This window comes from Haplochromis burtoni, unplaced genomic scaffold (genome assembly GCF_018398535.1).
Source record: "Haplochromis burtoni strain Fernald_Lab_line unplaced genomic scaffold, NCSU_Asbu1 Contig_8, whole genome shotgun sequence".
In the NCBI taxonomy this organism is placed as follows: domain Eukaryota; kingdom Metazoa; phylum Chordata; class Actinopteri; order Cichliformes; family Cichlidae; genus Haplochromis; species Haplochromis burtoni.
Genome location: NW_024582369.1, coordinates 4988540 through 5060628, shown reverse-complemented (window position 1 = coordinate 5060628; position 72089 = coordinate 4988540). Strand labels below are relative to the sequence as shown.

General features: G+C 40.3%; 3 protein-coding genes across 4 annotated transcripts in view; all 3 read right to left on the bottom strand.

Annotated features, from left to right (window-relative positions):
• Positions 1–3431, bottom strand: part of LOC102312356 (protein SOGA3-like) — a 6457-nt gene extending 3026 nt beyond the window's left edge. Inside the window, exons 1-6 of one of the 2 annotated variants that reach the window (XM_042227094.1) lie at positions 3349–3431; positions 2231–3267; positions 1433–1657; positions 1087–1245; positions 703–771; positions 1–124 (exon numbers count right to left, since the gene is read on the bottom strand). The exon at positions 1–124 is cut by the window's left edge and continues 146 nt beyond it. In XM_042227094.1, coding sequence (XP_042083028.1) covers positions 1–124; positions 703–771; positions 1087–1245; positions 1433–1657; positions 2231–2974 — 1321 coding nt within the window. In that variant the 5' untranslated portion in view covers positions 2975–3267; positions 3349–3431. Of the gene's footprint in view, positions 125–702; positions 772–1086; positions 1246–1432; positions 1658–2230; positions 3325–3348 lie in introns of those variants that run through there. The other variant, XM_005914264.3, reaches the window with a different exon arrangement.
• A 3207-nt stretch (positions 3432–6638) lies between these two features.
• On the bottom strand, positions 6639–15149 carry LOC102312866 (elongation of very long chain fatty acids protein 4). The gene is made up of 7 exons (XM_005914266.3): positions 14865–15149; positions 13515–13606; positions 12735–12922; positions 11471–11551; positions 9829–10000; positions 9578–9705; positions 6639–8058 (listed from the first exon to the last, which is right to left on the bottom strand). Exons 2-7 carry the CDS (start codon positions 13579–13581, stop codon positions 7762–7764), a joined length of 933 nt encoding a protein of 310 aa, XP_005914328.1. The 5' UTR covers positions 13582–13606; positions 14865–15149; the 3' UTR covers positions 6639–7761.
• Positions 15150–60453: 45304 nt separating this feature from the next.
• On the bottom strand, positions 60454–67009 carry LOC102313196 (terminal nucleotidyltransferase 5A). Its single transcript, XM_005914267.3, has 2 exons — positions 65864–67009; positions 60454–64920 (listed from the first exon to the last, which is right to left on the bottom strand). Exons 1-2 carry the CDS (start codon positions 66287–66289, stop codon positions 64105–64107), a joined length of 1242 nt encoding a protein of 413 aa, XP_005914329.1. The 5' UTR covers positions 66290–67009; the 3' UTR covers positions 60454–64104.
• Between the last annotated feature and the right edge of the window lie 5080 nt (positions 67010–72089).

Here is a 72089-nt window from a genome sequence, read left to right as displayed (position 1 = left end):
GGTATTTCTGCAGCTCTTGCTCTAGCCGGTCCTTCTCCTTGTCAATCTTGGCTGTTTTCTTCCTCATAAGCACAGCCTCCTCTTTGATGAAAGCTAGTTGGCACTTCAGGTCCTCATTGTCCTCCTAAAACACAAACTGTATACACTCAAGTGCATTGAATTTGTTAAATTGTTAAGAAGGCTGGTTTCTGCATTGAGACCTAAGACTTAAGATTAAAGTGAAGAGCAGATTTTTTAGCCACAGTCTTTCTGAGCCAGACAGTTATCTCTCGTCGGACTCAGCGGATTCTTGGCATGTAATAAGTCTAACAAAATTGCTCCAGCTCTGCAAACCCTCAGCTTTCACTAAAACTTTGTAGCTGGAAGTGAAAAGCCAAACATTTGACACAACAGGATATCACAGAAGCTCATACGCAAAATCTCAGGTTGGACCCTGAGAGTTTGCAGAGTAAAAGCTGTTTATTCTTTGGCCTGACTGCTCAATACATGGGCAGGCTGTCTCCAGGCTGAAGTGCATGTTTAAAAATAGCTGATTCAGGACTAAATATTCACACATCAGTTCACATGAGACTGCACGTTTTCCTAAGAGAACTACCTCCTAACAATTATCTGCATCAGTTTAGGCAAGGTAAGCATTTATGCCAAAAATGTATAAATATACACAAAATAAAATAATTATTTTTAATCATAACAGCATCTCACCTCGGTGGGAGTCTGTGCTGCTTTCTTGTCACTCTTCTGGACGTCCTTGCTTCCTCTTCTCTTTTGAGACTATAAGAGGACATTGCAATTGAAATTAAATTATGACTTCTTAATGTATGTATGAGTATACTTGTATGCGTACACTTACTGGCCACTTTGTTAAGTATACCCACTCAACTGCTGATTAAAGCAAATATCTGTTCAGCCAATCACGTGGGAGTAACTCAGTGAATGATCAATGCGACCTGCTGAAGTTCAACTCAGGTATTACCTAATGAAGTTGCTGGTCGATCATTTAATATTCATATATGTGGACATTTATGACACATTACATTTAATGCTCCTCTGATGTATGGTGATGGATGTGGGGAAGCATTTACACACCTCTTTGGTTTTTTCTAGTTCATTCTGCAGGGCTTGTTTGGTCACTTCCACCTCTATGAGCTTCTGTCTCAGCTTTTCGTTCTCCTCCTCCGTCTTAGTGCGTTTCTCCTCCACTTTTTCCAGCTCATGGTGGAGCCTCACAGACACATCCTTTGCTACCTGTAATAATCACAACCTGAACCTGCTGTTTTGGAGAAATAACTAATAATCTGTTATACTTGATTTTTGCAGCTGTAAAATGCATAATAATTGAACTAACGTGATGGTTCGTATTAGCCTACATTAAAACCTCCCATACATAACATATTAACCTTAACACACAGAGTCATCTCCTCCACTCCCCTACCTTTAGGTCCTGCTCCAGACTCCTGAGCAACTCTTCATCGATCTCTCCTGTCTGGGCGTAGCGCAGCCTCTTCCTCTCAGCCTTCCGCAGACGATACTGCAGGATTCTGCAGTTTTTATTGGCTCTCTCTAGCTCACGCCTCATTTCCTGGAGCTGGCAAGTGTCTTCTTCATAGAAAGTGTCTCGCATCTCATCCATCTCGGCCCTCATTTCTTCAATCTCACACTAGCAGAATCATAGCAGACAGAAGATGTGATTGCTACATGTGTCACACTGACAGCAGGAGGTATATATACTTCGAAAACAGGAGATTTTATTGGTTCAGAGTCTGACTAGTAGCTCCAGATGTATTACAGATTTTCAGGTTCAGGTTAAAATATACAACCTGAAAAAAAATCATTTTCCAGATGTGAGTCTGATCATCTTTATTACTCCACAGTTCATTTCAGGGATATATAAATGCAACATTGCAAACATATGAATTCCAGCTGTGGCATTGTGGGTAGTCCCTTCTAAACACAAGATATAATCGATCCGTATTAATCAATAGCATCAGGATCGATATCCAGTTACAATAGCGAATGCGTTTTCACTGAAGACAGAGAGCCTGTCCTACAAACATAATCGACCCCATATGCTATCTGTCATTTCATGACAATTAAGACGTTTCTGAATTGTGTCATTCTAATATGATTTCACCTCTTTAGCATTGGCCTACAATTCAGGTTAGGTGAGATTATGTATTTTAAAGTATTTTAATTTTATTTAAAAAAATGTTTTTGTTAAAGTCTATCAAACCTTGAGATCTTCGTTTTCCTCCAGCAGCCTCTCCATCTCCTCCTCCAGGGCCTGGTCCTGCTGTGTCACGGACCCCGCCTCTGTCGCCTCTGCAGCCCGCTCCGGCTCTTCCACGGCGGTCTCCGACGTCCCAGTGCTGTCCGCTTTGGCTTGCATCTTGGCTCCCCTCCTCTTGAGTCTCTTCTGCAGGTGGAAGTGAATCAGCTCAGCCTGTAAGCATCGCCCTTTCCACAGACCCAAACCGAGGCCCGCTCCACAGGCCGCGGACACGTCGGTTCTCTTCCCGTGTCCGCTTCTCTCAGCTGGCTCCCTCTCCTTTTCTTTCAGCGAATAAGCTCTGCCGGAAAACAAAGGCTGTGTGGAGTCACCTTTAAAGCGGGGTAAGGCAGAGCCTAGAGTCGGTACTGGGAAATCTGCCGGATCTTCCTCGACAGCATCCGCCCTGTTTGGTCTGACAAGCTCAGCTTCAGCACCATCCGGGTGAACAGCTGCCCCTCCGCGGCTCTCGGGCTCCCTCTCCCTTCTGTCTGCGGTGCTCAGGCTGTCCCTCAACCCAAGATCCCCGCTTCTCCGTGCACGATCAGGAGGCCTGGAGCTGCCCGGGTGTCTGGGAACAATCTTTAATGCCCCCTCCTGGGCTGTAGCCGGCGAGGGAGCCCGGTGCTGCCTCCTCCTCCTGCCTGCGTTGTTGTCTGCCGGTGCTGTGGAAGAAGGATCTGCAGCGCCGCTCACGGTCGGCTTCATTTTTTCCACCTCAAGTAAACTCCACGCACACGCTGCATTTGCGTGCTTTTATAGATGAAAAACGAAGCAGCCCTACAGAAGGATTTTCTAAAAATCTTAGCCTGACTGAAACATGAGCAAAACATTCATAAAAACTCTAAAAGTTCAAAGTTGCCTCCAGTGAGCCACTAGATGTCGCTATTGTGCCGCTGCTGTCAGCGCCCCTATCCTCTCATCCCAAACCATATGCATATGACCCGAAAGCTTTACGCACAGCCAGTGAGGGCGGGGGACACATGAGCGGTGCCACGACTCTGTAAAAGTATTAAAAATAATAATAAAACAAATGCGTTTTAACATTTATTTAGAATTTTACATAGTGGCTGAATCCTTACCGCGGACCTCTGAGAGAGGAGACGCTGGCACGGGGTACCACCAGGCACTGCAGGGCAGGGGCACGGGGGCGTAAACGTTATGGTGGACGTCAGAACAGGAAGTAAAACAGCCTCTCCCGACAGCCTCGTGCTTATAGACATATCCCACTCTCTTCCTCTGTCTCATATTCAGAGCATTATATTGTTGTACTACAATATGTTGCACAATGTTAACAAGAATGTAAGAAATAGACTACTCTTGGTTGGTTTGAATACAGTCCACTTCACTGATACTGAAACAGGCATCGATTTCTGGGGCTCCAGTTTGCTGATAGGGCTGGTGTAATCCTCCAGTGGGTCCAGCTGCAAAGGTGAACTGTCAGATTCCTGACACATCCAGTCCTGCTGTTATTTATTACTCCTTTTTACTTTCAGTATTGTATAAAAGTCTCAGTCAACCCATAATTTCCTTTTATTTTGCCTCCAAAAAGCTAAAATTGTATCTTTAGGCACTTATTGCTAGCAGCCCATTGCAAAAACACAGAAGTTGTTCCCATTTGCTTAGTTGAATCTGTGAAAAGTGCCAATGATAACCACATTTAACGGACATAAAATTATACTTTTGCACCAACAAAGTGATTCCCAAAGAACTATTTGGCAAACACTTGCTATATCTCTTCATGGTGCGCAGTTGTGCTTGAAAAATTTCAAGAAACTGATTAAAGGCAGGAGTTAAAAAGAAAAAGTGGCAGGCCTAAAAAAACAGCAGAAGTTGAACAATATCTGAAGGTCATGTACTTAAGAAATAAGAAACAATCCAGTAAAGACATGACTGTTCACTTAAGGTTAATCAGATGATGGTCTCAGTGAAAGTGTGACTGTCAAGAAGCCATTTTAAAGGGAAGGAAACAAGGAGAAAATGCTCAAACATGCCTCATTACACAAGAACTGGACTGAAAATCTTTGGCAATGGGTCTTATTGAGTGATGACTATATCAGTTTGTATGAAGGAGGTCAGGAGAGAGGCAGGGAGGGTCTGCATCTATCTGTGAAACAGTTTCAGCAGGTGGTGTTAAAGGTCTTTTAAAAATTGATGTAATTATGAACGCAGAAAACTACAGTCAGAAGATCCATCGTGCAATACCATCTGGAAAGTATCTGATTGACAACGGCTTCATTTTTCAGAATTCTTCAGCATGACAATGAATTCAATCCTTAAACTGTTCAAAATTTGCCTCTGAAAAGCAGTATTATGTAGCTATTAAACTGTTTGCCCTTACACAGACCTTCATTCTATTCCATTTTTTATAATATCCAATTAGGTTCCTGAATTGCTGAAAATTAACCGCACTGCTGTGCATTTTACTCTCTCACTGGTTTTAAACTGTTCTGAATTGAAGTTTAACTTCCTTGCACAGCATTTTATTTGGTTTATATTTGCATTTTTTTTTTTTTTTTTTGTGTCCCGTTTGGATCTTTGGCCATCAGAATTGTTGTCTTAAGGCCAAGAAAGATGCCAAGCGGATTTATTTTACCAAGTGGATCATCATGGCCTTGCCATATTGGTCCATTTGATTGACCTTTATTATAATTATGAATTTATTTTATTTTCAGTTGCTACAAACGGGACAGACATGGTACAAACGGGACAGACATGTTACAAACGGGACAGACATGCTACAAACGGGACAGACATATATTTGCATTTTTAACAGGTTTGTATCATTGGGCTCATCCTCTCACCTCTAAGTAATCAAGAAATATAACCGTGGCCCAACAGAGGGTGCTCTACATACACAAAACTGCCTATGCAGAAGCCCAGAGGGTAATCTGCCTCACAGATAAAGCGAGAGAGCCAGTAAAACGCTGACTGTTTCCACTCTCTGTTCAGCTAGAATGAGCTCCTTAGTAATATAATTGCTAATGAGATGAGTAAGACCCAGGTCAGGTTTGCAAGGATTTAACCCCCCTTCGGAAAACTGACCCTTCACCCTTCCAGCAAACTGGCCCACTTGGGTCTCCCAGCTACAACTTCTATTGTCTTTGTGTAAAGGTTTGTGTGTGCCACAAAAGGAAAGAAGACATTCAGGAAGCAGCAGTGTGTTTTTATGAATGCATATGTTTTAAGTTCCACATCAAACTGTAGCAATAGTGGTCAATTTTATGCATGTGCATACATGTTTTTTCTGCTTCCTGCAGCAACAGCAGCAAGCATGCAGGTTATAGTGTCCTGTGCTAAATGCCTTTGATAGAAAAGCCTTGGCAATTCTGCAATCCTATTAGTCGCTGGCTTAGATCCTTCTGTGTCCCCAAGGAGGACAAATTTACTTCCTCTCACTCATCTCACCCGATCTATCATTCACATCTACAACCTTCCACCTCCTTCTACCTCCATGCTAACGCCATCGGTGGAAAAAAAAAAGATAAAAATAGCCACAGGTGTACCATTATAAGAAAGTAGGAGTTTAGGAGTAGGGCATGTATGCTAGGAAGGAGGGATAAGAATGTGGGAAAATTATGTGAGGAAATAAAGAGAACTTGCAAAAATACAACAAAGGATGCAAAAGAATTGCAATTGACTTTCCAGACATGCAGCCACAAATGACGGCCTGAGAATGAGCAGAGGCTGCGGGACACAGGAAAAGGCATGGACGAGGAAAATGATAGGGGCTAAATAATTGAATAGATGCCATTAGTGACTCATGGTGTGGCCAAAGAAGAGTGGGCTGTAGTTTGCTTGTTACAGGATGATGAAAAAAATTAATGTGAGTGTGTGGAAAGATCATGCAGTGTCACAAGAATGGCAGAGTTATAATTCAGGCTGATGAATTTACTATTTCTTTTCAAATATCTTGAAGTTGTTAAATACACATGGTTCACATTGTAAATCAACTATTTTCAAGGCCAAATATGAACTAATCCACGCAGTTTGAGAGTTGCAGTAGCAACCTGGTGGCAGATTAGTGAAGGCTTCTCTTTCAGTGACCCGCTTTCCTGAGTAACCTATGGAGTGACGTGGAAATAAGCTCTTTTGGAGCTAAAGCCAATTTGCCCCCAAAGATTAGGGCAGATCTGTCTGAGCAGGCCAAACACACATCCTACCTCTGCCTATCTCTCTCTCTGTCACACACACTCACCTATAAGAGCTCTTTCCATTGTACAGATGGAAATAGGAGAGATGAAGTAAGTAGGACAAAGGGAGAAAGTTGGAGGATGGGAAGACTAACTTCTGGTAGTTTAGCAGATGATTTGCAGCTGAATGCACAGACGCTAATGCCAAAACTAGCACAAAGACACACAAACACAACCTATGGGGTGCTGACATTGTCTTTATTTCAGTTATATGTGCAGCCAGGGAAAGCTGTGTCACTTCTGTTTTAATAAGACAATCCTTTTCCTTAAAAAAAAAAAAGACGAAGCTCTTCTCAAGACGACTTTCCCCGTCCGTTCTACGTGGCAGTGAGACAATACTGAGCTGTACATCAATCTCTTATTCTTGCACCTCAGCTACATTGCACAGCAAAAAGAAAGAACGACCCACAGAAATGTGTATTATAACAAAGATAATCATAAATTAGCGTTGACTCTATAAAAAAAACCTACAATTTCACCGCCCCCCTCAAAAGTATTTAAAACCAGGTTTTTAATCCACAAAGCACATAAAGAAAATAGTGTATCACTCTGTAAGTGCAGCACAGGTAAATAAAGTCAGAGAAGACAGTGAAATTTGAAGTCTGGTAGATGGTGCAGGTGACTGCAAAGAGTTGATGGCAGATAATGTAGAGACATGTTTTTTTGTTTCTTTGCTGGCCATGTTAAGGTAAACTAAGTATTTGTAAACAATGATTACCCCCCAAACCAAAAAAGAAAAAAAAAAGAAAAATCAGAGTTTTGAATGTTTTTTCCCCTTGTTAACAGTTTAAATGAATTGATACTCATTGAAAGCACTAGAAAATAAATTAATTTAGCTTATTAAACACTATTAAGCTTTTAAACAGTACTGGAATCCAGAGTACAAAAGTTGGAGGTGGATTCCAGTTGAAAGTAAGTGGATGCTGAGCAGGATGCGGTTCCTTTAATATTTTGGTCCTACTATGGTCCAAAACAGAGCTGGACAGAGGAACGGGGGGGTGGGCCTACACGAACAGCAATTTTCTTTTCTTATCTGGATTTAATTACAAAAGAAAGCTGTCATGGAGACAACCGACACTCTCGTCCCCTCAAAACCAGAACCATTTACAGACACACCCAGTGAACACACACTGCTAACCATTCACTTCATCAAGTTGGTCCCTAATCACATCCATCCACTTTATTTGCAGGGATGATCGTCTGGTTTGAACTCTGTTTATCCCTCCCCTCCCCTCCCCTCCCTCTTTCTCTGGCCCATAAAATAACTGTCTGCTTTTCGCAAAGCAAGCCCCGTTTCCTGCTTTACTCCCTTTTCGGTCTTCCTTTCTTTTGCCTCTTTCCGTTGTCCTCCTCATCGTCCTCCTCCTCTTCCTCCACTTTGCTATGACCGTTAGCCACCACAGAGGAGCCGTTTGTTATGGGCTTCCCTCCTTTCCGAGAAAAGGCAGGCTTGCGTCGATAAGCGTGGTAGTAGAAGTTGGCGAAGAGGATGATAAAGGTGACGGCGTAGCCAATCAGAGCCCACTGCATCCAGCAGGGGAACGGACAGCCGGTGTAGAGGGAGTGGCCGGCGTGGCCGATGGTTACGTGGAACTGGATCTGGTGAGTATGTAAGAAAAAAAGATTAAAAAGACACAGAAGAAGCAGTCTGAATTTTTGAATATACAACTACCAATTAAAATCGGAGCTATCACTGAAACAGGCAGAAATCAGTAACAAACGAAGATCTGTCAGATTAACTTCTTAACACTAAAGCCTACATATTTGTGTTTCTCATGCATACAGCTGTTTCAGAGGGCTGACTTCACTCCTGTTCCCAAGTTTAATCCCAGTGGTTCACCACGGTGGATGAATCAGCATATCTGATTTGGCACAAATTCTACATCGGATGCTTTTCCTGATGCAACCCTCCAATTTATCCAGTCTTGGGACCTGGGACTAGCCTGTGATCCCCTGAGATTGTATCTCTTCCCAGTATCAAACCAGGGATCCACCTTGTGCTAGACTAATGTGTTAGCTACTACACCATGGAACCTCTAGAATCAATGCTAATAACATTTCCTAAAAGCCTATTATCACTATATTAGAAGTTTATAATAATTAAATAATTTAATTTCATACTGATATGATACCCAATTGTATCAATCTTTAAAATGTGAAGATCTAAGAGGAAAATATAGTTACAGTTTTAAAAGTTGATTTTTTAATATAACATTATATTAAAACCTGCCTGCCTCCTTCAGTGGCAGGCTGTGGCACCCACGATGTGGGACGGAGAGATTTCGCAGGTCTTTCCTCCCTACTGCTGTCAGACTCCACAACAAAGACTTCAACTGATCAAACACACACATCCACACATGTGCAATAGCAATAACACTAAGTGCAATACTCTTTTCTGGCATCGTTGTATTATAATCAATTGTATCTAGCATTTGTATTCTATTTTATTCGATTGTATATAGTATTTTATTATTGTGTACAGTATCTCATAGATATATTATTCCAGTGTTTTTTCTCAAATTTTTCTATGCAACTTTGCACTGTCCACTGCTGTAACAAAACAAATTTCCCACACGTGGGACTAATAAAGGTCATCTTGTCTTATCCTATCTTATTAATATTCCCTATGTGTGGAATAAAGAATACACTGTCAACCAATTTTCAGTCATAAATGTGGCAGACTTCAAAAGACTCATTGCTGATGGAAAGGTCTAATTAAGTCTGTAAGAGTTCAACAAATTCAGATATAGTTAATTAAATACAAGCAAAAAATTAATTAAGCGCTCATTTGTAGCACATTTGTAGCACATTTATAGCAATTCATTATTAGCTTCATAAGCTCTGCGTTTCTGCGTAAACTTTATTATAACTGGATGAAGGTGCAAACTATATTAGCAGATCAGTGGATCTTTAGATGATAACCATTGTCACTAATAATCACTCTGAGGCAAGTGAAACCCAAAGTGTGTTTCATTGTCCTCACAATCAGCTCAGGTAATTCGGAGAGGAAAAAAACACCAATCACACCATGTTAGCATAAAAAACTGTTGGCTAAACTTTCCCAATCAATAACGTCAAGTTATTTGATATATGATGCATCCCTAAAGGTGCCACTTACCATCTGGATAATGGTGAGGTATTTCTTCCACCAGAGGTACTTCTGCATCTGAGGTCCCAAGGCAGCCAAGCCATAGTACCCGTACATGAGGACGTGGATGGAAGAGTTGATGGTTGCACCAAAAAATGCTGTGGAAACAGTTACATTTATATCAGAGGTGATGGTGGCTGTGTTATTACTAAACAGCCGTAATGTGCCTATTTTCCAGCTCCAAGTACAAAGACAAGCTCTAGTCTGATTCTTTGACTCACATTGTCCACCGGGAACCCATTTGATTCCAATCCACCAGAGGATGAACATGGTGCAGTGATGGTAGACGTGGAGGAAGCTGACTTGGTTGAACTTCTTCCTCAGTATGAAAAAGACAGTGTCCAGGAATTCCACTCCTTTGGAGATGTAGTACCACCAAAGAGCTGAGGCTATCTAAAGATATAAAATGAGGCAAGGTGAATTATCACAGCACACCGAGGTGAATCCGTCACATAAGTCAATAAACCTTTTGAGACGATGCATGGGACATTACATTTGACTTCTCTGACTTTTTTGCATCTTATATTTCACTCTTCTCAACACAGACCTGTTACATCCCTTGCATCCTAAACAAGACCTCAGCTCTCAGGAGGTTAAGGTCCTATGTAGGTCATATTTAACTATTTACAGCCTGTTTCTGATTCCTTTTCTGAAGGTTTCTTCAGTGAAACATTGCTGGTAACAAATGTTCTGCAAATAATGATTACATGGAGTTAAGATCATTGTAAACAAAGCCAATGGCAACTGTAGACGACATCAGAATCCCACATAAAATAACATATGTAATTATATATTTACATAGTTATTGGTACAATGGTAAATGGCCTGTATTTATATAGCGCTTTACTAGTCCCTAAGGACCCCAAAGCGCTTTACATATCCAGTCATCCACCCATTCACACACTGGTGATGGCAAGCTACATTGTAGCCACAGCCACCCTGGGGCGCACTGACAGAGGCGAGGCTGCCGAACACTGGCGCCACCGGGCCCTCTGACCACCACCAGTAGGCAACGGGTGAAGTGTCTTGTCCAAGGACACAACGACAGAGACTGCCCAAGCCGGGGCTCGAACCGGCAACCTTCCGATTACAAGGCGAACGCCCAACTCTTGAGCCACGATCGCCCCATTTATTAATATACATTAATAAATATTAATATACATTAATATTTCTTTAGTGGTGATCTCTAACTTGGTATTCTTCCTAGTACACAAATAATGAAGCAGATTCCTTGCCTGAGTTTCCTTTGTACTAACAGAAAATCTTTAGATGGCAGAAAAATGTAGCAACTGAGGATCTTTGGAGAGATCAGCAAATCAAATATTTTTAGTAACCTCTTTATACTAACACAGCATGTCAAAATCTCTCTCTCTGTTATCCTATTCAACTCTGTCGCAGTACAAATTACTCCCCTTGTGACACACAGCACACAAGGTTGCTCTCTAAGCCATCTTGCTCTGGCATCTCTTATCCTTAAGGCCATCATGAAAGCGTGAAGCCTAAAGGTGGAGATGGGGCGGAGCTTAAGGGTGGTGAGACTGACTGGTCCCGCCCCTCTGAGTGTTGAGCCAAACCCTCTTTGTGCTGAAATCATTAGAAATATACAGTATCTCTCAGCCCTCGCTCTCCTTCATGCTTATAGTGATATATGTACAGTCAAGAAATGTGGCTCTTCTTTCCTGTGTCAATACTGCAGCCCCACTGCTTTACAAAAGATTAGTAAAAGTAGTAAAAAAATTGTCATACTAAAAAGTGTCATATTAATGTTATTTTACCCTAACTATGTCCAGTGCAGAGGTAAACTGTGTGCGAAGGATGTTCACAGATTGCTTTTTAGATGTCTGTGCGTGTGAGGGAACCTACCCTGACTTCATTGACATCATTCGAGTAGTTTACAGGCTGACAGAGGTAGCTGTACCCGGCTGCTCTGGAGGCTAGTAGGAGCTGATGAGAGGACACAAAGTCGGAACAAGGATGAGAGCAGAACAACAGATCCTGCCTGTGATCTGGAGAGACCGACAACTACTGCAAGTCACTCCTGTTCAATTACCCTTTTTCACGTAAGCACTGCTAAAACATTAACAGCACACAGAGAGCAGGACTGAACATGAGATTCTGTGCAGATAGGACCTTCAGTTTATCCAAAAATACATGAAGAATGTAAGCAGACACAAATTTGACTCAAAAAGATCAAATTAGTGAAAGAGACTATGTGCTCCTATAATTCACGTGAATCTCCCCACTTTCTTTTCTTGTAGAATTGAACATGTTTTGCAGATGCATTGCCATGTATGCAATACAAGACTTTGGTAATGTAAATCACTAAATATGATACCTACTCATTTAAAGTCACATAGACAGTTAAAAAATATGTATATCCAAAAATCGAATTTCTCCTACGTCTTATGCTTCTAGTTGACTGGATATATGACGCACCAAATTAAAAATGTCTTTATTTATTCAATACAAAGGTTTCCACACTAATCTTACTGGCTGCCCTCCAGGTTCTTCTAGTAGGGAGTAAAGGCAGTTCCATCCACGTAATGGAGTTACCAGAGAAAATGGGTGATCAAGGAAGCTACATTAAACCCCCTCAGGTAAGAGTTTTGAAAACTCTGAGCGGACTGAAATGCTGTTATTTGGTGCATTCAGTGACAGATGTTCATGCTGTGGGCTTCACTGCAAACATGTTATATGAGCATTATTGCTAACATCAAAAAAGATAGCCACAAAATACTGCAGCCGCTTCTGACTTGTGCAAATAATGGTTATTTGACAGTAAGATTAAGTTGAAATATTTTCTCTTTATTAGGGAAAGAAATAAAATGTTCATTTGATTAGATCCACAATCTTTAAAGCTGGAAACTGAATTCACAGACCTGCAGAATCTGTGTCATACATCCATTTCCTTTAATAAGCTCTAAGGTATATTTCATGTATATACAAAATATATAGTGCTTTGTAAAGTATTTTTTTATGTTTGTTTGTAAGTTTGATGGACAAAAAATGTATTTTCAATTTAGATTCTGCCCAGAATCTGCCAAGCACCATATCGTGGCTCTTTTAAGCATCTAGTACCTCCACTTTAAGCTATGATCGGTCCTTCAAAGGCTACAATGGCACTCACCTCTTTGGCGATGTAGAAGTTGAGGACCACCATGCTGAAGTTGTAGACTATGAGGGTCTTCCTGAGTGTGTAGGGCTGGCGATCTTGCATGTATTTAGGTCCTGCCCACAGGAAGATCAAGTACAGGCAGCTGATAGCCAGAGTAGGGAAGGGAGAGGACATCATGGGCCAGTGCTGAACCCTCTTGTCTGATGGTAAAGGAGTTACAGTTAATTTTAAGGGTGGGGAAGAAAAACACAAGTTACAGCTGTAAATATCAGGATGGATTCAACTGAAACATTAATAAACATATGTTGTAAAGTTGATCCACAAACCCTCATAATCTTTATTAATTTTATTATTTATTTTTTACTAAGAACACAAGCTACAGAAGTTATAGTTTGGCATTCATTTATTGGCTCTATAAAACAGTACAGAGGATGTAAGTTGAAGGTGAAAATACTCTTCCCGGCTCAAAAATAAGCTGACAAGTTTAGTTTTGCAGTTCCTCTTTCACTTGATACACGCACGTAGCTGTAAACACACTTGCAAAGCATCAAGTATGTTTACTTTTGCAGTTTTCTGTTCACTCCATATACCATCAGCAAGCACATCTACACATACACACGACTGCATGATGATGAAAACAAGAGACATCGATCACTTTTGGTGAAGTTATAATCATCCATTATTATGATTATGCAGCCACTGTTGAACAAACCATGTTGCCACCCCACAGATGTGCGTATGTAGTGAAAGCTCCTATTGCGTGTTGTTTCCAAGCAAGAGATCCTAGCTTACCTGCTATAGTAAGGCTCCATTTGTAAAACTCTACAGTGTCATTCACAAGATGCGTTACAACCTCCATGGCTCTGCCTTTGGTCTAGATTACACTGTGGTGGAGAGAGAGAGAGAAGTTACACTGTATTGGTAAACGATGTCTGGACTAAAGTCAAACATTTCAACAGCTCAAATAATATGTTAAATGCATGTTATGATAAATGCATGATGAAGTTTTTTTCTTTTCACATTAGTCACCTATTCACCACAAACCTCCACAGGAAGTTGATTATTATGATTGCTGGGCACTCCCATCAGTTACAGATAACTACAGGAAAATGGATGGAGGATACTGAGTAATAATGGGCACATAAATAAAAAACGCACACATATGAGACAGTAATAATGCAGAGGGCGATTTGCACCCCATTGATAAGGCAGCATTACATAACAAACCCTTTTTATCCACTTGAGAGCTGGGAGCAGGTGTCTCTATATTAATCTATAATTAATCCTATGCGTCAGATCAGCTGCCCTTTAAATAATTAATTGCCAAGTGTACAGTAACTACTGCCCACCAGTGAGCGCTCAGTGGAAGGAAAGCGTTGAGTGTTGAGCACAGAGTTGCTCATAGCTTTATCAGGATAACTTTATTTGCAGGATGCATCACACTCAATCCAGGGTCCAGGGTTTAGTTGAGCAGCAGAGGGCCGCGGAGGGAGATCAGATAAGAGAGGGTTAACCGGGTCTTTGCAAGAACAAAAAGACTGGGGCGCATGTGTCAGCAGGTTTCGCCCTGACCGCTCAAGAGGCTTACATTCAATTGATCAACGAGCTTAGATGTAGGCCTAAGAACAAATGCCCAACCATTTGACAGCCTGCCGGATGGTTATCTGCCTATATGTGCTATGACATACGCAAAAAATAAAAAGAAAGAAAGAAAGGAAAACAGACAATACAACCTGCACACTGCACAGCAGTCATACTGTCATTTTTGCAATGATGGGGATTTAAAAGAATAAACACATCGCCCTTTTTATTTTAAAAGGGGTCCAACAAGTGATTTACTCCAGTCAGCTTTATTCGGATGGTGGTAACAGGTGGTAGCTGAAAGGCACTGAGGGCTGATATTATAGTTCTTTGTAGCTTGCAAGCCATAGAAATGTGACTAAAAGATTCTTCATCCGCCAGCGTTAAATACATTATTTCTGGTGTACAAAAGGCTCGACCCCTCTCTAAGTAACTCCAAAATTAAAGCTCAAATGTTTAATTTTCATGTATAATAAACTCACAAGAACAAAGTATACTCAAAACCGCATTACAATAACACTTAAAAGTCATGCAATAGTTTTTAAAGATGCATTTACTTACGTCCTCGATATTTAAAAGCGTATAATGACATCCGGTGGCAATATGATGCCCAACTCCTGTCAGTAACTGTTTCGCTCCCCCTCTTCTTCTTCTGCCCTTACAGCTTATCAGTTCATTCGCTGCTCCTGTTCAAATTCGACATCAAGCAGCAAATTTGGCAAGAAACTAAAAAAAGAAAAGGCAAGTGGAAACCTATGACTAAGGTTTGCCCGTTAAGCAGTCGGTCCGTGCCGGCCGCTCAGCCGCATCTTCTTCTCCCAATCTCCTCGAAGCAGGGAAGCCAGAGCGCATTGCGCATGCGGGAATCGACTCTACTGTCTCACGCGCATCAGGCGATGGCAGCTCACCTCGTGGCCGTGCTCGCGTTGTCGCACTTGTGATAAACCTCGGCATTTACTAACCGTACATATAAACAGTTAGATAATTAAGAAGCAAACTAGCTGCGTTGCTATTCATATATCTCAATAAAAATAGATAAATGATAATAACTTTCTATTCACAGCCTAAAACAACTATATACATCCTAGAGGTTTGGCTCTGCAGGTTGCCTTACTCGTAAAAACGTCCCTGTCGGATTTCTCCACTAGATGGTGCTGTTAGGCTATCTTTAAGTTCTCAATTCACCGTCCGCTTCAAGACACGGGCTCAAGACTCCTTTACCGGTCGACCAGGAGGGTTTCCTCAGAAGGAAAGCTGGTTTCTGTATTTTGGTGGAGCGAAATTCCCCATTTCCCTTATCAAAAATGTATTGCCAAGTCACAACATTAGTCACCGAATTATTATGGCTATATGTCACTGTCTGAGTTTGTTAGGTTAGTTGTCACAGCCTAACCTACAAGTGAAAATTAGTTTTGACTAGTGTGTCAGGCTGTGCTGTTTTGGAGAATCCAGTACATTTGAAAAGGCTCTATTGCTGTGCCAGAGACATTTATAGGCTTTTCTGTGAGGAAGGGTGACAGATCCAGCTGGACTGCACTAACCTGGCCCAACCACCAAAAGGCTGAAGGCATCCAGAACAGTGAAGGATGTGAACGTATCCTGTGTCTGTTTGTGTTTAAACCAAGCTACAAGGAACAGGTGTAATGGCTCAGATTAATGCCTTTCTCTCCAAATACAACTTGTAAACTGACGTCCTCTGTCCATTTGTTTTGATATTGCTGCAGTACAGTTAAGTCCTGTATGATACCCTGTAAATAAAAACTGCATATACATTCACAGGTCTGTGAAGGTAATCATGTCTACATCTGCAAGATGCTGTGTCACTAATAGACACCTTAATATTTAAATAGTTTTGACTGCTGTCTGAATTTGGCATTGATCGATTGAACTATATACAAAATAAACTGAACAGTAGATTATGTCTAAACAATGCATGAAACAGTGTGCTTCCTCTGGTGCAATTTATTCAAATTTGCCTTGATGGTTTATTTGCATGGCTCCAGTTGCACTGTAATTATGGTGCTTGCAGTTATTTGCTTCGTTAACAGGAGATCTATCATTTCTAAAATTGACATTCTTTGCAGGCCTGCCTTCCCCCACGCTCCCTCGGATGAGATGAATAACTGTTTTTGTGTGCTTTCTAATAGTTTCAGTGTGTGTTTGTGATTGCAAAAGGGACAAAGTTGCCCCCCCACCTTTTTTTTGCATACTTATTCTTTGAGTGTTGCAAGAAAGAAATATAGGAAGTTGCTCATATTCTTCCTTCCTTTAGACATTTTAGCATTTGCAATCGATAGTGCATCTGCAGCCAAACTGCTGTTTTTTTCTTCTTTTTCATCTTTTAGGTTGTGCAACATGCTGGACGCTAATTGTATGTGTTACAATGTAGTTCGTATGAAGTGTTTCATACGATATTAAAACGCAAGATTCAGGAAGCAGTTTTTGAAATTCACAGGTCAGGATGTTTACCGTGGGTTTAACCTCAGTTGTGAAAACGCACACAGATACCATCCTGCACACACATTTGCATTCCAGTTTGGTTGACACTGACATTTTCTGTGCACATGCACAACGTGAAGGAGGCAATTGGGCTCGACCGTAATCAGAAATGACTACCAGTGTGGAGGCACATCAGGGCAACTTGGAAGTTAGGCTTTTAATAATGCAAGCTAATGCATTTAATATTATCATTTGACATTCCCAAATGTCCTGCTAAGTCTAACTAAACTGTGGTTGCTTTGCTTTGTGGGGTTTAAAAATGTACATTTTATACTCCATAAACGTTTAAGTAAATTTATCCCATAATTACAATCTAATGTTATAATCATACAGAGGAGCATATCCTGTTGCAGACTTCATATTCAGAAAGTGAAGTGAAGTGCTCTGAGGTTCTGAGTGTGTGACGTAGTAGGGGTTAAAGAGAATATATGCTGACTAGACTTCCTGTTTTCACTCTTCCTATTTTCTATACTGTCATGTTTGCTCTGCCTGTCATCTCACTTCACGCATGGCCAGCTGTATATCATATTGCGCTTTCGCAGCTTGTAAAGTTACCATCTGTTGATCTCACACGCTTTTATCGCACTTTATGGGCTTCATATTTCATGTAACATCTGGCAGTGCCATTTTCAAAAGGGTAAATATTCCACCGTTTCCAAACTGAGCAAATGCCAGAGCACAGCCATCTCTCTCAGAGATATATTAGTCTATGATTTATGCTGGAACACACTGTGCACAAACCACCGAACTCTCTGGAAGGGAAATTTCCTTCTGTAGGGCACATTCACAGCCAGCAACCTGGGATAAACTATTTTCCACATACCTCTGGAGCGGCTTTTAAAAAAAGTCTTTTGGGAATACCGCTTTTCCAAAGCGTTCTCTAAATAAAGGGGGAGGTTCACATCCTTGAGGCTCTTGTAACTGGGATAGGTTGATGTCAAACCTGCCAGCATGAAGTAGCTGTTTGCGTTTATTTGCTGGGAAAAAAGTAAAAACTGGAAGACCCTAACTGTAAACACATTGTCATCCTCACGTTGACAGAGTTAATTATGATAATGTGTGAGACGAGGAGGGCAGATAGGAATAAGACTGTAACTCAGTCAAGATGTATTTTTGAGTCTCTTTTTCAGCACGTGCGGCCAGGAAATTACAGGCCTAGGGAGATTTAGCTCATAGATGAATGTGCATATTACTTTTCTCAGTGGTTTCTGTGTGTGTTCTTCCTGTAGGTGTGCGGTCACTGCATTCTTAAGCAGGATTAAATCACCACATTTCATATAGGCCAGTGCTTTTGTTTCAGGTTAAACACGTGCAGCAACTTTTCACATGGCGCAAAGTGCAACAGTTTCCCATAAACAACGCAGGTTCGTGCTCCTTTAATTAGCTCTCCTGCCCTAGCTCCAGTTTCTCCAATTACATCTAATTGCATTGAATCGTTTTCTTCCACTGTTTCTGTATAATCTGGATCGGGATAATCTTCCATCAGAGTCTTTCATATGGTTTTAATTTAGGACGGCATATCCATCAGGCTGAGATTTAAATGGCTTCGTTCAGTAGCTGATCCCTCTCTGTGTGTAGTGGCTCACTAGATGTGGCATTAGGTCACAGCTTGTGCCACTTTGGGGATAACAGGGTTTTTTTTACTGCTTCTCATAAAAACAGGAATTGAGCTGCACACTTATATATGTTCTCTACAGCTGCGTGCACACACACACACACACACACACACACACACACACACACACTTGTCCTCATTTGGCCTTTAAGGGAACCCACATGCAGAAACATATCGATGACGATGATAGAACAACATTTCTCCTGTTTTTCTTTTTCTTTCTTTCTTTCTTTCTTTCTTTCTTTCTTTCTTTCTTTCTTTCTTTCTTTCTTTCTTTCTTTCTTTCTCAGTTTCCCCTCTCTGAAACCTAAGCCATTTTCATTCATCATCATCTTTCAAACACAGAGTTTCTCTTCTGTTTTTCTTCATGTTGACTTGCGCAGCACTTGGCCATCCACACAAAGTTATTCTTAGAGGCTAAGGACGCAGTTAACATTGTAAAGAGACACAAGCAGGACTCAATAATTAAAAAGAGAAAATGTTTTTATTATTAGAGTGACAAGTGGGGTCATTTAGAATTTATAATAACCTCTATTAAATTACTTTCATTAAGGAAAGTTAAATGTTATTTATACTTACACTATAGAACGTGGTTAGAATGTGTAAGATGTGGTTTTTCTGAGTTACTTAGAATTAAAAAAAAGAAAAGAAAAAAACTTATATATTACACGTCTCATTTAGAGAGGACCAACCCCATATAATTTAAAATGCCAAGTATTGTAATTATCTCCAGCACTGATTCTAAGACCAGACCAGTTTAAGTATAGAGGTAGAACTGACTGCTTCAGCAATCCTCTTACGGGATAAGACCCAGAGAGTTAATGAAATCACATTCGGTTCTTACTTTTGTGGAGCAGAACGTAAAGTTCACGTTAAAAACATAAAGTTTAAATGTTGCATTAAAAGTGACTTGTTAAAAATGTGTCTCAGTAATTGCAAAACCCTGAGAAACTTCCACACGCTCGGAGACAGGAGACATGCAGAAAATGCTCGGTTCTTATTGAAAGACAGATATCAGTGGGCTGTTGCTGCTATCACATCTAGGAAACTGGCAGCCAGATAAATTAAACAGATTCCCTGCAAGCAATGTGAGCAGCTTGTAAGATCATTGCTCCTGATAGCATTGTGAAAACACACTATATGGTCTGCTATAATATTTTCATTACCTATACTACAGCCTGTCAGTCACTGCTGAGTGAGAAACCACAGACATAATACAGGAGTTGTCTCAAGGTGCTCTGTGGGAGGGGGCCGGGCTGGTTGGCTTGCTCCCTTCATTTTTGCCTTTGATGAAAACTTGGCTCTGCACTGCAACTTCTTATAATAATGAACACCTGTGCAGTGATCTTAAAAGAAACGTTCTATTTCATTTACTTAATGAAATCTAGACCTGTTCTTTTGATTAAAGAACTGCTGGAAGTTTCAATAGTATACAGCAAGAAACCCCACTTACTGCTTCAGCCATACCCCACTGCCTTATTGAAGCCTTTACATTATACTGACAGCGCGATTACATCCTGTGAAAGCTACTACACTTACTTTGTATGCATATATACAGTCACATTTCATGAATGTATGTTCACAAAGTGAACAGTATTCTTCTCTTCAGCTGTAACACATGACAATATTTTGAGGAAAAATATTTTCTCTGTAGACTAAAGCTAGCTGGAAGCAGTTACACGTGGTTCACTGACTTGGCCTTACTACAGGAAATCTGATTCCCAGGATTTTGCCTCATTGCCACCAAGTCTACCGATATTTTGACTGGGCAGAGCGAAATGTGTCATAGTGCATGGTGGCTGGTGTGATGTAAATCCATAAAAACAAGTATTGCCACTCAAAACAGGAGTTATTGGATCAGTTTTAAGAAGCAAAGCCAGCAGAGAGAGGGCCTGCAACTGTGGGGTGGAAAGCAAGAGTCAACACGAGGCACTTCCAGCACAGTATGGTCACTAATTATATTTACAGCTGGTTCAGGACCAGCTCTGCCAATAAGCCCATAATGGGGATGTGGTTAATGGGCAGGCAGGCTAACAGGCTTTAAGTTTGTTTGAGATCTGCTGTCTACTCTGAGTTTTCTTTCCAGCAAACCTACCACTAAATCATTGAACAAATAAGAAGTACCATATATGCTATATTCTTCTTCCACACAGTTTTAAAGCAACTAATTAATGTGCATATTTAACTATGTTTAGGGGTGAAATGACACAAAAACATGCACTAAAGCTGTGAATCATGCTGTGATTTTCTTTACAGACTGCATCAAACTAAACTTACCATAAGCTGTACGTGACAAATGAACACCATGATGGCATTGGGTAGTTTAAATCATATTCGGATGAGAGGGTTGCGCTGCCATCAGCTAAATCGAGCCCTGGCTAGCTAGCTCAGTTAGCAGAGTGCATCTACAGTATGATTCACTGTGATATTTAATGGAATGATAGTTTTATCTGTTGAAAAAAACCCTTCAAAACCCAGACTGGCTTAGATAGCTTAAAATATCACACACATAGTACTGAAATATGTGAAAACTTATTATTTTGGTAGATGTGCAAGATCCTTATTCCAAAACAGCAACTTTCTTTAAGCAAATGTTTACTTTTTCTATCAGTCTGGTGCACAATCAGCATCAAATACATAATGTATTTCACAGATGTAAATTACAAACAGTCAAGAGAAAGCTTTTTAATATTGTTATTTATTCTTACAATAATACCCCTTCTTCATGCATGTTAATTCAGTTTCTAAAGTCTAGCTTGTTTCCATGTTAGCTAATGTTAGCTTTGTTTCACAGCTCCAGAGGTTATATAATGTTTAATAGACCACAGAAGGTACAGAAGACTTTATGCAACAGCTTTCACTGATTAACACTCCTTCATAAGTAAGCTGACCTGAAATGGGTTTAGATTACCACTGTCAGAAATTGCAATTTGGAGCGGTGACTTACAAATCTACCTTTAGTACCTCTTCCAGTGTGAATGCATTACATATTTTAGCCCTGCTTATGTTAGTACGTAGTATGGAATTGGGACGCACTAGCTCTAGGTAGGCACTGCAGGTATAGAGGTAGTTAATCCTCTGCCCGACCGAGCTCAAAGTCTCTCAGCGCTGTCACGTTCTCTTAATGTTAATCTGAAGTGGATCCACTGCCAAGGGGCTGACCCACTGCCTGCAGCCTTACTGAGGTCAGTGTCTTACGTCACTAGAAGAGGCTGGAGTGCCCTTTGATAATTACTGCCAATAGCCTGGATTTAACATGCCCATGACCTTTGATAACATTTAGAAACCACAACCACCATCAGACTTTGTACCAACTTGTTCAAGACTGTGTTCAAGTCAACAACTTACTCAGACTCAGTCACTCAGACATGTCTAAGCTAAATAAATACCCTGTATTTCAGCAGAATAAGTCAGATATGTGAGTTTGTTTTTCTTGATGTGCTGCTAAAAGGTAATGGCTCCTATATTTATCAGACCACACTTTTCTTTAGCATGATTAGTGTGGCTTTAAGGAAGATTGTGTGGACTGTTGTAAGGTTGATCCGTGAATTGTGTATCTATCCAAGGAGTTGATTCTTGGTGAATTTTTAATTCCAGGCTACGGTTTTTACTTAAATAACTAGTGGATTTCTTCAAAAACTGGTGTACACAATTTACAGATTTATAGATGGTGTATGTTAATAACTTCGTCACATCCTGTTTCTCTTATGAGATCCGTTAATTTTTTTGTAAAATCACTCAGTAGCTACTGGATGGATGCATAGAAATCAAAAACATGAATATTTTCTTCACGTTAGAAAGTAATAACATTTGTAAATCTCTGACTTTTTAAAAAATCTGTTGCTCTCTCTACATGTTTGAATCTGCTCAGTAAATTTTGCACAACTTAAACTGTATTAAATGTTCATTTTTGTTTGTTTGTGTTAAAAAATGACAAAAAGTTTCATCAGCAATTTAGTGAGTCAGTTGCTGAGCTAGATGTTTATGTGTTTACTGTTCTGGCTTGATAAGAGCGCCAGAGTAATGTTAAATCTCTAATTATGTTGAACTCAGATACTTTCCTCTAAAGGGAGAGAGAGAGTTTGGTTTAAAAGAGGAGAAGAACAGAAGAAAGAAATCTCCAAATTTCTCAAGAATTGAACTTTATATTTGAGGAACTATAATTCACTGTATCTAGGGCTGTAGTTAGATCCATAACCATGTCTGTGTGTTGGACATAGACCTGTACTTTTGCATTTGTACACTGACACAGTGGATTTTAAATCACACAATTAATTGTTTTTAAATCACACAATTAAGATGTGACTGAAATGCAGACTTTTCAATATATATATATATTTATATTAAAAGTACTGAGATGCAAAGTCCTCTGGATATCATCAAATGATGTGTTTCCTCCTTTGAATTGCCACTGGGGCTGTGGGTCTCTCTGCATTTATGACTGACTGACTGTTTTATTTCAAACATGTAAATACTACTAATAAAGTAACAACAAACTATATTGTCAGCAGAAAGTAAACACAGGTAACCCCCCTGTCCATCAAGTTGTGGTATATAACTCTATATAAGGGCGTTAATGCTATTTAAATTCTTAAACAGAATTAACAACTTTAATGTTATGTTGTCATGAAACGGCTGTGTGCGGCAGGCAGGAAAGGACCCAAATGTAGACTTGTGGAGACGGGACTTAGAACTCATAAAACTCATAGCTTTATTAGGTAGAAGGAAAATAACACGAAATTATACTGGCAAATTATAAGAGCAAAACACACGGAGAAACACACAATAAACACACAACCACGAGGGAGATCACAATACAGGACCAAGGGAAATGCGGACATAAATACACAGAAGGATAATGAGGGAAGTCAGAACATGCAGGGAACACAGCTGACATGAATTAACATGACGCCACAGGGGAAGCACAATGAACATGGAAACACGAGACTTTCACAATAAAACAGGAAAGGGTGGAATGTGACACAGGAGTGGGGGAAAGGCAGAGGAGAGGGAAATAAGGCACAAGGACTAACACACCTAAACACATACACACAGAGGGGGACACAAAAGGCAAAGACACAAGTGGAGCCTAAATGTACAAAATAAACTCAGGACTACCCAGTGAACCTAAAAATCATAAACCATAATACAAAATGTCCCCAAAACCCAAAAATACTGGGTCAAAAGGACCCAGAACCTCTAAATCCCTGTACTTTGTGAAAATAATCTCTTTATATTTTGTTTTTTAATTGAGTTAAAACAAAACGACAAAGTTTTATCTTCAGTCTTAACATGCACTGTTGTGTTAAAATCGTGTGATTGACATGATCATTGAAGAACAATCCACTATTTTGTTTTCTCTTGCCTTGAGAAACTCATGGGTTGGTTTCGTAGTTTGCTTTGGATTATTATCAATTTGCATTGTGAAGTGCTGTGTGATCCGTTTTGCAACATTCAGCTAAATCTGAAGAGAGAAAGTAGCCCTGTACTCATCCTGCTACTTCTGTCAGCAGTCACGTCATCAATAAACATTAGTGACTCAGTTCCACTAGCCGTCATACATGCCCATGCCAAAACATTGCCTCCACCATGTTTGGCAGATAATGTAGTATGTTTCTGATCATGAGCCGTCTCTCTCCTTCTCCATACTTTTTTTCCACATAATTCTGGTACAAGTTCATCTTGATTTCTCCGAAGATTTATTTATTTTTCAATTTCAGAACTGTGCAGCCTCTTTTAGACGTTTTCTGGAAAAGTCTAATCTGGCTTTCTTTTTCTTGAGCGTAACCAGCAGTTCGTATCATATTGTAAACCCTCTGTATTTCCATTCATGAAAGCATCTCTTGATTTAGATTCCAACAGTGATACGCTTCTGTCCTCCAGTGTGTTCTTGACTTGTTTGTGAAGTTGTTTTTCTTAACCATTGCAATAATTTTCCCATTATGCACTTCAGTTGTCTTCTGTGGTCTTTCAGGTCTGCCAGTCAATTAGTCCAGTTGATTTTTGAGCTTGAGGAAGTTGGGTAACATGTGCAAAAATGCCTGTAATTCCTAAACAGTTAAAGCATTTTTTTGGTAAACCCCCCTGAAATAAAGCTTAAAGCTTACATTACGATCAACCATTTATTGTTTCATGTAAAATCGACTGTGGTGGTGTAAGCAAAACTTTGAAAAGTGTGTCTTTGTCCAACTAATTATTTACCTAGTATCATGGTGCTGGGTTTTTTAGTCCTAGTTTCAAGTTTTCTAATGTTACCTATAGCACTAGTTATCTATAGCATTCATGGTTGGGTTTTTGGTTTACATCCTATTCTTAGATTTCATTTTGCTACCTACCTTTGTCTTTCTACAGTTTATTCTATTTATTCAATGCAACTGAGAAATACTTACCTCTTTAACATTTATGGAGCCTCATTTAGGAGCAGGGATAGCTCAGTAGGTAGAGTAGTGGCCCCATGATTGGAAGGTCTGGGGTTCAAATCCACTGAATGGGTACCCCTGAGCAAGGTACTGTCCCTACACACTGCTTCCCGGGTGCCCAGTGGCTGCCCACTGCTTCACTTAGTGAATGGGTTAAATGCAGAGAAGAATTTCCCTATGGGGATCAATAAAGTATACATTAAATTATTTATTATTATTTCTTCAAAGGGACAGAAAAGGTGATAGAGGGAAGTAATACAATAAGTCAGACAAGATAGGAGAGAGCAGAGAGGAGAGCCGTGAGGGGTGCGCCTGATCTGGCTTTCCACACCTCCCCACCGGATTGGGCTGTGCGCTCTACCTCCCCACTGCCTCCCAGAAAAGGGGAGAAGAGCGGAACATTTTTCTTTCCTATTCTTTCATTCCTCCTTTTAGTTTCACTACCATGAGGTTAACTGCACAGTCCCCAGGAGGCCCTGAGATAGCTGTATCAGTCAACCAGCAAAACTTCTAATGTTATGTTTTACCCTTTGATGCCCCCTGTTGAGGCAGGCCCACCACAGGTCGATCAATCCTTGGCATGTGTATCGCGGTTAGCTGACTGCCTTAGCTGCCCAAGTGATGTCAGCCCTTTTTAGCCATAGCCAGTGACTGGTCCTCTCTGCAGTGTTAGCCAGTTCTCTTATAGCCTGCCGTTGTGCCTGTCCTCTGATCCCAATCTCTCTAAGTAGTTTTGCTGTTGTCTTGGCAACAAAGCCCCTGCACCCCACTTCCACTGGGCGCACCTTGATCTTCCAGCCTCTGTCCTCTGCCTCAGCTGCCAAGTTGTCATGCCGCAGCTTCTTACGCTCAAATGCCTCTTCAATTGCTTAATCCCATGGTACCATCAGCTCAATGACATACGCAAGTTTTTGGGAGTTAGACCAAAGGACAAGGTCTGGTTGCAGAGTAGCTGTTACGATCTCTGTGGGAAAAATTAGCCTCTGGTCCAAGTACACTTGCATCTGCCAATCCCTGGTAACCTTCAGCGGGCCCAGGTCCAGGGTTGAGGGGCTCATCCTCGGCTTGTTTCCCTCCTGGACAAATACTAATGAAAACTGATGCTCCTCTTGGTTCGTGGAAAGTTGAGCGTTGATGGATTTTCTTTTGCGCTCAACTTTCTCGGCTAGACACCTGAGAACCTAGTTGTGTCTCCATGTGTATCTGCCCTGAGTAAGGCTAGTAGTCCTACAACCAACCAAGACGTGCTTGAGTGTGGCCGGGTCCTTTACGAACCACATCTGCAGATTTATTGTTATATTGTTCTCTGTGGTAGGTGTTCTCATGTTTTAGTTCATTCCAGTTTTACTTTGGCAGTCTTTGTCTCTTGTGCCTTATTTTCAGTTTTATTTCCTTCTGTTGTTTAATTAGTTCAGCTTTGTTTCGTCACGCTCCGGTATCCACTTCCTTTGTTTACATCATGTGTTTATTTAAGGCCTCAGTTTGTCTCAGTTCCTTGTTGCGTCATACTGGTTGCCTGAGTGGTTTCCCTGGCAGGATTTTTGGATCCATTTTTTGTTTACCCTTTGGATTTTCAGCTTCATCTAAATAAAGATTTGTCTTTTATTTATTCACTTAGTCTTTAAGTCTGCATTTTTACATCCACATTATCCACTCATATGACACCTCTAGCTCTATAAACTACAAAACCAGCCTACACTACAGTGAGACTGATGTGAGAGTCTAATAAAAAAACAAAAATGAGTCGACTGAAGAAAAAATACAAAGGAGCAATGGAGTCAATAAAGAGTTGTCATATATAATTTTGATATAATGGTGTCTGCACAGTCATTAAGTGCATTAGTATATTTCACTATTAAGTCTGACTCAGAAACTATGTTTTAACAGACATTTAAAAAGAAGTGGGCTTTTATACAAAAATGCATCTCCCTTTTAGATCAGCATAAGCTGGCTTCTTTTGTGAGTCACTCTAAAGAAAGTCTTTGTTGTCTGTGGTCGTGATGTAATTTAAAAGTTTGAGCAGACATCATTAGAGTTTTTGTCTTTGTCTTTAAAAAAGTGACTTTAATTTGTTTATCCACCAACCACGCTTTGTAGTTTTTGTTTGTCTAGTTATTTTCCAGTTGTCCTAAAGACTATTTAGATGTCCCACAAACACATTTACATTGTAAATTTGATGACTGCCATTATGTTGTTCTTGCAGTTACAGTTTAAGAAGAAAGGAATAAAGTGCAAACACACACAAGGAATGTTTGCATGCTTATTTGTGCATGCCTTTTATTTGTGCGTGCTCATATTTTCAAGCTCATTGCCAGCTGCTTGACTAACCATACACTTTACCTACATACAGTAAATCTGTCTCATAATATTTAATGAGAGACTATGTACCACTAATAGCTCATTTTAATTACACTAGATATGTTGATCCTTTCCTGACCAGCAACCAAAACTTCTGTTATGGTTGAGTGATTGTGGCTGGGAAAGATATGATTAGCATCCTTTTGAATCCCATGTGTTTTATTCAGCAAAAAATTGGTATCTACATGAGAGAGTTGGCCCTAAAAAGCAACATAAAAGGGCTAGTCACTTAGTGAAAAGCACTTATTGGGTTTATTGTCGTAATTAAAAGAGAAGAGAAGACATTATTACTGTCTCTGTGTCTTTATTTTAGCCAGCTACAACTAGCACTATAGCTTGGCATAGCACAATAGTTAACAAATAACACTCACTGGTCACTTTGTACAACTGTTCAGCTGCTTTTTAAAGGAAAACATCAACAATCTTTTTAAATTTACCAAGACTAATAAGAGTCCAGGGACTGATGACATATGTGGCCAGGTGCTAAATACGTGTGCTGAGCAATTATGCAGCATCTTTTCTTACACCTTTCTCTAATCACTTCAGCAACAGAAGGTTCCAGAGGTGTGGAAAAAGTCAATTTTTGCTCCAGTTGCAAAGACCACAAAACCTACATCACTAAATGATTTAAGGCCTGTTTCTTTGATGTCTCTAGCGATGAAAACCTTTGAAAAGCTCATCAAGAAGGAGATTCTGGAGCAAGTAGAAAAGCTTGATCCACTGCAATTTGCATACAGGCCTTGTAGGGGCGTTGATGATGCTGTGGTGACCAGTGTTGCTCAAGTTACTTAAAAATGGTAATCAGTAACTAATTACTGATTACTTCCCAAAAAAGTAATCCGGTTACTTTACTGATTACTTATTCTTAAAAGTATTTATTTACTTAGTTACTTAGTTACATTTAAAACATGATTTACACCCTGAATAGGTAATAAAGTGATAGATCTTTCCGCCCAAATCTACTTTTTCTGCATAATCCATCATATACAATGTAATCAAATGAAAATGTCTCTTTTTAAAACTTCTTTTATTAGTTTTAATCTTTTAACTTTATGCATCAAGCTAACATTAAATTATATGCAACATTCCCTGACTGGAAGAAATTTGTTTAACATTTAAACCTATTTTCTGCACATTCAAATTCAAATCAAATTCAAATTTTATTTGTCACACGCACACAACCATACACATTATGAAATGGGGGTGAAATGCTTGTAGCTGTACAATGCCCGACCATTAAATGACAGAAGAAAAGTTTTACAATATTTACAATTTACAGTTTACTACAAAAATTTACAAATTAACTTAGGAATTTACAGTAAAGAATGTGCAAATAGCAGAAGAGATTATAAAGATTATAAATTATAGGAATTATAGGATTATAGGAAATGTGTGGTGGTGCGTGTGGTGATGTGTGGGAGAGTCCAGTCCTACACCTGGTTCAGGGCCCGAATAGCCTGGGGGAAGAAGCTCCTCCTCATTCTCTCTGTTTTGGCCTTAAGGGAGCGGAAGCGCTTCCCAGACCTCAACAGTGAGAAGAGTCCATTGTTGGGATGGGAGAGGTCCATCATAATCTTCCTAGCTTTGGACTTGCACCGCTTGGTGTAGATGGACAGCAGGTCAGGGAGCTCTGATTGAATGATGCGTTCGGCTGAGCGCACCACTCTTTGCAGATCTCGTCTGTCCTGCTTGGTGCTGTTCCCAAACCAGGGGCAGATGTTTGCCGTCAGGACGCTCTCGATGGTGCAGGAGTAGAAGTTCTTGAGCACCTTCAGTGGCAGATGGAAGTCTCTAAGTCTTCTGAGGAAGAAGAGAAGCTGACGGGCTTTCTTAACCAGGGAGTTGATGTGGCAGGACCATGACAGGGCCTGAGTGATGTGGACACCCAGGTATCGGAAACTGTCCACTCTCTCCACTGGCGTGCCACTGATGATGAGGGGTTTGTAATTCCTCGCCTGCTTCATATTCCTGCATATAAAATAAAATAGGTTTTTGTGTTTACACTCACTCTTTCAAGAAGGTAACCTCTGTCATGTTATGTTCAGACCATCCTCTCTTTAGGGATTTTCAACTGCTTCCCTCAGGTCATTGGTATAAAGTGCCTGCAGTGAAGACCAAGCGACAGAGTGTCTTTTACACCTGCTGCTATTATCATGCTTAATAACACATTATTGGACATTACTGATGAAACTTGGGCTGTTCTTGTTTGTTTGTTTTTTTTAGATTTATGTGTGTGTTGTTTCATGTGTGGACATGCTGCAAATCAATAAAGTTACCATTGACCACTGACCACCACTGACCATTGACCATCTCTTAGTTACACTGCAACATGTCAAGGCTGGTACGGTTTCCCATGGTGCACTGAGTGTTTCACCTTCAGTAACCTTTTATTTACACGTTTATTGTAAACATGTTTACATGTATTTATATACCTCTCTACATTTAATAATTATTTACTATTAATCTCTGGGTCTCTTCCACAGCGTGTCTTTATTCTCTCTTCCTCCCCTCACCACCCAAACAGTCATGGCTGTGCTGGAGGATCCTTCTTGTTATAAGGGAGTTTTTCCTTCCCACTGTCGCCCAAGCGCTTGCACAAACTCAGATAATCTCAAACTGTTTTCTTAAACATTACAGTGAGTTCACCGTCCTCAAATTGCCTTCACAGTCATCAGCTCTCAGTCTAGTGGAGCACCTTTGGGATGTGGTGGAACAGGAAATTCATATCATGGATGTGTGGCTCACAAATCTCATGCCAATGAGAATCTCTGAGATATATTTTAAGCCTCTTAAAGCTTCCCTTTTCTAAGTTTCTTGTTTTCTTTTTGTTGTTCTTTAGCTTTTGTATATGCCGTATATTCTCTTAAAATGAGTTTTTCCAGTTGAGTAAAGTACTGAGTTGCTTTGCTGTTGAATAATGCTAAAAAAAAACTTTACTTTTCTTGGAGACTCCAGGAAGTTAATACACACAACCAAGAAATAGTGCCATACATAACCCACGGTCATATACTGTATAGTTTGACATTTTAAAACATTTATCATTGAGGAATTTAGCACATTGAATTAGTCTTTAAAGTAATTAGTGAGCTTCAGAGGTGCTGAAAGTCAAATGTATTATGGTCAGAGTAAGGCTGGTCCCCAGTGTTTAGTGCTGCTCATGCTCAGTGTGCTGATGTGAGAATGATGAAACATGTTTTAAAAAGCCACATGAATGCAGCAGTGTCACTGTGAGTGTACTACAGGAAAACACAAAGTACTTGCTAGGCTCTCACTGAGAAGAAAGTAATGCTTCCTTGGGAAAAGGGCTGACTTCAATTTGCCTGCTAAGATCTTTTTTCCCCCCAGAATGACACACAATAGTTTATGTATAAACATCCCAGATTTTCACAGCAGAAACGGTCCTTTCATTCAAAAGTGTTTCATTTTCTTCACGAGTTTTACAAAACCGCACTAAATGATATATATATATATATATATATAATACTAAAAGAGATGATATCATTAGTAGCATTTTTAGCATAATAAACATGTAAATAAACTGCTGTCAGTCTGAATTGGAAACATGTGCATGCTGATATTCAAGCATTCTTTGTTAAAAACACTCAGTCAGGTCATTACAACATCAGCCAGAACAGTTCCTCAAGAATTATTGGATAATTACGAGACCTCTGACAGAAACAGCAGGCAGAACGGTTCATTAGAGAGGTCGGTGTTGCTGAGAAACAAACAGGGTTGCTTGCACAGATACGCCAGTGGCTCAAAGACCTGGCTGCTTTTTTGAATGAATTTTCTCACCTTAGACCTCTAAAGCATTCTCTCTTAAAAAGTTTTAAAGGTGAGAAATACTGAGTTTCTTTGTTTTCTAATTGGATGTATAAAAGGTCAGAACAACCTTTACAAAAACATAGCCAGACACACAGAATGCTAATCAATTCTTCAGTCAAAATGACAAGAACACAGAGCTTTCCATTGCAAATGTGGTTACAGAAACCACATCCCCACATGCCTACACACACGCAGACGCACATGCAACCCATCCAGACACCCCTTTGAGCTTCTTCACAGATGATTCATCTGCGGTCTGATGTGGTTAACAATGACCAGTGTTTCTGTGTTTGTTCAGATTCCGCCCTCACAGCCACATGGGACGATCAGCAAGTTTTCTTCATTCCCACGATTTTTCCTGATGTTGCTGACTAAATGAATGAAGCAATGTTTCTCTGCGGGAACAATAGTTACAATTCTTCGTATCACATGTAAATTTAGAATAGATTTCCGGTTACAGCCATTTACTAGGTAAATATCATATGGAAGTACTCCACTGATTCAGAATTGTATTCTAGTAGCTCTCATTGTAATGCCAAACTGCTAGGCTAAAAAGTGAAGCTAACGCACCTTGATAGTGGATTCCATCTATTGTCCAGCAGGGGGAGACTCCAAAGGAAGTCTGGGTAACACTTTCTAATATGTGACTAAGGGCATAGTCCCATGTCATGAAATGGATGGCTTTTATTTGACATTGTACATGTAGACATGTGAAAATATTTTTGTTACAGAAAACAAAGAAGTCATTATGATGAAAGTAAATTTAAGTAGTAATTTTAAATGATATGCAAATAATTTATGCAATGCATGAGTAATTTTAAGTACAATGGTCCCTCGTTTATCGCGGGAGTTACGTTGTAAAAATAACCCGCAATAGGTGAAATCCGCGAAGTACCCAACTTTATTTTTTACAATTATTATAGATGTTTTAAGGCTGTAAAATCCCTCACTACACATTTTATACATTTTTCTCAGACAGGCACGAACATTTTCATACTTTTCTCTCTTGTTTAAATGCAAAGTTCAAACCTTCGTAGAAAAATAAGTCCAGTATTAGAGAATGAAAAAAACTGCAGTTGCCTTTGATGGTGCAAAAAGTTTTACCGACATTGTTGTGTTTGTTGGGGAGAAAACTTACAAACTTCAGCACTTCAGAGTCACACTGCTAGTGATTGAAGATTTATGTAAATTTGACAAGCTGAATGCATTCTGTACTGTACAGGAGACACGGCACAAGATTGATTGACAATGGTCTACAACCAATCAGGACACAGAACACAATGCATTGTAAAAAAATAAAAGCATGCAAAATTGTACAAAAAAAAATAGAAAAATCGCAAAATTGGCCGTGAAAGGTGAACCGTGATAAAGCGAGAGACCACTGTATTGCATAACTTCAGGTATTTTACCACCTTATTTTAGTGTGCCTACCTTTAAATATTTGTAGGTAAATATAACTACGTTGTAATTTCAAATATAATATACTGAAATTCCTTTTAATTACAGAGGAATTGCAGCTTTAGCTGTATTAAAAAATGTTATCCAAGTCTGATTGCATTAAAGCTGATAATTAGACGACCTTGAAGTTTTTTGCCTTGGATCACAGTTTAAAGCACAACATGATAGTAATTTTGTAAATTATGGTCCTATTTAGAGTTAAATGGAAAATAAAAGAGGCTAAGCTCCTCACCCCCACTCCCCTTTGCTCTTCTCTAGCTCTACCCTCTCATCTAAACATAGTCACATTTTGGCAACAGTCAAATTACCAAACTTAAGGTTACAAAATAATCTGCTTCTTTGAGAAGGTCTGTGTGAAGCAGGATCATTGTTTTCAACAATGGAAAATAGCTAAAACGCCTGATCAAAATCATAGAGTATAAAAGATGGCGCTAGCTACTGTGACGTAAGTCGCTGGTTTCTGAAGTTCCATTTTGATGTCTCAAGATGAGCAAAAAGCCTGTGAAATCAGAGGGTGGGCCTGACTGTGAAACTGCACATTCATTGGCAAAAGATTTACCAGTTAGACGTTGTTTTGAAACATAGCATGACCAAGATTTATAAAACTTCTTAATTTTTTTCTTCAGTATGACCCAAATTGAGTGACCAAACCCATAAATGGCATTCAGATAGAATGCAGGTTGATGCATTTTTACGACCCAGAAGCTATGTCCACATTTTACACTGTCTACACTCACAAATGTTGCAAATGTTTCCAAATATTGCAATATCCTATTGTATGTTCATCGCGTAATTCAGACACGTTTACATGCAGTCAGTTTGCCATGCTCTTTGTTTCTGTCATGGTGGCCTTGGTGGTCTTGGACCCAGGGGTTTTGAGTTTATGTCTTTTGGTATGATTCATGTTTGCATTTTGTTCCCTATGGAATATTTTCTAGTGTTCTTATTTGAAAACTCTGTTAAGTTACTGATGACTTTAGGTTTATATTTTTGCCCTGTCCTCTCGTGTTCCCTCCATCAGTCTCATTTCCTTGTCTTTCAGCTTTACCTTGTGTCAGGTTAGTCTTTAGTATCTTGCTTCCTGTTTTAATTTAGTGACTGTTCCCTGTGTCTTTTGTTCAGTTTCACTTTCCCCAACTCATCATTTCGTTTGTCCTCCTCTGTGTCACTACCATACTATTCTCACTACCCCATAACCCTAACCCCCAGTTCATATATTGTCTCATACTTCCTTTGCCTTTTTGTTAGGTTGGCCATTTAGAAGTCGGCCATCTTGGATACAACTTTTGTTTTTTCAATAGGAAGAGGGCCATGTGACACATCAAACTTATTGGTAATGTCACAAGAAAAAACAATGGTGTGCTTGGTTTCAACATAACTTTATTCTTTCACGAGTTATTTACAAGCTTCTCTTTGTTCACAGCCATTGACATGTCAAAGAAGTTAACACGTGAGGAGTGGATCGAAATTGTGTTGATATCTGGTGAACGCAGTAACCAGGTCACCCTACGAGACCACCCATCTCCCATGCTACAGTTAGCAAACTGCTTGCTAAGTTTCGTGAAACTGGTTCAGTGTTGGATTTGCCAAAATGTGGATGCAAGAAAACTGTCACTAATGAAGAAACATCAGCTTCATTCAGCAAGAGCCCACAGCGTAGCGCTTGCCGCATGTCACTGGAGAGTGGCATTAGTCGAACATCCCTTCGGCGGATATTAGCTACTCACAAATGAACCCTTACAAACTCCAGCTACTGCAGCATCTCAACAAGGATGACCCAGATTGGTGCACAGAATGTGCAGAATAGGCAAAACAAAAATTGGAACAGGACCCTCAGTTCACGCAGAAGATTTTGTTCAGTGATGAGGCAAACTTTTATGTGAATGGTGAAGTTAACAAACAAAACCACCGCTATTGGTCTGACACTAACCCACATTGGATGGATCCCTCCAAGACTGTTGGAACAACAAAAGCGAGGGTTTGGTGTGGTATATGGGGTACAACGATAGTGGGTCCATTCTTCATCAATGGAAACCTCAAGGCCACTGGATATTTGAAATTGCTACATGGTGATGTGTTTCCCTCTGTATGCACTGAAGCTGGCACGGTCCCTGAGTTTTTCCAGCAACATGGTGCACCACCACATTATGGGTGCCAGGTCTGAGCATTCCTAGATGAACAGTTTCCTGGAAAGTGGATTGGTCGTCGTGGGCCAGTTGAATGGCCCCCAAGGTCTCCCGATCTGACCCCCTTAGACTTTTATCTTTGGGGTCATCTGAAGGCAACCCTCTATGGTGTGAAGATACGAGATGTGCAGCACCTGAAACTACGGATACTGGATGCATGTGCTGGCATTTCTCCGGCGGTGTTGTGAAGTGTGTGAGGGTTGCATTGACAATCCAACACAATGGGCAGCACATTGAACACATTTTATAAGTGGTCAGAAACTTATAAATAACTCATGAAAGAATAAAGTTACGTTGAAACCAAGCACACCATTGTTTTTCTTTTGACATTACCAATAAGTTTGATGTGTCACATGGTCCTCTTCCTATTGAAAAAACAAAAGTTGTATCCAAGATGGCCGACTTCTAAATGGCCACCATAGAAAAAGAGAAAAGTTGTGTTAAGGTCAAATGTCCATTTTCAAAACCCAGTAATGATTGTAACCAGAGATAGGCCTTTCTATCTGATCAGTCAGCGGAGGATGTGGCCACAGGGTAATTTAGTATCTTTTTTAAAACAGATCAGTCACAAACAGAAAGGAAGTTTTGCAGTCATCTTCAATGAGTATAACATGAAAATAAATTACAATAATTATAATATGTTTGAAGATTAAGCTCTTCTACATCAAATAGAAATTCCTTTTGACCTCATCCTCTGCCCCTCACGGGACTGTGGAGTTTTTCAGGTTTCTGCATTTTGCTTTCTGCAGTGATTGCTGGTTACAGTTAATCATTTGATTAAAGCTACTAATGACAATGCTTATCTTTACTTAACAATTACATCCAAACATAATCCCCTCTGCTACAGAGGTTATGTTTTGGGTATCATTCGTATGCATGTCATTCTGTGTTAAAACACAATACCACGATAAAGTTTTGAATGAATTCTGATAAAATGTTATAGAGGTGCAGACTGGGGTCATGCTTACAATCCATTACAATTTGGCTTAGATCCACCAAGGTTTTCAAGGTTAACCATTTATTGGTCGAAAATCGACCAAAAGCCTTATAATTTAGAAACTATAATTTTTATAAGTGTGGCGTGTATTGTCAACATGTAGAAAGCACTATATAGAGATGTAAAATATCATGTCACATTTGACCTCTGACCTCTCCTTCAAGGACAATACATTGTTCTGAAGATCAGAGTTCTATGTAATGCTCTATAGAGCTATTTAAAACTAGGTTTCTTACAGCTATTGTTTGCATTGACAACGTATAGGTATATCAACAATGATATATGGATATTCTAAATATCACGTCACCTTGGGCCTCTGGCCTCACTTTTATATTTCACATCTGCCATTTGTTCAAGTTGTTCCCAAAATATGTTAAGTCTTTAAAGAAAGTACTGTCAAGCGAAACAAAATGCTCCCTAGTTAGTTATAAATATATAGTGTAGTATAATATTATATAATAAGATCAAGTTAATTGTGTCCAGTTATTAAAAGGTCAGTACCTGTTTTCCATTACCTACTACTACATGTTTGTGTAATCAAAGTAAACAAAGTCTCTATGCTACCTTTATCTGATTTTTACAGAACTACAAACTTTGTAAATTATTATTAAAAAGGAGAAAGATAACAAAAATGGACATATAAAAAAACTGTTTAAACTACATGTTAAATACTGGTCTCGGAGTGCTTCTTTCCTTCTTTATAAAGGTTTTTATAAAGTTGTAACATTTAATCAGTTGCTTTGTGTCTTTCTGCCATTCAGGCTTACCTTCTTTTTGCATATTTCCAACAACATCATCAACGACTGGACAACTTACAAAGAGCCCCATGTCCATTCCTACATACAACCTGAGCTGCCGTGCCTATGACCTGCCTGCCACTCCAGACATGTGGCCATGATGTCAGTCTAGAAAACCTTTCAGTGCTATAATTCATTCATTCCCTAACTTCCAAAATCTGAACGAGATCTAACATTACAGTTAAAGTGTAAACCTTGTTTCGCATCCGTAAAAAATATATTAAGATGGAAGTGCTGAGTGCCAGAACTGAGGAAGCTTCTGCAGCCCATTCGGGACCTTTCTTCTTTATTGCCCTATTTAAAACATTCTTTGGCAAAATAATCAAAATTCAAGCATTTTAAGTTACTTTGGATCATTTAAAATAGCAACATTGCTCAACAAGTTGACAGGACAACTTGCGATCTCTAACCATAATCAAAATTCAAACGTTTCAATTTACTTTGGATCATTTAAAATAGCAACATTGTTCATCATGTTAACAGGATAACTCGTGATCTGCAACCTATTCAAAGTAATATTCTAACACTGGTCAGACTATGCCATAGTACCTCTGTCAGAAGCTCTGTGAAGCTTACTAAATGATCAAACGTCACAAAGTGGCACAACATCGGAACTCACGTTGAGCCACATCAATCATTTAATGGGATCCAGATGAGGCGCTGAATGAGTAAAACATTCTGTAACATCAGATATGTCTTTGTGTTTTTGCACAATGGCTTGCCAAAATAGCCCAAAGTTTTAGAATTGAGGTGGTCCTTTGTGTTTGGTCTACTCATTTTAGGTTCAGTTTACTCAACTGCCAGAATATTGGACTAGAAAAATGTAGCTCCTGAGCTTCAAAAGTGTAAAACCAGTGGTTAAAGTATGTTTCCCCCCACTTTTGCCCTCAGTCTTCTAGTTCACAGATACCTGTCTTGTTTGCCATCATAGCAAGGAATAAAGGAAGAGACTTCTCCGGAGCAATAAATGATGTGTGTTATACTGACAGATGACAGCACAAATTGTGACCATGTGCTGAAAGAAGGTAGAAGGCTGTAATTTTGGGAGAAGAGGGGAATTACTCTTGTCGTTTTATGACTTTTCACATCAGCTATTATAGTGTAATTTATTATTCTGTCAGTAAGCGGCACATAGGAGAAATTCTTTGGTAAATGATGTATATTTTAACTTTGGAAGCAGAAACGGAATGACCTGTAGTAAATTAAAATGTGGAAATTGCTCAGAGGATGTGAACAGGTTTTCATGTAAAGAAAATATCTGCAACCATATTTACTGCAGATGTTGAGCTTTGCTGTCAAGAATACTGCAGTAAATATTAAGGTTAGTTTTATTACTTTTATTCTTATTCTTCGTCTTACTTTTCTTTTGAGAATAATTTTGCTTAATGACTTGAAACAAAAGAAGAGAAATGGGGGATTTAAACAGAAAGCAAGGCTATGCATTCAAAATGTTAGTTGCATCTTTTTGTCCTTTACCTGGCAGTTGGAAGAGGAGGGCATTCTCAGAGTTGTTTATGATTTCCTTCTGTTTCCTGTGATCAGTGGTTACGGTATCACCTCAATGGTCATTCGTTGATGTTTTATATTATCCTCGATGCGGTTTCTCCATTTTTTCTTTTGCGCCATAGGATCTTGAACGGTCATCGATTTGCATTCATTCAGCACAAGTTACCCAACAATCAAAGTCATTGTATTTGATCTTCAGCAGGTGACTGCTTGTCACATTGCAAGTATACCACCTTATTTCATAGGTGGTTTAGAAAGGACACCCCGAAATTTTTTCCAAGGCAACGTTTTTGGATTATGTCAGTTTTGATGTAAGGTCCATGTCTTGGATCCATAGTGCATAAGTGCACAGCCCTAACAGGCTATCTAATAGGCTCTGTATCTGAGACCAGTCTTAGAAGCCATCTGCTAATCTGACTTACTATCTAGGGGGAAAAAGTTAAACGGATATGGGATACTATGTAACCGATACCTGGTTCAAGACTTCCTTTTAAAATCTGTTCAGCAATTCAGTGTTTTTTATTTTAGCCCAAACTGTGATCTTGATCTGTTCCTACGCTTCAAATAATTGTTTTGGTGGCTACCACTGGAAACTCTAAATAATTTAAAGAAAAGGGAAGTTTTGTGCAAGAAAGCCAAACTCTTTTTAAGATGTTCTGAGCTTTGTAACATGGTGCATTATCCTGCTGTTCATGGTCACCAACAACACTCAGGTAGGCTGTAGCAATACTCAAGGGGTCCAAAGTGTGATAAGAAAATATCCTCCACATCATTACAACACCACCACCAGCCTGAACTGTTGATACAAGGCAGGATGGATTCATGCTTTGAATTTATTTATACCAAGTTTTGACCCTGTCGATCGAATGCTGCAGAAGAAAATGAGACTCATCAGACCAGGCAACGATTTTCCAATTCTCTACTGTCCAATTTTGTAAGCCTGGTTGAAAGGTAGCCATAATTTCCTGTTCTTAGCTGACAGGAGTGTCACTAGATGTGGTCTTCTCTCGCTGTAGCCTATCAAGGTTTGACATGTTATACATTCAGAGATGCTCTTCTACATAACTTAGTTGTAATTAGTGGTTAGTTAGTGGATAGGCTCCTTAAACCCTAAAATTGGGAAGAAAATGGATGGATGCTGTTTTCTATTTGAAGCACTCTTTGGCAACTGGCATCAACTATAGGATTTTCTCCCACAGAACTGCCGTTCACTGGATGTTTTCTCTTTTTTGACCGTTCTCTGTGAACCATCGATATGATTATCTTAGAAAATCCCAGCAGATCAGCATTTTTTGAAATACCAGCCAGTCTTGCACCAACAACCGCGCCATGTTCAGAGTGACTTAAATCACCTTTCTTCCCCGTTCTGATGCTTGGTTTAAACTTAGTTAGTTGGTGGTCTTGGCCATGTCTAAACATCTAAATAAATTGAGTTGCTGACATGTGATTGTATGTTAATGAGCATTTGAACACATAAGGCCATGTGTGTTTAAATCTTCAAAAATGACATAAATGCTTTTTATATTAGAAAACTTTCACTATGTTCTTGTCAGGCAAGACACCCATGAATGTATAATACATACTGTATGAAAACTGAGAGCCAGGATGTGCGTTTTTATGTACGGCCATTTTCCATATTTCAGTTGGAAAATGCTTGTTTTTAAAGCACAGGCTTTTATTTTAATAGCTCTAAATCCTGCCAGTGAAACATTAAACCTGCTAAACATGTTAAACATGTAAAAGAGTTTAATGACCATTCAGGGAAAACTAAAGCAACAAAACGTGAAAAATTACTTTCCAGAAAAGCTGCACTAAAATAAAAATGTCTTCAAGGATTTATATATTTATCTGAATTTTTGCGGCCGAAGCTGTATGTTTAAGAACCACTTTGGTAGGTTTAAAACTCTCACCAGATAACAGTAAATCACTTTACACAAGATGTACAAAACCCCTCCCCAAAAACAAAAAACCAGCAAACATATTGTAGTACTGTAAATTCTAATAACACCATAAATGTCTGCTTTTTTCTGAGGTGGTGTGATGTTTTTCTGTCTTTGTAAGAGAAAAGTGGTTTAGCAACGATTTCAGCACCAGTTTTTTTAATTGATGAATCATCCCCGAAATTATCTCATTTCTCTGATAAATGCCGCCCTCATCTCGCCTTCCTTCACCCCTCTCCGGTGATCTCATTCATTTAGCTTAAGAGGCAGGAACTCATAATCTCTTTCAAACTTTTTTTTGGTAAATTTTCAACAGCAGTGCCCCCCCCCCCCCCCCCCCCCCCACACACACAAAACAGCTGGTTACAGCTGGCAGCACCTCACTTGCTCACTTTTATTTATGTGTGTTTTGTGATGTCATTATGAAATTAATTCCTAGTTGGGTTTATGTTGGACCTTAAAGGAAATGCTTGCTGTTGGTCAAATCTCTTGCTCTGCAGTATCTTTGAGAACTGTTGTTGAGGGATTAGGCCACAGTCATGTCAGTTACACTCTCTCTCCTCCAAATAAAATGACATGTGCATAAACAGAGCGAGGGATGGAAAAATACATTATATAAAAAAGCATTATAGTTTTCATGTTGTGTATTAATAGACAACTCTCCAACATCTACTCCCCCCTGAGGATGAGAAGAACATGTTTTTCTTTAAGCGATAAGGCTAAATGATATGCACAATGCTAATACAGCTTTCATAAACACTAGACAGGAAGTCGAAGTCTCAAACGCAGCTGTATCCATTTCCAGATGTCACTTGAACCCTGCCTCACGTCTCCTTTTTGTTTCTCTATATAAATTCAGTCTGTATCACCCTGAATTACCTTTATCCCTGCTGTCAACCCCTCTCTCTCTCCTCTCTGTCCCCACATATCTGCTCACCAGCTGCGTTCAGATGGCCGAGAGGAGCAGGCTGAATGGGGTTTTATAGAGTGCACGCTCTGACGCACATGCATTCACAGGGTGTTGTGAGCGACCTGCTAAAGCAGGGATCCAGGTCTTTTGTCCCATGAGCCTGGAAACTCTTTCTTCCTTTTCCCACTTCTTTTCGCCATTTGAGACCATATCAATACTTGCAAGTGGCTGCTGACAAACTTAGGTTTTGGTCAGAGAAGGTCAGGAATTTGGCTGTTTCTCTGCTGCTAATCGGATTAGTGTTTCTTTTTTTTCTTTCTCGTTTTGCATGGCTAATATGAAAGTGATTAGACTGTCTATTCTCAGTACAAATCCTTTAAAGTTTAACATCGACTTCATTCAGAACTCTCATGACAAAAAGGCCATGTTTGCGTTTTCTATGTCATGTTCACTGCAGTTTTGGAAGGCCTTTTCTCTAGCAGAGGAAGAGGCCAGCTTTTAGGATACAAAAACTGTCAGCAGTGTCAGCTAATCTTGGCTCAACCACAGCAAGTATTTATGATCTAATATTTAAAAAGAGGTCTTTTAACCGAGCAACAATAATCACTTTAACAAAGAAGAAATAAATGAGGTCATGGGTGCTTACTGCACAAAAATTGCTGCGTGCTGACACAAACCCATACTGTTTGAATTTCTTCAGTCTTAACTAGCCAAGTGTAATAGATTTTCTTTTTATCTGCTGAAATGACAGCAAAATATTTGATCAGCACGGATGGAAAAAGTACAGAACAGAAATACAGATACTTGTGTTAAAAAACAACGATGGTTTCAAATTCTTTACTCAAGTAAAAGTGAATAAGCACAGGCTCTGACATGCATTCATAGAAGCAAAAAAGCAGAGGACAGTTCTACCCGCTAACTGCAGCTCATGCCATATTCATATCCTAATGAAATAATATTTATATACGCGAAAAAAAAAAACACGTTATTTTAACCTAAATTGTAAGTCCAGTGAAGGTGTTAACCTTGAACATCTTTTGTGTAGAACATAAACAGCTCTATTTGCAGTTGCCCAAGTCTTAGATAGGTGATTTTGCGGAGTGAGGGCGGTCTGCTTCTCCCCACCGCAGGGAAAAAGGGTAACACCACCTGGGTCTGGGTGCAGTTCCCCCCTCCAGGGGCAAGGGTACCTAGACCCGGTTCGTAGAGTACGCTTGGGGAGTGTGATTGTGTGTACAGCGTCTCTTTATGTCTGTCTCCACGTTGGTTGAGTGTGGAGTAAGTGCATATGAGAGCATGAGGGTGGGAATGGATGTTTGTATCTGTGTGTGCCTGTATGTCTGTGTCTATATGTCAGGTTGGGTATCAGACGCCACCTCTCTGGGGACATCTCAGGCCCTCCAAGGTTTGGAGGCCTATCTCCCCCCACCACTTCCCCTGCCAGGTGGCGGACTCCCTCAGGTATCGGTGCGTTGGTGGTTCTTTGTGTCCGGGGATGGGCGTCCAGGTACACACCGGCTCACTCCTTGGCGGCTGCTTATCGGGGCCTGGAGCCTGGGGCTCGCTCGGGCCACTTCGGAGGTGGGGTCACTCAGGCACAGCTGGCTGCCGGCGGAGCTCACGGGCGTCGTCACTGCAACCCCCCTGGCTTCTGCTCCGCGGCTGCTGAGTGAGCCCTCATCTGGGACTCTCCTCAGCTCTTTCTGGGACAGTGGCGCGCTGCCCCTCTGTTGGTCTTCCTTGGTCTCTTGTGTTCTGGGGGCCTCTGGATGTCTGGAGTTTTGATCTCCTCCATACCTGCTTCATGCCCTGGAGGACGGGGCTGTGGCCCCCCCACACCCTCTAGCAGATCATTACATGAAGGAACCTTTTAAAAAAACAAGCGCGTCCATGCTCACAGGTGTACACACGGGTGCTCACACCCACAAACTACACCCTTTTTGGCTCCTACCTCAAAGCACACTGTGTCTGTTGATCTTATGTGCTGCACAATAATGTTTAATATTTAGTATTTACTGTCATATTCCCATATATCATTGTGATGTTGTTTATTCTATTACTCTTCGTTCTTCTTCTGCTTGTTTTCTTTTTTCTTTCTCAACAGGTGATCCAGGTGATTGATATATGCATTTTTTCTTTTTTTTTCTGCTCATTCTGTTGGTTTTTGTTTTTTGCCCTTCTCCCCCGTCCCTCTTCTCAGCTGTTTCTCTTTCCCTCTTTCTTTCTCCCCTTCTTTCCCCCAGTCAAGTCTGTCCCGTATTCAGTAAGTGAAAATAAAATAAACAATAAAAGGTGAATCAAATGGACCATTACGGCAAGGCTGGGATGGTCAATTTGGTAAAGTAAATCCGTTGGGCATCTTTCTTTGCCTTTAGAAAAATTCTGATGGCAAAAGAGCCAAACGGGACAGGCAAAAAAAAAAAAAAAAAAAAAATTTGTCGTATCTTAAACAGAAAAAGTGTAAGCAAGAATTAAAGTGGGATTTGGCAGATGTGGGAACCCCAAGATTGGCTGCAGCAGTGCAGCACGAGTAAAGAAGTCTGAACTCCAATAGATACCTGGTGTGGATGCTGTGATAAGCTGAGCTGTGTTGCTGCAAATTGCAAAGGAAATCCCATCCCAGTGTTAAATTTAGTGCTTATATTTAAAATGATATTAGTTTCTTTAAGGCAGTGCGGTGGTGCAGTGGTTAGCACTTGCAACCTCACTGGAAGAGCTTCCCAAGTTTGATCTTTGTGTGGAGTCTACATGGGTTCTCTCCGGGTACTCCAGCTTCCTCTCACTGTTCACCCACATGCAGTTAGAGGTTTTGGGTTAAATGGTCTGTAGATGTGAATTTGAATGCAAATAATTGTCTGTCTCTCTGTGTTAGTGACCTGTCAAGGGTTTACCCCGCCTCTCAATTTATGGCAGCTGGGATAGGCTCCAGCCCTCCTGTGACCCTAATAAGGACGAGTGGAATAGAATGAATGGATGGAAGGATAGTTTGTCCAAATGGCTTTAAATTCCTTCACAATCACTGCAAAACTTTTTGTAAACCGTCCCAAATTAAAGCTGAAAATGTGAACTTCAATTGCATATTGACAATTTGATTCAAACTGTGGCAGAGGCAAAGCTTTAAAAAAACTTGTCATTTCCTAAAAACATATGGACAAAATTCTTCGACAAGTTTGCCTGCACAATCAGGACCTCGAGTACTTTCCTAACTGTCTGTGACTGGACAAAAAATCTTATTTGAGGCAGGGGTGTCAACAAATGTTGACTGGTTTCATTTTTCACATGTAAACACAAAAACTACAGTCTGAGTCGCCAAACTGTGATGTTGCCATTATGACAAGCGAGTAAAACCATGAGCTGCCCTGCTGCAGAGTTCTGTCGCTGTCTTTTAACATAACAGGATGGGTAATGTGAAAACCACACAGCTGACAGGTGGGTGTCTCTATGCGTGAAAATGCTAGTCAGTCAGGAAGGGGTACATTAAGTGATGAAATGAGGGGAAGGAAGGTGAAAGTGAGGTCACGGGGTGGAAAGACTGAGCAGGTTGGAGGATGTTAAGATTATGGGCCTCGTGTGTAAACATAGCTCTAGTGTGACATGCGAGAATACGCCTGCATGTATGCACACGAGGATAGCTCTTCCACAACCAGCCCCTCTTGAATCAACCTGAATCTCACAACTTTATGATGATGAATAATCGGCTCAGCCAGTCAGTCAAGACATGAGAAAGCTGACACACTTTTCTCTCAGTAGTATGTCCCCTTTTGTTGTACCCTCACCTTTAACCTTAGACCTTAAAGCCTTTGCCGGGGTCAGTTAAGAACCGACAGTCAAAGGGCATAAATCTGGTATTAGAAAGACAACCAGCTCAGTGAGCTAAAATGCCGGACTTCCCCTTCACTAGCATAGGACTTTTAAAAGATCACATCCATCAGCTGGTGGGAACCAGCTTATCTAACAAAAAAGAATAAACAAATAAAAAAGATCATATTATGAATGAGGTAATTTTATCCGAGCGTGGCCTATGTAAAGTTTACATAGAGTTTACTTTTCCTCTCATTCTGTATTCAGAGAAATAACCCGTCGTTTTCTTTTTACTTTTGATTTACTTATAAAAAACCCCAGATCTGTTATTCAGACAGGGATGAGGTGTTTGAGAGCATTATTTTGCCAATTATTGCATAAACGGTCTCAGATCAGACCCGGTCAGACAGAAGCAGCTGGCTCAAAAAGCAAAAATAAATAAATAAATAAATAAAAAGTCAGGATCAGTGGGAGATCTTAAACACAATCCAGATGCACCCTGGTAGAATCATGGTTTGACTGAAATCATTATTAAAGATGTTTATCTACAATAAAACTCAAGAGGTCCTCCATCCAAAAAGTCACAGTGGTCAATTGAACCTCCCATTGGAAATGACATGTGCCTGGCAAGAACCTCTCCTGATCCTAAGCATGCCATAGCATCTGGCAAATATGGTGGAGGAAATGTTACAGCACAGACCAGTGGAACCAGTTTACTCATATTTATTGATCATGTACCTCAGTCACATCTTCATAATTTGATGTAAAATCGTCTGTGATGGTGTACAGAGGCTAAACTACAGAAACTGTACCTTTGCCCAAAAGCTTTTGAACTTATTGAACTGATTTTCATAGCCTTTCTCTTTGTAGAAAAACTCTCAGTCTTTTTAAAATACGGGCAGCAAAGGTCAACAACTCTTCAAACTTCACCTTTGAACAGGAACGAACCACAAAAGGCACTTCTTCATAGGAGAACACTGGATCAGCACAAAACAAGCACAGTTCTTTCCTCAGATTCATGCCATATGTCTGTAAAAAAAAAGAAAAAAAAGATCCAAAACAAAATAAAGAAGAAACAGCTTCTCCGTAGATCACTAAACCAGCCTTGATTAACCAAAACCACCGATTATATGATGCAGGAACACCAAGGATTCAAAATTTAAAATGCCAAAAACAGTCAAAAATACAAGAGAAGGGGAAAAAAGGCAAAATGAGGGGGGAAAAGAAGAAGAAACAAGGCAGTGGTGTGTGTGTTTATCTGTGTGTGTGTGTGTGTGTGGGGGGGGGGGGGGGCGTGGGGGGTGGGGTGGGGGGGGGTCAGGGGGTAATTTAAATTTTTCCCTTCATAGAAATGTAAACATGTTGGTGTGTATGGTTGACTGGATATTGTCTGACCATTGTGGTTACAGCGTGGCTAAAGTTTAGTTGACTCCAATTGAATTACACATCATTATGCAGTTAGTTGTTCTGTTTTGAAGATTTGTCTTCTGTAAGTGCTCTAAAAAAACAAAAAATAAAACAAAAAACAAAAGAAAGCCCAACCAGATACATCTGGTTTGCAACTGGCCAACACTGAACACTAGCAAATATATTACAGGAACCATCAGGAAGATTGGTGATGGCTGAATTAGAACCACTGGTTTGTCTGACAGGCCAGAAAGAGAATACTGACATTGGCACTGTAAGCTTCTGTGACAAATTAACGGTCTGAGAAACTTAATAAATCCAGGCTTAATATTTGTTTTGCAGACATAGCAACAAACGAATGAAGACATTTTTGTTCTGTTTTCTAGTGTGAAACTCACCCTCAAAGTGTCCATGTGAGTAAAAAATATAAGTGTCATGCAGAAATGTCATATTCCTCCCTTATGTCTTCTCGGTATGTTTATCTTTCTCTACGCTGAATATCTGAGCTTCATATGGAGGTCAAGCAGCTTTAAAAACTCAACTTGCCTATATGATTTATGGATTGGAACGTAGCAGCCGACTCACACATTTTGTTTGCACTGCAAACATGATCGAGGACGTGCACTTGCAGTAGCAGCAACGTGCACACAGGACTCACTGTTACACAGACACGGTCATGCACTGCACGACTTACATGTATGCAAGCGCTTGCCAAAGACCAGGAAATGGGAGGTACATTTATCTCTTTTTGACAAATAAGCCCTTCTCTTCTCTTCTCTTCTCTCAACCAGTGCTAATTCAGCATATTATCTTGTAATCTAACTCTATTGATGGTGACAAGATTAGCCTGCTACAGTGACAAGTGACATTCTAGCTAGACTTTGATTAATATATGATCCTTTTAGCTGATTCTGAAATGACTAACGCTGTCTGCTGAGTAATTCATCTCCCAGTATTGGGATATACATGCATATACTGATTCAAATTACAAATTTAGTAATTACATCTTTAACTGTAATTCTGCAGCCTAATCATTATGAACAGATCTCTGAACATGCTAATTTAATCCTGTCTCCTCCCTTAGTCACGTTCCTGCAGCCTACCTCTACTCTACCTCTTCATCTATGAGCCTTACTTATAAGTTATCTTGCTCACTAAAGGGAGACACAGTGCCAAAGATGAGCTTTGTTAGGTTTAAATCAAACACACATCCGGAGGCTAGTTGGGAAAAATGTGTGTTCCCTGACCAGTTGGTAATTATTTGCTTGAGGTTGCTGGCTATTGCTTTAGTCTCTAGTAAAGTGTAGTTGTCTGTGGTTGGCTGCCTACAGTTTGCATGGAACAAGCCAGCTCATCTGTAAACACTTGCTAACTATTAGCTGTGCCGCAGGGAAACTTGAAAAAGTTTAACGCAAGCTCAAAATGATGAATGTTTGCCTGCGAATTAAAAGTTGTGCCTCACCAGTGCAGCTAACGTTTTAGCAGACACATTTCTGCATTATCTGATATCCCCATGTTGGTGTTGTTCCTGCATCATCACAACAGTGTTGGTCCAGGATGTCACGTTCAGCTGTGTAGAAAATAGAGACAGGGGACCAAAATGCAGGACTCGCAGGCTGGTTTGGAATATACTATGTTTTACTGGAGCTGAGAGAAATAAACACAAATGACTGCGTTAAACAGGGCACACACGAGCAGTTGACGACGACTTGACAAGGAACAGAGATAAACTTAGGGCTTAAATAGGCAAGGTAATGAGAGCATTGGAAACAGGTGAAAAAACAGCTGAAACAAATCTGACTAATAAAAGAGAGGAAGTAACACTAAACATAACGCCCACGGGAGAAAAGACTGTCACAATAAAACAGGAAACAGACACAGGAAAACTAAACAATGACAACAAGACCAAAACTCAAAACACTGTCTAAGCACTCAATTAGCATTAGCCAAGATGTTAGGTAATGCTATTAAAAACAGTAACTAGCAAACAAACACATGAAACCTAAATATGGCTAACAGCAAATCTAACCTGATAATATTTATTATACTGTATAAATTAATAAAGAAAACACTTGGAATGCTTACAATTGGTTCCAGAAAAGAGTTTTATATAAGCAAAGGTATTTTTTCTTCCACACATTATTTTTCAGTTGCAATGTTTATCCAGGCCAAACATTATTATGATGATGCAGGAACAACACCAACACAGGATATCAGATAGACTATCCATTTCAGGTCACTGTCTGTTTTCAGTTCAGCACTGTATGCTTCTTTGGGATCAATTTTGCGTTGTGACTGCCAGGAACCTCCAGCACCCATCTGCTAACCGGTTAGGGAATTTACATTTTTCCTTAGCGACCTATGGTTACCATGGGCTCATTGACTAGTCCCTAGGCCTAGGTTACTGGGACTTTATCAATCTATTTCACCTACTTTCACAGCACGATGATAAATAGTGCTTCTTTTGCATTAATGCTGTCTAGCATTATTGCTAAAGTTGACATGCTGAGTCAAACCCAATACATCCATCCATCCATCCATTCGCCTCCGCTTATCCTTTTCAGGGTCGCGGGGGGCGCTGGAGCCTATCCCAGCTGTCATAGGGCGAGAGGCAGGGTACACCCGGGACAGGTCGCCAGTCTGTCGCAGGGCCAACACACAGGGACAGACAACCATTCACACTCACATTCACACCTAGTGGCAATTTGGATTAACCAATTAACCTATCCCCACAAGCTGCATGTCTTTGGACGGTGGGAGGAAGCCGGAGTACCCGGAGAGAACCCACGCAAACACGGGGAGAACATGCAAACTCCACACAGAAAGACCCCGGCCTGATGGTGGAATTGAACTCAGGACCTTCTTGCTGTGCGGCAACAGTGCTAACCACCGTGCCACCGTGCTGCCCACCAAACCCAATACACCAATACTTAATGTCAGCTTTCTTTGTTGAAATGTTTTGCTTCAAATAAAGACTGAGAACAAAGAAAGCTGACATTATGTATTGGTGTGTCCACCAAACCCAATACACCAATACATAATGTCAGCTTTCTTTGTTCTCAGTCTTTATTTGAAGCAAAACATTTCAACTCACTTCCATTTCTGGAAATGAGAATTCTTTGGTAATATCTAATCACTTAAAAAAGCTGTATTCCTATGAAAATGCAGAAGCAGTAGGTAAGGACAAGAATTTTTGGGACCTGAAAGTTTTTAGTTTCCCAGTAGTACTGATCAGTGGCTTTTGAGGCTGTGTTGGCTGCACGCATGTAAAAAAGAGCAAAAGTGACATGCACTGGCTGAAGCTGGAATAGGAAAGAAAAATTATGTCCCCAGTGTACGTTTTATCTTAATCGGATCTTCATTGAAAGCTCCACAGGTGTACCCGCGTCAAGGTCATCAAATGGCAGCTGAGACTGAGCATCATCAGACACCGATACATAAATAATTTCACAAGTTTTGCAATGGCTGATATACAGTTTTCACAAAAAGTCTATTTGCACAAAAAAATTTTTTTTGTGTGTGTGTTTGGAGTCCAAGAGAAGCAGGCCATGTTGTGAAAGGAGAAACTCTGGTTTATTGAGGCTGGTGGGACTTATCTGACAAGGCTCTAACAACGTGAGTCAAACAGCACAAATACCTTTTACATTACCTAAACGCATGTCACGGTGCTTAGCATCACCCCTAAAGATTTATTTGTCACATAAAAAATCTTAAGCTTTCATGTTTCAGATGTTAGATGCATTCAAGTCATTTGCAAATGTGTTGCTGCAGCAGCTGAATTTAAATAGCAACTTATCCAAGCTGTAGAGCTTTGGATGAGTTTGTTTTGGATTACTGTGGACAGGAACAATGCTATGTAGCTAGAAACAATAAACCCCAAGTCTGCAGACTTGGACAGTCTGCTTGTGACTTTTCTGAACAGCGGCGCTCATCAAAACACTTGCTGTGTGGAGACAATCTGTTGTGACTAAGACTGTTTCTGTGATTAATTAGAATCCTGCTTCACATGGTTGCTATAACACTGTATCCTCTGTCATGTTTTTTATTTCTACAAGGAAGAGAAGAAGAAATAATTAGTGATTTTAGTGAATGTTCAGGAAACACATACATTACCAGTGTCACACACAGCCAGAGCTGATGATATATGATGCTGTAAACCGGAAAATTAAACATGCCACACATACCTTACACATTCTTGAGGCCAGTTTTAACTTTCCATTTCCCTATATAGTGACAGTGCTATACTTAACCACATACAGGTGTGTTTTTGGCACCAGCAGCGAGCTGGCAGGTGTGTTTGCTGTTACAATGTGATAATGACTATCATTACACCCCAGGTAAGAGCAGGCTTGTTAGCAGCAGGCCAAGATGGAGACAAGAGGAAAGCAATAATGCCTTTATCAGGATGTGAGTGCACAACTGGCATTTCAGCACCTTAATCACACACAGAGTCATAATACATACTTATGCAGAGGTACAGACACAGCAAAGCAGTAAGGAAGAGATACACAAACAGAAACACACATAAATTAGGACCTTGCTGATTTAAATTTAGCTCCAAATGAACCCTTCAGAAGTATCACTGCTGAAAATAAAATGATGCCTGTTATTTTCCTGCAGGAGGAGAGCGCAAACTAGTGTTTTATAATATAACATAATGATGAAATGCAGACCTTATGCTTCTTAATCACGTAGACTTTTAGAAAACTCTTTTACAAAAAGTAACATTTTTAATGAATGCTGCAAAAGTCATGTTTTTACATTAAACTTTGACGCGTAGTTACATTTCATATGTTTATATGGGCTCACCTCAGAGTTATCTGAGCTCCTTTTCCCCCACACATCACTGCAGAAAGTCACACTCATGCAGATCCAGGTAACTGTGCTTAGAAAGCAAATGGGTAATCTCTCAGGCCTGCTCTCTGTTTCTGTACTTCACCATATGGGGTATATCCATCACAGCTTTTCACTGCCTCCTTGGGTGCCGTAAACAGAAAGAAGCAGATGTGTGCAAATGTGCACATGCGTTGGCAAAACACACATTTTGAATGATGGTACTTGTGAAGGCTTAACTGGCTATCTTAACGTCCTAAATTGAGTAAATGCTCACTTTGACCCTGAATTCTAAGTCTGCATGTAGGCTTTATTATAAGTCTAAAACGTTTCCTTGGTTTTCTATGGTTAAAGAAAACTTTAATTACTTCAGAAACACTACTGCACACATACATGTGTTTGAGACCTGTTGTTCTGGAGTCAGTCTGGGGAAAGCTCCAAAGAAAGCATTATTCTCTAAGTGATTTTTCAAAATGCCATGGATCTAGGTCCAAAACAAAGCATATTTCAGCACCAACTGCACCAGTGATAAGAGCTTGAATGTTTTTCTAATCACCCACAGCATGTAGTAATGTTGATTATAATTATACTGATTTCATCAGGACGGGCTTGAACGTTTGAAGCGGGCGACTTTTTAGACTCTTAGCAGCTTGTTTTGTAGCTGTAGTGCTTTCAGAGTTGGCATGTGGTGAAATGGTAATGCATCTGTAATACTTTATGTGACAAGTTAATGGTTTTTTCATCTATGTACTTTCATTGTACTCTGTCTTTTCTTCACTTCTCATTCCGACTGCTTGCAAGTTAATTGGTATTGTAGTGCATTGTGCAGGTTAGTGTGGGTGTGTGTCTTAGACAGCAATGCACCAGATGTTATTTTATAGGACAGAGGAGGCGGCTCTCTCATGACTAGTTGTTGCAGCCTTGGTGATTACAATGTAACTGTGTCTGTGGCCACACCAGCCAAACACAGTCTCTTGTACAGACTGGGGGAAACCATTTCAAGTACAACAGCCTTAATGTGTTTTGATTAATGGCTTTATTAATCTCTAACAAATATGTTGCTGTGGTTTAGTGGTTAATGCATTAAATGCAGAACATCATCGGTTTGATTCCAGGAGGAATCGCAAACTCAACCTGAGGGAATAATAAGGTAGAGTGTACTCTTAGTGCCGGTCCCAACCCTGGATAAATGGGAGGGTTTCATCCGGTGTAAAATATGTGCCGAATCCTTTGCAATTCGTTATAATTCTGAATCCCATAGACCCATGGCTGACCCACCAAGGAACTGCCACTGAAGCACACCTTGTACTTATCACTTACAGAATGTCAGTATTTGACACCGTGGGATGTGAATATGTTATAATTAACTGTATAATTGAGAATATTACAGTACTATGCAAAAGTCTAGAGACACTCCTTTTTTCTTAAAGTTTTGCCTCCAGTAAACCATACTTACTCTTGAGTAGGGATGGGTATCGTTTAGGTTTTATCCGATACCGGTGCCAAATCGGTACTTTTGAAACGGTGCCGGTGCTTAAACGGTGCTCGAACCGGTGCTTAAAGAATGGAGAACACAAATTGGTCCAAAAACCTCTCATGTTCAGCTGTTTTTTTGTAAAAAGATAACAATGTTAGCCTTTTCTGCAGCTATGGGGCATATATGGTATCACTCTTGGCTGGAAGCAGTGCTTAAACAATGGAAAAAACACAAACTTTGTCCAAAAACCTCTCATGTTTAACTGTTTTCCCTTTTTCTTTGGTCATTTTAGCCTTTTTGGCCAGGGTGAAGGGAGTATCTGCCATCAAACAAGAAGACAGCCGCATGTAGCTATGATGATGTTTGCTAGTTCACCTTACATGCATTAATGTAATAACGTGGTTAGCCTACTCAACGTAAATTACACACGAACAACATTAAGCTACTCACGCAGAGAAGAACGGCTGCTGCCATCATCATCCTCATCATTTCTGCTACACTGGCAGGGCTAGGGGCCAGGACTCTATTCTTCGGGTTTTTGGGGGATGTTGCTCCGGGTCCGATAACTGGCAACCCACCCAACGTGCACAGTGTGAGGTCTCGCAGCAAGCTATCAAATACGGCGCATTTCTCGGCTTTTAAAAAAAACGCTATGCGTCGCCAGGTGTTTCATCGGATTCGAGGTGTTACCTCCTTTGACAGTATCACAGTATCAGCTTAAAGCACTTGTTGCAGGCTGCTGAGTTTGCATATTTTGCTGTGAAGTACAGCCAGACTTTTGACCGCTTCGCCTTGGACATTTTTAATCTGTAGCTCTGCTCTAATGAACGTACGTACCTGGCCCCGCCTACTATCCTCGGAAACGTAAAATGATTGGCTAGAAGTGTATCACAGCTCAGGAAAAAAAAGCACCGAAATAAAGCACCGAAATGTGCGCTGCTTTTCGGTCTGGTTACTACCGTTTATGTCAGAACCGGTACCCATCCCTACTCTTGAGCAATAGTTCTCCAAACTTTCTGAAAACCTTTCAAAGATTTTCCAGTCCTTGTACCATTTTTTTTTGTTTTGTTCTTAAGCCACTAAACACTCACCTATGACCCATCCCAGCATAAAAAAAGAGATGCATGCAGCCGTCTAGTGTTCACCAAAGCTTCATCATAATTGGTGTCAGTGGAAGGGTGGCTGTCAAAAAGACATTCTTAAAAAAGAAAAACAACAGGCTTTATAACAGCGAGTGTCACCAGTCATCTGTAAAACACAGTGGAGGCTCTGTCATGGTTTGGAGTTACATTTTAGCCAGTGGTGTTGGGAATCTTATGCAATCATGAAGAGAGAAAAGTATCAGGAGATTTTGGTCCTGTCCTGATTGTGGACAGACAGAAACACTCAAAGGTGGACCAAACTGTCGTGGAACAGTTCGTAGATTTTATTTGCAACCTGTGGGTTGAACAACAAAGTTGATTTAGCTGCAAATCTGGATTCAGAGCACATCCCAAGTGAGGCTTCCCAAGACATAGTACTGGGAAATGATGGTTTCTTTGGAGTCTGAGACATATCCCTTGAAGAAAACTAAACTGACCAAAAAACAAAACCAACCTAGCCAGACGATAGGTTCATTTACGCCAAGTTCTTATGGTCGGTCCAAACATCCAAAGGTTGCTTGGCCTCCTTCAGTCAGTGCCCCCATTCTTCCTCAGGTCTGTTACCTACATCATAGTTAAGCTTGGAATAAGGAAAGAAAGAAAAGAGCACTGATACAGCATTGCCCTACAATGACATCAGAATCATCAATTTCACAATAAACTGAAGGCTTGGATCAGGCTGAACAAGTACAGGAGCAGAGGTGAATTTCTCCTTGAGGCACTTAAAGGCTGCTTCTGAAGACCAAGTGACAATTTAGACGAGTTTAAATAGAATTTTACTTCAATGAACCTCTTGGAGAAATGTGCAACCGCTGACCTTTGTTTTTTTTGCACATGTCAGGACTGGGCTTAGATTTTCTCTGCATCGGTCTTCAGCTGCCCACCTTTCAGACCATAAGCAAATGACATATGTAATTTTTATTTTACAGCCGTTACACAACTTGTTTTCAACCAGACTCTGAAGTGCTCTTCTGATGTGGTCTTCTGATGTGCTGCCCGTGTCCCTCCGGGTACATGGAAAAAATCAAAATGTCATCCAAATATACAAATACAAAAAATTTAAATAATCCCTGACAGCATTATTTACTGGGCCTAAATAACTGCTGCAGCATTTGTTGGAGCAAAAGAGATCAGCAGATAATCATAGTGCCCAAGATCAGTTTTACATTCATCCACTTCTTAAATGTGCATCAGGCGATTTCCACTCCTAAGATCAAGTTAAGGAAAAATCTTAGCACTCCCCCACAGGTTGAAAAGCTGAACTGATTAGTTGTTAAGGGTATTTGTTTTATAGGGTTATGCTGTTTAGTCTCCAGTAGTCCGTGCATCAATGGAAAGTTTTATAATTTTTCTCTAAAAAAAAAGCATGTCTGGCCTCTATTGGGAAAACTAGCCAATTATTTTCACTGATGCAGCAAAATCACCAATTTGTCTCACTCTCTCTGTCTCTTTAGTATCTCTGCGTTGCAGGGAATCAGTTTGTGTTTCACTGGAGTCCAAGTTATTTACACAACCAGGCATAAACACTTAAGATCAGGGATGAATCTGATTTAGTGCTTGAGCCAGCCAGCTGTTTGGCATCTGATGTCACGGGAAATTCTCTCAGTGGTTCGTTTGTTCGACAAATCTAAATTATTATTATTGTGTTGCCTAATAATCAAGGGGATCAAGTTTTGCTTATGGCTGGTATTCATAATCTCTAAAGGCAACATCGTCCCCAGATGTCTGACACTGAACGCTAGACATTCGTTCATGTTTTCGTGTAACACAAATACACAGACAGACAGGGCAAATGCACGAACACAGACACGTGTGCCCATACACACTCTTCTCGTCTTCATCCTGCTTTATCTCTCTTGTTCTCTTTCACACGCGCACGGACTCAAAAATCGTTGTTTCTCACAGTCTAGTCTGGCTGTTGTTTGATTTACTGGGTGACCTCTGACCCCAGCTGGGCTGAGCTGGATGGACTCTCGGCCCTGCTGCAGCTCCAACTGGTTCGTCTCCAACATGACCCTGCCAGACCTGCGTGCATGTGTGCGCCTGTGTTTGAATGCCTACACACACATCTTCATTTGTTTTCACGTCACTCCGTGGTCCCAAAACCTGCAACAGTTACACGCAGTTCCTTTCTTGAGTTCTGTATATTTTTAAAAAGTTGATGTACTACATATTTGTTTAAATTACTGCTTGTTTATATGTCTCAAATCTGCACCTGTGCTGCCTCCACATAACAGCTAAACTAAATAAAGTCGTCTTCATGTGTGACTTCTCATTCAATGAAAACCTCCTGTCAGCAGCGCAGCCACAATACCAGTGTTTTAGAAACTGCTAAGAGACCTTTTGGTGCTATTCATTTCCTGTTTTTGTGAAACCTAAATTAATTAAAGATGGCAACAGTAATTCGACTCAGTCTGACCTTTTCCTGTGAAAATACTCACACAAGAGGCTGAGAGCATAACAGTGGGGAGAGACCGGTTCATTAAACCACTCCAGGGCCAAATAAAAGTCTTCTAAACCAATTAATTCAGTTAAACAACAGATAATTCATTTTAAAACCAGAAAACTAAAGAAAAAGACTTTGTTTCGGCTTTCATCCACGTTGGCACTTTAGCCCGATTCCTTTTCATACTGTTTTGAAACATTTAACGTGTCCGTTAAAAAAAGATCGTATTCATTTAGAAACATATGTCTGGAAGAGGCTCACTGTTTACTTGCCCTCAACATGACCTTCACTATAATGTGGCTAGCGCTAAGCTATACGCACTATATGAATTAGAGCCTGGAGAGCCTGAAAAGAAGAGTGTGGTGAGACATTTTATATCTACCTAGACTCTGAGTAATATCTAACTCTGTAGTAAACAAATCTGTCAGCGCTTGTCTGAACACATAAATCCACATGTATTTTTTTCTTTATGCTTCTTTGATGGCGCTTCTTTAACTCATAGATGTGGTATTTTTTGAACATAAGTCTAATCTTTGAAGGCAGCTCATAGCTTGGCGTTTTTGAACAGATGTGGGATTCCCGCTGCTCTCTCCTACTCATGCATCTTGAACTAATAAGGTCACCTTGGATTACAGCTTCTTAAAGGAACAGTTTGACATTGTGAAAATACATTTATTCACTTTCTTGCTTGATGTTAGACGTGGAAAATACCTCCATTTTAATATCTGTATGTGAACTCTCATATAATAGCTCAACGCAGGACCAAGAGTGGAAGTTGAGAAACAGCTAGGCTCTGTTCAAGAAAAAAAACAAAACAAAAAAAAAAACAGGAAAAAAAACCAAAAAACTCTGAATTTTGTTGTTTAGAGACAAAGTCCAGGCAGGAAATGATTCTGACTGCTAGTGAGAAAATTCAAAATTACTTTTTACTTAAGTAAGCATTATAATCCTACTCAAATAGGTTAATAGTGAGCTAGTTGCATCATAAAAATACACCAATTAGCCATAATATTATAACTACCTGTTTAATATTGTGTTGGTCCCTCTATTGCTGTTGCTGATCCATCGAGGCATGGACTCCACCATACCCCTGAAGGTGTGCTGTGGTATCTGGCACCAAGGTGTTAGCAACAGCTCCTTGAAGTCCTAAAAGCTGAGAGGTGAGGCCTTTCAGCCTTTTTGTGGGTTGGTCTTGTTTGTCCAGCACATCTCACAGATGCTTGATCAAATTTAGAACTGAGGAATTTGGAGGCCAAGTCAGCACCTCAAATCTGAAATATCTTTGCTTTGTGGCAGGGTGCATTATCCCAGTGAACACAGTTTCCTTCTTCCCATGGTGGATACTGGTGCCAGGTGTTACCCAGCTAAGCGAACCACACGCACAAGGACATTCATGTAATCTAAAAGAAAACATGATTAATCAGACCAGGCCACCTTCTTCCATTGCTCTGTGGTCCAGTTGTGATCCTCACGTGCTCATTGTTTTCACTTTTGGCAGTGCAGAAGGGTAGGCACGCACTTCCTGACTGGAACAAACTGTGATGCATTGTGCATTCTTACACCTTTCTATCAGAACCAGCATCACCTCTTTAAGCAATTTGAGCTACAGTAGCTTGTCTATTGAATCAAACCACACAGACCAGCCTTTGCTCTCCACATGCACCAGTGAACTCTGGGCACCCATGTCACTGATTCACCACTGTTCCTTCCTTGCACCACTTTTAATAGATACTGACCACTGCAGACCAGGAACAACCCAAAGCTGCTGCAGTTTTGGAGATGCTCTGATCCAGTCGTCTAGCCATCACAATTTGCCCCTTGTCAAACTCACCCAAAACCTTATGCTTGCAAATTTTTCCTGCTGATGTGTTAGTTGATGCGTTAAACACATCAACTTTGAGGACAAAACTTAATTTGCTCCTTAATAAATCTCACCCACTAACAGTTGCAATGATGAATATAATCAGTGCTATTTATTTCAACTGTCACTGCTCATATTGTTATACTTGATGCATATTTAGAGTGCCTGCAATAAACATACTCATTATGTCAAATGGTAATTTCTCAATTGTTGATTCATTGATGTGTATGCATGTCTTTATACTGCTTTTTATATTGCTAAGTAGCTTGATGTATAACAATGCAGCCTATCTCCAAAATAATAAGCAACTAAATATTTCAAATAACTGGTACAGAGTACAAACTGAGGTATTTGCATCCAAAACATAGCTGTATAGAATCATAAGCTCATATAAAGTCGTAACATCGTATAACCATTTAAATAAAAGACATTAAACCTGTACTACAATAAAATACTTGATAGAACATACCAAGTTACATTCTCCTATCCATTCAATGGTGGTGGTGGTGGTGAGGGGGGTTTAAAAGTATTAGTAGGCCTAGTCATGTTCTGTGGCACCCCATGGCCCCCATCTAGACATGCCCCTGTTGTCACAAGCAAGTCAAATATGCCATATGCCAGTTTTTAAGGCTATTTTATTTAAGAGTGAGCCAGCTGTCAGAGTTTTTTTCTTTTCTTCTTATTTTAGTGTACAAACTCTTTTGTACACTGAAGAAACACATGGTACAGAAGGGTTGCTAACATAGTCATTTGACACAGCAAAATTGTAATTTTTAGTCAGCTAAAGGCATTGCTATTGTTTCAGTCCTTGCTTCCATAATGTATGACAGCTTCTGCTTTGTCTCTGTGAGATTTAAAGGGCTGTAAAGTGGCTTCTAATATGTTCAGAGACAGCCAGGCCGGTGCTTTTAATGGTTTCTAGCCTTTATTATTTATTAGGAAATAACACAAGGGCAAGTATTCTCCACACAGAGTCTAACAGCAATTTATGAGCTAGTTATGACATTTTATCCCACCGGGTTGTTCAATAGTCACTAAATGCAATTCACTGATTTGTTTTCATGGGCACCGTTTGTAGTGCTTTTGAAGGGACCTGAGTTGAACTGTTTTTGCTTTCATTTTTAATTAACATTTCATGCATTCACAAAAAATGCTTTCAACTGGAATACAAGAAAGGCTGCTATCAAAAAAGGGAAATTAATATCCATGCATAGAAACAAAGAGGTGGCATTTGGTTCCTATTTCATGCTATGCAGTGAGACCGGCAGCTGTCACTTCATTTAAAATATCATTGTAGAAGAAAAGAATATAAAGATCTGAATGACTCAATGTTTGATAGTTTCAAAAATAGTTCGTTTTTAGAGCATTTGTTTTCCTTACTGCAGTCTAACAGTGACTCCCTTCAAAAGAATTGCATGGCATACTTCCTATGCTCAGCCCACCTGTCAAGCTGCTCTGTTATAGCATGCTAGTAACACCCTTCCTAAGCTTACGGTGTTATTGGGTTCGCTATTTTCCTTGTTGTGCAACACAGTAAAGGCCTCAATCTGTTGTTTTCTTTAAGCCCGTTGATAAGGAAGTGGACTCCTTCTCTTTTCCTCTTTCAAGCGAGAGTGACCTAAAAGACGGGATGAGGCAGGTACGTGTTGCAGCACAATAGCCAGTAAATCTCTCCACAGCAGCCACACTAGAGCCCTGAGTGCATGGTTATGGAGGGAGGCTAATCAGCTTTTGGCAGATGGGCTAATGTCCTTACAGTGGCTGAGAGGGGGGCCTATATTTAGTGTCCACTCTCTCCTGCTTAACAGGGGATAACAGTGGCCCTGTTCTTCTTTCCATAGCTCATCCATTGCTGCTTAAATTCACCAAGAGACCAACTGAGGCAGAGATGAAGGGAAATGAGTGAACACAGAATTATCATAATAATAATAAACACCTAGAGTGAGAGCTGTAATCTCAAGTGACTCAAAATAGAAGAGTCAGTAGTTATGCACATCGAAATCTTTTCAAAAGCAGGCATGAAAGCAAAAGGAAAAGATAAAGAGGAGAAAACATAAGCAGAGTGTCAAGTAGAGAGACAGAAGAAAGGAAAAAGATGAAAGACAGAGTTGAGTAACGTTTTTTCCCCACTGTCAGCAGGGAAAGTGACATCTGGAGGCTGAAGCTTGCGGGCATTAGAGTGATGCAGACCTGGAGCCAATCCACTCAGCAAGTTACCATGTGTCCCTGGAGACCTGGGCTCTGCTGGTAGTAAGGTTTGTAAATTCGTGATACCTGCTTGCCGTTTCAGATTCACTTAAAGCTAATTAGCTTGGCAAACAGTGTGATGACGTTCGTTGATGCTCATCTGTGACGTCTCACTGAGGGGAAATCCTTCACGTTCAGCTGTTACTTGCTGGCAACAAGAGTCATGCACTTGTGTGGATGTGCGGGCACTTCAGAGCATTGACCTAATGAGGACTTTTCTCTTAATGTCAAAACCTGGACACCAAATCCAAATGCCAGAGCCGTTTACCTCGGCTAAACTAAAGTTCAAGGTGGTGAAACGTCTAATAATCATCATGCAAAGTGCTACTGCGGCTGGTAGTGTTTGTGATAAGAAAGAAAAATCTTAAAACATCTTATGTCCAGTGGGCTCCTTTTGCTTTTAATTAAGAAATTGCTGCACTTGAACACAATCATCAGATGTTTATTTTCAGGTTCAAACAGGATTGCTGTTGAAAACACTGAAAAACAATGAAACAATCTCTTTACAGCAACAGAAATCCACATGGAACAGCTCAGAGCAGAACGTACAATGAACATGTGTAAATGTAAATCTCAACCACTGTATTCACCAAAGCAGGTCTCCATCAGCCAAAACTAATACACAGAAAAGCACCTTTAAATTCAGTGACACAGCCTTGTCTGCTAATTCGTCTGAACACAAAGTGTACAAAAATAGAGATCGATAGAAAAATAGAAGATCTGACTTGTTTGAGAGAGAACATTCTGAGTGAAGTGCAGAATGCAGTTAAAAACTGGAAATGTACTCTGTCACTCCACAATTGTTATGAAAACTCTACTTTAAATCTCAGACGAAACGCTTTAATGCCTTTCAAATATTCGTGCATTTTCAGTTCTACTTATCTCATTATTTCCTCACTGAGACAAATTTCAGCAGCTGTTAACTGTGTTCTCCTCTGCTGGGGCCGAGCTCTGTTACGACACCCTTGCACACACAAACCAACTTCCACTCCTTTGACAAATTTAGAGCTTGTAGCTTGTAACACAATTGTTCCCTTTTTCTGTTACATGTTGTTTTATTTTAAAGCAGATACATTATGGCAAAATGCATTCGAACTGCATACAAAATTTCTTAATGCATTTGATAAAAAAAAAAAAAAATTAAAAGTGTTTTAAATCTTTTACAATTTTCCAGTGTAATTTTTTGAAAACTGATCGCCCATGTTTCAAAACTTTCTGTTAAACATGTGTTTGTTACGCAAAGGTACCTTGTAGAGTTTGTTTGATTTTAGGAGCTCTAATAGAGCAAAATCTTTGGTTGTATCGTGCATGTGTATGAGAACATGCATACATGTGATGTCATGCATGAGGTCCAGGGCTGGCCATCTGGCAGAATGGGCACTTTTCCTGTAAGCCAATATAAGCATTTGCATTTGGGTGGCATTTGGTTTTTCAACAACACGTCAGGAAAAATAGTCAGCTGGCCAAAATGGGTAGGAGTAAAAGGGAAGGCACTTGTGGAGAAAGCTGAAAGCCAAAACACAGATGCTAAGTTTGTCAAATTAAGGACCTGTGGGCCATAGTAGATGATTGTGGTGGCAGGTGCTGTGAGAAGAGGCCCAACAGCCGGACAGTAAACGAAATAAAAACTTGCAATAAGGAGAAGCTAATTTAATTCAGCGTTTTATATAGCACTAGTTGACTTGGCTTTACTTCAAGGCATTTTCATATTGCAAGAATGCACAAGAATCCCCGCCAATCAGACAATCCTCTGCGAGCAATCACTTGGTGACAGTGGAAAAGAAGAACTCCCTTTTAACAGGAAGAGAACTCCAGAAGAGCTAGGCTCAGTTAGAGGCAGCCATCTGCTGCAAGGAGGGGAAAAGGGGAATAAAGATGAGCACGGAGAGACAACTAACAATGGGCTGGCTTCTTAGCACTACATTTAGCATGAGGCGATGATAGTCTGGATTCAGTGAACCAATCAACACGGACCCGTATTGATGAACTTGGTAGACAAGATAGCTTTTTTTGAGTATTGTTGATAACATTGCAGTTAAATTATTTTGGCAATCTTTGGTCAAATTAATTCGGCTAGTATTTTCATGAATGATGGTGTAGCTTCCTAGCTTGCCAGTCATCACACCAATATTATAATGAAATCCATATAATTCGTAATTCTATGAAAGATGTTATGCCAACAGATAAGACTGCTGAAACAGTCATGTGAGACAGTGAATCTTTAATTTTCTCCCTGTTGAGCTAAAACCATCTTTAAATGTTGATAAGTTGTCTCAGTGGAAAGTTTTGGTTATTTTTTGTTAGCCAGCGTTTATCATTAACAGCGTTTTTAGGCAGTGAGCTTGCTGTTGCTCTTCTTGGAGCTGACTTTTCCTTGGCTTTACAGTTTATTGTCTACTTTCTCCCTCTCTCCCTCCCACACACAGGATGTCATTTGGGATTTTTTTAGGATTCACTGCAGAAAGTCGTGCATTTTTGCAGAGCCCCCTTTACGAAGTGTGCAGTTCCTCTCGCTTGCTCTTCATTCCCTTTTCCTCACTACAAACTTTTAGTGTTTTACGGGAGCATCACAGTTGATATACAGATTCAGGGGAACGCAAAGATGGGTAGAGAGTGACATGATTGTGGTGGGCGAGTTTAAGTGAAAGTGCTGGACCTGACCTATTTCTCACAGTTACGCCCTGATGAGATTGCTGCAGCTGATTTCATGCCATGAACTCACTTCAGCTTTTTAGACCTTAGGGAAATAGTGTAAACAAAGAAAGAAACTCCACAGGGTGCCTTTAAGTAAGCTTGAGTGGTACATCTGAAAAATCTGTTCTTTTAATTTGCATTTCAGTTTGCATCTGGCAAAGTGTACAAAAACACATGAAAATGTGTTTTAATAAGACTGTATTTTGAAATGCACAATGGGCATACATTTCTTTCTGTCACATTTCACCCTGCACATGAAATAGGTTGCTATACACTCCTTCACCTTAATTTGCAACCCATCTCTCATTTTAAAATAACCATGCATTATATTTTTATAAGTATTTTTTAGACACTCTCGCCACCCACCTCCTACAGATGATGAGATTATGTTGGTACTTCCTCTTTGGTAATCAGGATGTGTACTTATCCAGCAGCACTGCTGATAAGAGCATAATATTGAACCAAACACTGTTAAAAACATCAGGTGGTCCGATACCTCCCTCAGTGTTAGAGACCTTAGTCAGCATTGGTAAATTTTCTGACCATCAGTACATTCATAATCATTTTGAAAATGTCATGAGACAATTCAATACTACTCTAAGATAAAGAATGACAAAAAACAACTCTTCCCTTTAGGCTTTATCTAGGCACTTAAAAATGTATTCCTGTACAGAAATAAAGCATGCATTGTTTTGTTGTTGGGTTTTTTTTGTTGTTGTTTGTTTTTTTGTTGTTTTTTTTTGTTGTTGTCAGAGTTCAGAAAGAAAAACTTGAGTAACAAAGCAGATCTTTGGGTTGTAAACAGTACTCACTTCCTTTTTTTGCAATTGTCTTTGAAAACAAAGTTCCAGTCTCCCACAAACTCAGTGCAGACGGTAAATATGTGAATGAAAACATCTTCTGCGTCCTTTGCTGCTCTTTGCTCTTTGTGGCCATTTGTGATCTCATGTTTTGGTTTGCAATGTGAAGAAGATGTGCTTATTACACATGTCAAAACCCACAACACACCAGAACACTATCCTGTCCAGGCTATTTATGACTCAGAGCCTCAGCGACGGTTTGATCTACCAAACCCTCGAACTGGCAGGCCAGCCCCACTCACTGGCATCTCTCCCTGTGTGCTCACCTCCTGCTGTGGCATCCTAACCCGGGGGGAAAAACATTTCTTTCTCTTGCTGCTTTGGTCCTGATTCCTTGTCTTCATTTTCTTGCCTTTCCTTGATTCTCTTCTTCCTTGCCCAATCTTATCTCTTGCTTTCCTTTTGTCCTTTCCACAAACTTCCGTTCTCAAGGAGGAGATTTAAAAAAAATCATCACTCCTCCCTTTTATGAGTGGGTGGGAGTCCCAGCACTTACACAGTGGTGCATGGACATAAAAAAGGTTTAGTTACAGGGCAACCAAGTGGCGTACATGGGGTGCTGCAAAGAAGCAAGGTACTGCTGAGGAGGAGAGGGTGGGCATGAGTAGACAGGCTGAACCTGTGCTACGTAATAGTTGCTGAAGTTGCCATCAGAGACATATGGAGCCGGCTGGTAGAAGCAGGTGACATTGGCAGCATTGGGTATGGCATTCTGCTGGACCAGAACCCGAAGGGCCAGCGACGAGATGAGGCTGAGTGTCTGACGCCTCTCGTGGCCCATCAGGCACACAGTGCTCTCTTGCACCACATTGTACAGGGTGGCAAGGTAGTCATACTTCCTGTCCTCCAGGTCTACAAAGTGGTTCTGCAGATAGGACTCCAGCTTTCTCCTCTGCTCACTCACATCAGGAAAGTCTATGAAGAATCGCGAGCACATGTAGCGCTGCAGCAGTTTCATCTCGGTGTCAGAAGCTGCACGGAAACCCCGAACCAGCAGGTGGCAGTACTTCAGTAAGCCCCCGCCGCGTATCTCCTCGGGGCTCCTCGTGCAGATGAGGCGCTTGCGCAGGTGATCGAGGGCGGTGGGGAAGTCACCATAGACACTTTCCCCAAGGATGGTGGGGTGGAAAGTTGCAGCCATTGGGTGCTCCGAGCACTCGTAAAAGAGGAGGAGCGAGTCCAGGCGGATCTGGAAAGAGTCCACGCTGAACTCAAACTGCCGGCGAAGAGAGTCCACAAACTTGAGCTCCACATTCTTGCCACGGTTGTTGGACAGTGAGATGAGACTCCAGCGATCTGAGTCGTTACACACCTTCACCATCTTCTGCACATAAGCCTCCTACAAACAGACACAAAGTAAAACATGAAAAGTTTCTACACAATAGGAATCATGATCTTCAAGTAAATGTCATATTTTGCAGGCTTTAACCAGCACACTGAAATCATCAGTGAAAACTTAAAGACACTGTTGGAACAAAGAGAGTGGACAACAAGGGTTTTATACCCACTTTATATCCACACTAGAATTCTATATGCCCTCTACCTTTTTTATTTGTGTGTCATTAAGGGCTTACAAAAAGCACTGCATTATAAGATGAGTAACTAATTGTATATATCAGCTCAAAATCATTCAAAAACTCGAGGACCTCCTTCAAACCCTCTCTCACAATCTCTCAACTCCTCCTCCTCCCCCATGTCCTTTTCACAGCTGTGGTAAAGTGAAGTTTTTGCAAAAAGTTTACCAAAAACTTCTTCTTTTTCTGACCGTGACCTGCTCACCAGATGAACGACTGCATTCTGGGTCAGCAACGGAGATATAATGTGTTTTGACCATAGTTTGAGCAACAACTCCACATTAATGTGCACCAGATAAAAATCTCTGTCTGGCCTTTTACTCATCATGTTTTGCTGATCACATCTGTTGGTGGGCCATTAGTAGCCTGGGTAGTCCTTGGTATCCAGGTAACTGAGGGCCGACTGATTAATGTGGATCTGACTCCAATTGGATTAGACAGAATCCTCTTTGAACTGGAAACCAACCTTTTTACTATTTGTAGGCTTATATCTCTATGCTGCACTGACATATTCAGACTTATTAGAATTGGGTGCATTATTAAATCTAAAATGTATGCAATGACTGAGAAATTTTAACTAATTCTGCTTCATGTATAATTCAGGAATTGAGTAATTTTGAAGCTCTGCATTATATGCGCCAGTGCTTCACAGTTCTCATAAGAATCATAATTTGCTCCGTTTGTGAGTCACATTTCTTCATACACTACCTTTAAGGTCACTGGTGTGATCTTTTCTTTATTCACCCCCTCGGGCAAGAAGTCTAGAAGTGAGTCCAGCACTATATCTTTCACTATCTGAAACTCCATCTCCCCTTTCAGCTCGGCGCAAAATATTAAGTCCAGATCTTTCCATCCCAGACCGCTGTCCTCATGCAGGACGTAGCTGGCTGCCGATCCGTTTAACCGCACCTCCCGAACATGTATCCGCTTCTCCTCCATGCGGCTTCGGACCACCTTGACGATATCTCGTGGCTTCACCTCCAGGGTCGGGAAGCTCCATCGCCCGTGAATGGGAATGGAGCCCGTGAGGATGGTGTCCAGCCGATGCACTTGCTCCCAGTTGAGCACGCTGAGGTTGATGCTCTCCCCGTGCGAGTAGCTGTCAGCTGCAGCGCACTCAGCGCTCTCGATCATGTTGACAGGAGGTAGAGGAGGATGTAAACGGCAAAACTTTCCACTAACTCCGTCCGGAGCTGCGGCATTAGCCGGGGGCAGAGTTCTGTGGAAATGACCCTTAGGAGCAGAACTCTGTCACACCAACAAGACCGTGAACGACAAAACGTCTTTACGCATGACGAAGAGAACAGGTCGGGCGGCGTTGCCCTACTTCTTACATAAAGTCTGCTTCTCCAGACAAATTCAGTTCATGATCTTGTCAAGCTTTCGCAGGCAGACTGCGCGCTCCGATCCGTCTCCGTGTCTAACCTCTGGACAGCGGGTGTCAGCTGTGTCGGTTCTTTCTTTCCGTTTCAGCTTTTCGCGACGTCCCAGTAGTGCTCTGACGCAGCTATCTCAACCGAAAAATCCACTGGAGAAGTTTTACTTCTGTCTTCTTAGACTCGCTTTTTGTTTTTTGGTTACGCACAGCTTATTGCGTATCCATGCTGAGCAACTTTACGCTCCGTTTTTTTGTTTTTTTTTTGTTTTTTGTTTTTTTTTACAATGCGCGTTTCCGATCCCCACCTACTTTTCAAAAGCGGTGAGCGACTGCTGTTTGTCTTTTACATTTTGGCCGTTTTGGAGCTCGCTGATACTGCGCGATGCACGGAGGTCCCACTCCACGGCTGCTGGAGAGGTTGTGAACAGATCATTTCCAGTCCGAGAAGTGATGGGGCGGCTCGGTTTGATTGACAGCCCACACCAACTAACACCACCCCCTCCGCTTCCCATGGTTAATTTCAGTGGCTTCAAACTCGAATGCTGAGGCGTGCCTAAAGAAGAATAAAAACTTTTAAATTAAAGTTCTAGCCTTCAAAATCGGGGATTCGTATCCACAAACAGTCACTTTTACTCAAAATCCCATCATTCCGGAGATGCAGCCAGCCTACACTTGTCTTCCTGCAGAGGGGAACCCTGGTCTCACTGGTCCAGTATCAGCTCCCCCTGTTCAGTTTGACATAAATCTATGCACGTTATCAAAATCGGGTACTTAGAATTCTTTCCAGCCTTCCAAACAGATAAATTTGTGTAAATTACACAAATATAAAACACTACAATTTTACTACTACGCGAGGTTTCACATGCACCCTCTCTAGAGATGTTTGTTTTTTCTTCACTAGTTATCATCTTATCTCCAAAGTCACACATCGTGAAACAACATTTAATGCGCAAATTTAACAACAGTTTCTGTTTTATTTGTCCTCTTAACACCAACATGAATGTTTAATTTGAGCATATATGTGCGATGAAAGTTGTCGGTCATGTTCTTGACTGCGGTCCAGCTTGGGTATGGGCCACCGTCTCTCGGGTTAGTTGTCATAAAGAATCTGTCAGTGCGGAGCTGGGCGCGCATATCTGCGTCACTGCAGACGAGCCCATAAACCAGCTTATCGCAGATTACCCTCTATGTGCAGTGTCACACACGTTAACACCGACACACAGGAAGATGCGCTGTTAGCAAGTGCACTTTCACACATGAGGGTGAAAGTATTGTTATCCAAGAATTGTTTTTGTGCATGCGCAAAAAGCTAAAACACCGAAAAGAAGGAGAAACGTGATGATAACCGTGAGCCAAGTTTTGAGTAAGACTGAAGCAAAGATCCAATAACATCTGTCAGAAAAAGGGAGGGATGTAAATATGAAAACACTACATTTTACAGAAAAAAAATAAGATATTTGTATCTGTTTAAAATCTATTTGTTATTTTAAAGTCCGACATATGACTCGAGTGAATAATCCATGTCAGTTTACAATCTGATAGGCAGCATTGAGATCAAGTTTACTTTAACTATTCGCCTCAGTATCATTGTCAGTCGTTGATGCAGTGAAGCATATGGCAGCTGCTTTCACTTCTTTGTATTGTTGATGCATTAACAGCAGCTACTTAACATTTAAATAATACGGGAAGAATCACATTTATGTGCAAATGCAAAACTTTTAGCATTAGTGCTGCTGCTGCATTACAGGAAATACTGTGCCATTATTTCCACACTGCAAATACAGTACGTAGCTCTGTAGGTTAAGACACAACAACAGCAGGTCAGTCACACTCTTCACTTTCCCCATTCACCATTTAGCTCAGTTTAAGCCTTACTGCTTACTGTGAAGCAACTACTTACCTGACCTTTGACCTGCCAAGTGGATGACACCGGATTGGTTTCCAATGTCTAACGACTATCCAGGATTTCAGACAGACCGCATGCCTGGCTGCTAAACTTATCTCCATACATGGAAACAAATTTATGCACACAAGAGTATCTTGAGGTGTGCACTAAATTGTAACCTATCTGTTTATGTGTGAATTATTATTGCACAGTGCCCTCTTTCTATTCAGCAACATGACAGTAAATGAATCAGAGAGTTTTTTTATTAAAAAATTCAGATGCAGACACATGAAGAAATCTCGGCACCCAGGATTCTGATCACACTTAAAATATCTTTCCATATCTTCTGCATATTCTTTTGAAATGTTTCCATGTTTTCCTATTAACCCACTATGTCTTCAGTCCCTCTATCCTTTCCTGCTCTTTGCTCATCCTCTTTCCCTTTCCTGTTTTTACCATTACTACACGTGGAAGTTCATTAAGAGATTACAGTGAAGTAGTTAGGTGAATGTCCATCCGCTCGCTTCTTCCCACTCTTATTTTCATATATAGCATGCTGGATCATTTTAGTATCTCAAAGATTTTCCATTAAAAAAAGAAAGAAAAAAATTTCCACATTTAACCCACATGTATTAGCAGCGTGCAGGCCTGCTGACCACCTCCAGATGTAAGACATTGAGACATTGTCCTGGTGAAGGTCACATTGACAGGAAAATTAGCCTGGCACAATTATGATGGCAGTTCTGTGAGTAGCTGCAGACATAGCAGCAGGGTGTAGTAAAATAAGTAAAATAAGCGTATTAATGTTGATGAAAGACCTCCAACCATATGGGATATTTGCTGTTTTGGTTTTCTGGGTGTTGGAGAATCTCCAAAAATACCACAGGCTGCATGAAACTGCTAGGCTGAATGAAAGTATTCAAACCTATATGCATTTATAGTGCACCGTGTGAAAATGGCAAAAGTAACCAAAATACATTTGCAAGATTCAACACCTTCCCCAGGCAGCCAGGCATAAAAACTTTAGGCTAACAAGATAATAAGGTAACAGGATAACAGGCATAAAGTCTACTGTCTACACGGGCAGCTAAGTCAAGTGTAGGGATATGTACGGCTATCTAAATGGTCTCTGTGGTGAGCAAATGGAGCTACGGGAAGCCTGCAGGGCAACAGTATTTATCAAATAAACTAATTACGCAATTACAAGCTAAACTTTGTCACACAGTACTTAACTGACCGTTTAACACTACTGAACATTGTTTATGCTTCATTGAATGGGAGTTAGGGGGAAGAGTTTGTGATGTGCGACAAGAGTGTTTGCATTTGTTCTTGAATTGTTATTTGTGTCACCATCAGTTCTGGTGACTTCAGTGTGTTTTTTCTTTCTTTTTTTTCTGGTACATTTGCACAAAGAACTAAATAGTTCCCCAAAGAGATTAAATAATACAAGTTTTTATGATGAGGATTATTTCCTATTTATTCTTTTGCCAGGATCAACACTACATTAAAACCTCAGTGTTGGCGCTGCTTATTGGGAGGTGCTTTAGGGTCATTTGTAATTACATCAAACTCGTTTTAGCTCATGGGCCATATGCAGCCCAGTTGGATCCCAAATGTTTCAGACCAGTAAAACAATTGCATAATATATTTGTTAAGCAGTAGAATCTAAAATTATTTACTAGAGCTGAGGCTTCTTTAAAAAGCTGAAGTCAAAAGTAAGACACCTGCATCCCACACTTTAAACAATTTACCAGATATCAAAGGCATGAAACCTCACAGACAAGTCATATTTGTTGTCTTTATAATTCAAACGACCTGTCAAGAGATAGAAATACATTTAAATTGCCAGGCACGTTAACAGTAGAAAAGCATAATACCAAAGTATTTAATAACAGCAATTTAATTTAAGTGCTTCATCCGAAAAGAACCACTTAAATTAAATCTGTCACTGAAAAGTAAAATATATAAAAAAGCTTCCTTTGCCTTCCTAAACCAAAAAAGAATCTTGTGTCTCAGTGTTTTATTCAATTTTCTATGACATTTTTTGTCTGTTATGTCACATCAGGGCCTACTGAAATATTTTGCATGAGTTCCTGTTGTTTTGCCCACAATAACTGTTACAACTTTTAACAAACACTTCACTTTAGCACTGGCGGTGATGCAATCATGCAATTGCAGGCCACCCTGTTTCTGCTACTTAGCATGCAACGCTCAGTCTTTAGCCCGTTGCCCGATCACATACATATAGCACCGTAGATGTATAGTGGGTATCTGCTAATGTCGACAAAGACAAACCTCAGCAGTATTTCCAATCAGTTTTAACCTTGACCTTCTGAAGTGACCTCTGTTGGCCTCAATCAACCCTAAAAGAATATGCTCAGTAGCGTAAGCCCCCTGCTAAACTCTTCCACAGCCACTAATGAGATTCATTGCACTGCTGGAGTGTAAGTCATGCAGCGCAGCACTCGGAGAAGGTCCTCCACATGGTACTGTGCTAACAACAAGTTTAAGAATTTGTTGAAAAGAAGCCCTACCAGTAAAACCACAATGAACCTTTTCCCTCCTTTTATGCATTTCATACGATTATAGATTAAGAGATTTCATGATTAAAAGTTTCCATTTTTGAATTTAACTTATAGACGATGTGTTCTCTTATCAGTAAAAAACGACACACACTGAAAAGCCGACCACAATCGACTGTGTCACAGTGTCACAGACGTGCATTGCTCAAGAAAGAAAAAGATGTAAAATGGTGTTTAAAATAGTTCAAAGTTGTTCAATAACCATAAATATATTTTTACATATATGATTAATTGACCACATTAGACTTTTTTTGTACAAGGCTAATGCTTTGCTTTTGGAAAAATGAAATGAATAATGTCTGTGAGCTGAACTCAGGTGAATGTTTTAGTGCAGCCCCCCAAAAATCATAGAATAGCCCACCACCCCGCAGTTTTTCAGACTGCTTTCTTGACTTGTCATAACAAGGGCCAAAAGACTGCTCTGATAAAATAAACAGGAAGTGAGTCGCCCAATCTGTGACTCAGCTTCCTGTATGATACCGTCGTTGGAGATGTTAATACCACAGCAAATTTCTCTGATGGTTTCTGTGTAAACAGTTGTACCGCTTGCACACAAATTCATAAACATAAAATTGTGTGCATTAGAAGCCAAAGACTAAAATTAATTGGAAGTAGTGACAACATGCAAACATGTTGCAGTTTACACCTCATGAGGCCAGCCTTCCTAAAACAACTTTCACGGGTAGTCTAAAAAACACAAAACAAAACTTGGTTTATTAGTTCCAGTTAATGATCATCAGTTCAACTTTAGTTAGAAACCGCCCTAAACCGGTGGTTTCCACAGTGCACAGTGCAGTAGTACACTAAAGTGAACTAATGATTTTTATAGTATACACTTTATTCAGCCTCTGAATGTGTTGAATATTCCCAGGTTAATGTGTTTAATCATAGGGCCACACAGTAAATTCTACTGTCAGGAATTATAGAAGCTATATAGAAAGAAATGTGAGACATAAAGGTTTTTAAACTCCTCTGTAGATTGATTACATGGCCTCACATGCAAACGGAAAATTATAAGAGAACATTACGTTGTATTAAAATGCCACAAGCCAAAAAGTTTGGAAACAGAAAAGTACCTGATGTTTTTTT

Excerpts from the sequence above, each read along its gene's own strand:
- LOC102313196 (XM_005914267.3), bottom strand. The coding sequence starts at position 66,289 with ATGATCGAGAGCGCTGAGTGCGCTGCAGCTGACAGCTACTCGCACGGG. Across the intron at positions 64,921-65,863 it reads TCACACCAGTGACCTTAAAG|GAGGCTTATGTGCAGAAGAT; the intron begins GTAGTGTATGAA and ends GTCTGTTTGTAG.
- LOC102312866 (XM_005914266.3), bottom strand. The coding sequence starts at position 13,581 with ATGGAGGTTGTAACGCATCTTGTGAATGACACTGTAGAGTTTTACAAA. Across the intron at positions 11,552-12,734 it reads ACTTCTACATCGCCAAAGAG|CTCCTACTAGCCTCCAGAGC; the intron begins GTGAGTGCCATT and ends TCCTCTCATCAG. Across the intron at positions 10,001-11,470 it reads ATGATGTCAATGAAGTCAGG|ATAGCCTCAGCTCTTTGGTG; the intron begins GTAGGTTCCCTC and ends TTATATCTTTAG.